The 72,089-nt window shown below is 35.5% G+C and overlaps 2 protein-coding genes and 2 long non-coding RNA genes across 4 annotated transcripts; 2 read left to right on the top strand and 2 right to left on the bottom strand.

Moving 5' to 3' along the window:
• The first annotated feature begins 16,443 nt into the window (after positions 1-16,443).
• LOC112006213 (protein SAWADEE HOMEODOMAIN HOMOLOG 2) lies at positions 16,444-26,237 on the top strand. Its single transcript, XM_024038511.2, has 9 exons — positions 16,444-16,645; positions 19,466-19,551; positions 19,628-19,673; positions 19,752-19,905; positions 23,502-23,577; positions 23,719-23,770; positions 24,263-24,406; positions 24,527-24,646; positions 25,721-26,237. The coding sequence occupies exons 1-9, from the start codon at positions 16,592-16,594 to the stop codon at positions 26,102-26,104; spliced, it is 1,116 nt and encodes a 371-aa protein (XP_023894279.1). The 5' UTR covers positions 16,444-16,591; the 3' UTR covers positions 26,105-26,237.
• A 9,775-nt stretch (positions 26,238-36,012) lies between these two features.
• LOC112006206 (uncharacterized) lies at positions 36,013-42,587 on the bottom strand. Its single transcript, XM_024038501.2, has 9 exons — positions 42,434-42,587; positions 42,291-42,366; positions 41,790-41,868; positions 40,014-40,095; positions 38,074-38,182; positions 37,251-37,339; positions 37,078-37,142; positions 36,899-36,977; positions 36,013-36,581 (listed from the first exon to the last, which is right to left on the bottom strand). Exons 1-9 carry the CDS (start codon positions 42,509-42,511, stop codon positions 36,453-36,455), a joined length of 786 nt encoding a protein of 261 aa, XP_023894269.2. The 5' UTR covers positions 42,512-42,587; the 3' UTR covers positions 36,013-36,452.
• A 14,320-nt stretch (positions 42,588-56,907) lies between these two features.
• On the bottom strand, positions 56,908-58,801 carry LOC112039423 (uncharacterized). Its single transcript, XR_002885996.2, has 2 exons — positions 58,421-58,801; positions 56,908-57,273 (listed from the first exon to the last, which is right to left on the bottom strand). It is a non-coding gene; the product is annotated as an uncharacterized LOC112039423 (long non-coding RNA).
• A 7,340-nt stretch (positions 58,802-66,141) lies between these two features.
• On the top strand, positions 66,142-67,576 carry LOC112039429 (uncharacterized). The gene is made up of 3 exons (XR_010625196.1): positions 66,142-66,405; positions 66,482-66,591; positions 67,108-67,576. It is a non-coding gene; the product is annotated as an uncharacterized LOC112039429 (long non-coding RNA).
• Positions 67,577-72,089: the final 4,513 nt, after the last annotated feature.

The following is a 72,089-nucleotide window of genomic DNA, read 5'->3' as shown; positions in this document are numbered from 1 at the left end:
TTAGCTCTTTGCTTTGTGGGAAATCTTTTGCTTTACTCTGGAAGGCCTAGTTTTGCGGATGCTTGAGCCATAGGCATTATGAGTCAAATTAAAGATGGCGATAATCTTGCTTCTCTGATCTTGGCAGAAACTCTTTTAGGATTGGACTCTATATTTGATGGTGGAGAGTCACAAAACTTTCTTGGGAGTCCCTTGACTTTGTAGATATAGTTGATGGAGAGACTGAACATGATCGCCATGCCTACTGCCGTTGATTATGGTCTTGATAATTTCCTCAATGGGGTTGTCCTCAAATCCAAGTGTCAAACTGAGAGTGACTGGGTGAAATTTCTGAACAAGAAATCCAGTGTCTCAATTCGATGGAATTGTTATTAGTGGAAGTGCCCACCCCCTTTGTTGCGGTCTCTAAGATCAAATCACATCTTGATAGTTGGATTAAGGAGAGCAACTTTCTATAAGGTAGATAAACTCTTAAGACAATTCCAATATGAGCAAGGAATGCCTGGTAGGAGAGGAAGAAAACCTTTCACTCCTGTGGAGACAAATCCTACTTCTATAAGGAACATGATGTTGGCCTTGGAGATGGCTAACTGAGTGGATCAATCTTTTGTGAAGGTTCACTTTCACAGGATGATCATTGAATATTCCAACTGGTTAGTTAACAAGATTGCAGACAAGGAGGCTGACATGGTTGCTAAGAGAAAACAATTCCTTAGAGACAACCGAGAAAGACACGAGCTGACAACTACGAGTTTAAAAGGAGGGTCAAAGACGACAAAGTACCTAGCACAAACGAAATCGATGAACAACCAAAGGAGAAAAGACAGAGGATAAAATGATCTTCTAACTGCTGGCTTTGAACATGTTTAGTTTAAAAGTTGATGTGAAACTCTTAGGTTTAGGAATTATTTAGAACTTTCAAGTTAAGGGTTTTGCTTAGGGTTTAAATTTTTAGGGTTTGGCTTTTTTATGGCTTGGTTTAGGGTTTAGGGTTTAGGTTTTGATTTTTGTGTAATGGCATGGTTTGATTTTGAAAACAATTTTTTTGCTTAATGGGTGAATGGTGGGTTTAGGGAAGTTGTGACCGGGCCAATGTATATTGCCTACATACCTCCTTGGTAGAAGGATTAGGTTATCACATAGTTCATTTTTATTTGCCTTAACTTTTGCCTAGGCTACCTTTTCGGGTTTTCAACCTGGCAGGCTCTTTCACTTCTTTTTTTTTTTTTTTTTTTTTTTTTTTTCTTTTTCAACCTGGCAGGCTCTTTCACTTCTTTTTTTTTTTTTTTTTTTTTTGACAAGCCTAAGAAGGGAAATAACATAATTTACAACCACTTCAGTCGTGATGTTTTTAGACTACCACATCAGACATGGTATTTCTTCAATTGATCCATATTGGTTGGCTCAGTAAAAGGATTTGCATCTAAGTCCATCAACCTTATTGCTCCCTCAAAGTATATCTACTTGATAATATATGGGCCTGTCCAATTTTGCTTGAACTTCTCGTTTGTATCTTGAACCGGGGCTTGGATCTCTTTATCCCCCAAATTCAAATCTCCAGCTCTTACTTTGTTGTCAAAAGCTTTCCTAAGCCTCCTTTGATAACCTTGAATGTGATTCAAGGCCTTGAGTCTCTTCTCATCCATCATGCATAATTGGTCTTATCTACTTTGCAACCAGTCCACTTCAAGGATTTCACTCTCTAGTACTATTCTCATTGATCGAAGACCCATTTCAATGGGAAGGACTACTTCCATCCCATACACCAATGAATAAGGAGTGGCTTCTGTGGAAGTTCAAATTGATATCCAATACCCCTAAAGTGCATAGGGTAATTGTAGGTGCCAGTCCTTGTAGTTTTTTGAGCTCTTTTTTAGGATTTGCCCTATATTCATATTAGCAGTCTCAACTCCATTAGTTTGAGGACGATAGGGGGAGGACTTATGGTGCTGAATATTGAACTGTTGAAGTAGCTTTTTTGTTTCTCCCTTGAATTGCAGCCCATTGTCAGAGATAATTTCATGTGATACCCCATATTTGTAAATGATATTGGTCTGAATAAATTGAGCAACTTTCTTCGAGTTCAAAACCTTGTATGAGGCAACTTCCACCCATTTAGTGAAGTAATTAATAGCAATCAGTATGAATTCATGGCCATTGGATGTTGTTGGGTGAATCTTCCCAATAATATCTATTCCCCACATAGAGAATGGCCAGGGTGATGTCATGGTATGCAACGAGAAAGGTGGCCTGTGCTTCAGATCTCCATGGACTTGGCATTGATGGCACTTTCGAACACGAGCTGCGCAGTCTACTTCCATAATAGTCTAGTAATAACCTTGTCTCATTATCTTCCGTGACAACATGTGTGCATTCATGTATGGCCCATAACTTGACTCATGAACCTCTTCAATTATTTGCTGTGTTTTCTTGGCGGTCACACAAAGTAAATGAATTCCATCATATGATCTTCTATAAAGCCTCTCACCACAAATAATATAATTAGTGGACAACCTTCTGATGGTCAATTGGTCATTATTGTTTGCAGACTTTGGGTATGTCCCATCCTTGAGGTCTATAGAATGTCTGAGTACCAATTACCTTCTCCATTCATTCCCTCATCTTCTTCTATTGACATGCAATAAGCTGGCTTTTCTTTTATTTTCACCACTATTGGTCTAGCTTCATCTTCCTTAGTACCAACCATCATGGAGGCCATTGTTGCTAAAGTATTTGCAATTTGATTCTACATTCTTAGCACATATTGGTACTAGATCTTATTGAATTTCGAGGCCCACTTCTGGAGACATTCATGATAAGGCATCAGCCTTTCTTCCTTAATCTTCCATCTATTCTGAATCTGAGAAATTATCAAGGTTGAATCACCATATACTTTCAACTCTCTTACTCCAAGACCTAGGGTTGCTCGCAACCCCATAATGCAAGCTTCATATTCAATGGCATTATTAGTGGCAGGGAAGTTAAGCCTACCAGAGAATGGGATGTGTGTTCCTTTTGGAGAAATTAAGAGAACTCTAATACTACTTCCATTTTGATTAGTTGCTCTATCAAAATACATATTCCATGTTTTTAACTCCGTCCCTATGATATCCTCATCTGGAAAGTCTCCTTGGATTTCTTTAGTTTCTTTAGGTGAATAGTGGGCTAAGTGATTAGCAATTGCTCTCCCCTTCACAGACTTTTAGGTCACATGTTTAATATCAAATTATGATAGAAGCAAAACCAATTTAGCCGTCTTCCTATCTTGCACAAGATTTTCCATTAGATATTTCAAAGGATCCATTCTTGCAATCAATAAGACCTTGAAAGCAAGCATGTAATGTTTGAGTTTGTGAGTTGCCCATACAAGTGCTACACATGTCTTCTCAAGTGGTGAATACTTCTCTTCATAAGCCAACATCTTTTTGCTGATGTAGTAGATCTCATTCTCTTTCTTAGACTCCTCTAGGTATTGAGCAAGCAAAGCCCCCATTGCTGTATTCGTAGTTGTGAGATACAACAATAATGGCTTTTCAGGTACTGGTGGAACCAGTATTGGTGGCTTCATCAAATAATTCTTAATCTTCTCAAAAACTTCTTGGCATTATTCATTCCATACCGTGGGAACTTCTTTCTTGAGCAGTTGGAAAAGTGGCTCACAAGTCATGGTGAGTTGGGCTATGAATCTGCTGATGTACTGTATTCTCCCTAGAAAGGGCATGACTTTGATACCATTTGTAACGACCCCGCTCCAATTGTGTAGATATTGTCCGCTTTGGGGCCCATGCCCCTCACGGTTTTGTTCTCCCTCAAAGCACACAATAGTGGGGGAAAAAGGCATCTACATATTGAAGGGAGGTCATTCCTTATAAACACATTCCCATGTGTTTCCTTAGGCGATGTGGGATTCCATGGAATGCAAGAACCCCCTTTTGGGTCACTACATCCGTGGTCCTTAGACTTCACTATCATGTCATCAACATAAACTTCTACTTCTTTGTGGATCAAATCATGTAACAAAATAGTGGTTGCACATTGGTAAGTAGCACTAGCATTCTTAAGGCCAAATGCATGACCTTGTAGCAATACGTCCCCCATGTAGTAATGAAGGAGGTTTTCTCCATATTTTTCGAAGCCATCTTTATCTGTTTGTATCCTGAAAAACCATCCATGACTGATAGTAAGGCATGACTTGTTGTATTATCAACCAAGATGTCAATGTGAGGCAAGGGAAAACCATCTTTTAGGCTAGCCTTATTAAGATCTCGGAAGTCTACACTCATTCTCACTTTCCCATCCTTCTTCGATACGGGAACCACATTAGCTAACCATTCTGGGTAGTTGACCACCTTTAGAAATCCTACATTGTATGTTTCTCGACTTCTTCCTTGATCTTGAAAGTCCATTTTGGCTTCATTCTTCTTAACTTTTACTTGACCGGCTTCATGGTTGGATCTATTAGAATGCAATGCTGCACTATATCCATATCAATTCTAGGCATGTCTTCGTATGACCATGCAAATACCTCTTTGAATTCAGTCAGTAGTGACACTAATGCATCTTTCTCAAAAGCAGTTAAGGTATTGCCCACTTGCATCATTTTAGGTTCATCATCAATTCACAGGTTAACAGATTGGGCTTCTTCTTTTATAGGTTCTACATGTCCTTGATTTAATTCCTTATTATTAAGAGTTTCTTTACCAATTTTTGAAATAAAAACATTCACAGCCAACAAATAAGCAGTATTAGAAATCATATTATATGGAAAAGAGTTCTCAACAGACTCAATAGAAATAGACTCTATAGGACTATGATCACAAACAGACTTAATAGGGATAGTAATACTAGCAGAAATAGACTCAATAGGAATAGAAACAATATTTTTGGCAGGAGTGACTGGCTCGATGGTCTTGATCTTCTTGACAGGAGTGATTGGCTTGACGGTCTCGATCTTCTTCACAGAGTCTTCCATAGGGTGGGCGGCTCCCTTCCATGCCCAATTCTTCAACTTGGTTATGGCTTCAACTATGGCAGGTGGCTCCCTGCGAATTCCTTCTTCCCTCAGCATTAGTACCCGGGAGTCTTCATCCATATAATCCATGCCTTCACCATCAATCTCCATATCTGTGGGCTTGTCAATCACATAAGCATCCAAACGCTTTATACTGTCCATCCATTCGCCAAATAGATCTTGCTTTCCTTTGTTGCTCGGTTGGATGTATTGGGGAAGGTAGTTTGACTCATTCTCTCCCATTCTCTCATCCTCGTCTTCAAGACTCTCTAGTGTTAAGTTTCTAAAATTGTGGATCATCAACTTTCTGTCTAAAGTGGCCAATCTAGCATCTATGTCATCTTCCTCCTCAGTGTATGGGGTCAGTGAGCCAAGTTTTGAATTGTGGAATGACCCTAACTCAAGAATTTCTCTACCATGCTTGTCATAATGAGGAACTAACCTTGAGCTACCATCAGTAGTGCAGGTCCAATCTGAAGGCCGCCTGTAGGGGTAATCATCATAGTTTATATTATCTGCTTCTTCAATCTCATCTCCTACAGCTTCCAACACATATTTTAACTCATATTCTTCACTTTTAGTGCCATCCTCCATGTTTGCAGGTTCAGCTTCAACATCATCCTCTATATCTCCATCATAGTAGTCTACGTCGTTATCAGAGTAATCTTCATAGAAAGGTCCTACATCTTCATCCTCTCTATCACTAGGGGGTTCACCCCAATCATTGCCACTATATTGTCTATCATAGCCTTCACTACTGTTGCTATCATCCTCATCATTTCCACTATCACTGCTGCTGTCATTACTACTACTATCACTCTTGTTGTTGCTACTCTCATCATCGTTACTAGGGGCTTCTCCCCCTTCCTCGTCTTCATCACTTGTCCTTACTTTATAAAGGCTCTTTAATGCGTGTTGGCAAGCCTCCCAGTACTCTTCTTCTATATTGCAGATGGCATCTCCTAGAAGTGTAGTCATTGCATTAGGGTCCATGTAATCAGCCCAATTAGTAGGGACCCAATTTGTGTCTTCCTTCTTCAGTTCTAGAAGCTTGTTGCTGCAATCAAATAATAGCTCAAACCTAGGCACCATTGTTCCTGACTCAGGATTGAATCTCGGTTCAGGGAATCCCCAATAGCATTGATTATCTCCAGCTTTGACAAACTTTTCATTCAATGTAGGAGTATAGGGCTATATGGGTTCTGAGGGACAAGGAAGTCTCTTTGGGCACGGGCCATTCTTCTCACCTCCATCTCTAACAAGTCATCATCAGTGGGCTTATAACCTAGCCCGAAAAATGGTGTGGCAATAGGGATTATCGGGAATTGAGCAGTTGCCTTCTTTACAGTCTTCACTAAGTTCATCCCCAGAAGGTAATTCATTCTCCTCATCATTGCCACCACGTTGTTGTTACTATATGGAGCAAAGTTCATGGGGATCTTCTTTAGTTCTTTGTCTCTTCTTTCAAAACCAGGTTTCTCAATTTCAAAGCCATCGAAGGTCAATGGCTCATTCTCAGAATCAATACCAAAAATGGGCTTCTGTATGGTCAAAGTATCGCCATATATGGTGACTATGGCTCCTTCATGTGGAAACCAAACATTTTGGTATAGGGACGAAGGCACAGCCTTTGTGTCATGGATCCATGGTTGCCCAAGGAGCATGTTGAAGCATGATGCTATGTTCAAGACTTGAAACTCCACCTTTTTGATCATTAGCCCAATAATGAGCTCCAGTGTCACAGTTCCTAAGACCTCCCTTCTACTATTGTCATATGTCTTCACACGCTGATCAGTCAGCACAAAGTCTTCAATACTTAGGCCTTAGCAACTTGTAGTCTTTAAAGGACACACATTTAAGGCACTTCCATAATCAATTAGAACCATTTGAATCCTCTTGCCTTTAGTATCTACAGTAATGTGTAATGGATCATTGTGGCGCTTCCCTTTCTTCGTCAAATATTTATCAGAGTAGGAAATTGTTAGTTCCCTACTTATAGACCCAATCATAGCATTCAGATATTGAGAAGTAGTGGTTGCAAGGACTTGGATTTGATTGAAAATGCCAACTAGATTCTGGTGGTGCTTGTATAAGGCCATGAGTAAACCCTATAAAGATATATTGGCTTGTGTCTTCTGTAATTGCTTGAGGATCTCATCCTCTTCAGTAGGGGTTTATTGGGTAGATTTGTTCAAGGCTTCTATTGAATTGTCTGCCTCCAAATGTGAGGGTTTGAAGTGTCTCCCCCCTTTTGTGATGTGGGCAATTTTTGTTGGGTCATTTAGATCAGTGTCTTGGGGTTTGAAGTGTCTCCCCACATTTGTGGATGTTGGTTCATTTGATTGGGGTTCAAAGTGTCTCCCCCTGTATGTAAGTGTTTGGTAACTTGCTAGGGGTTTGAAGTGTCTCCCCCCATTTATGGATGTTTGGTAATTTGTGGTTTCTGTTACATTTTCACTCCATATATCATACCCATCAATTCTTCCCATGTCATCATAAAAGTACTCAGGTAGGTCATAAATAAATTCAGATGGGTCCTCTTCACTTTTCTCTTCAATCATCAGGCAATTAATCCTTGGTTCTCTCCCAAAATTGTGGTTGGGCAAGGGATTATTTGTAATGCTAGGCCTGGTAGGTGATGCAATCACCTTATTGTCTATTAAGTCTTGAATTGCATGACGAAGGCCAAAACACTTGTCAGTGTCATGGCTAGGGCTTTTGTGGTAGGCATATCTCTTAGTCACATCAAATCTCACAGGCAGTGGGATTGGGATTGGTCTTGGGTCTAAGGGTTTTTGCAACCTCTTTGTTTTTAGTTTTTCAGACACTTGACTCACAAGCACATATAATTCATGAAATTCCCTCCTAGGCCTTGGAGGCAGCCCTTGTGATATTGGCACGGGGGCAATAGGAGCAGTAAGTTGATAAGGATCATTTTTGAATATACTAGAAACTTCTGTAGTTTTAGAACTTAATCCTAAATTCTTTTTAAACTTTGGTGGGTCCTCATTCTTTATAGTGCCATTATTTATTGCATCCTCAATTTGGGTTCCAACAGCAATCAAAGCTTTAAAATTAGAAAAATATTGGGCAAACAAATATTTATGGTATACACACAATTAGTTTTTTACAACCATGGTTAATTGTTCTTCTTCACTTGGCCTATTCATCATATGTGTTGCCTTAGACCTCTACTTGGTAATGAAGGTTGAGAAGGATTCTTTTGGCGCTTGCTTCGTGGTCTCCAAATCTCTCATTGTTACATCCACTTCGATGTTGTATTTGTATTGATTGTGAAACTCGCGGCATACGTCCTCCCTACTCCTTGCTCTAGCATTATCTAGGTTAAAGAACCACCTGAGAGTGGCTCTAGTCAGGGTGTTTTGGAACATTTGAGCAAGTAGTTCTTCAGTTGCTCCCTGTGAGAGACCATGCCTCCGGCCCGTTTTAATGAATGTTGGGCCAAACCCACGTGAATGGGTAGAGTCGTGTTATTGCCTCTCAAAATGGAGGTTCGACTAGTTATATCTTTCCCTTTAGATTAAAGGTTTTATAATGGAGTCGCCACTTATTTAATTATTGGGATAAATAAGAAAACCAAAATTGAAAAATTCCTCATTTTATTAATTTGAAATTTGAATTTACATTAATCATAGGAAAATTACATGGCTTTGATCCTAGATACAATCTAAGATAAAGTACATGGCTTTATTTCCTAGTTACAATCTAAAAATTGAAAATTACATGGATAAGCGTTTGATCTACCAACCCTTGATCTAAGTTCGGAGGCTATGTTACAAGGTAAGAAGGTGTTAGACACCCACCTTGCTCGGTGAAACCGGTCTTCTAGACTATGGTGGCCAACAATCATATCATATCATCCAATATGTCAATCAATTTGCATGTTAAATTTGATGTGTGTGTGCATGTGATAAACCATAATTCAATTTATTGAGCATTACATTTGGATTGAAAAATAAAATTCTAGTGAATGTGTGTGGATGGTGATAATCTAGATTCAAGGATTTGAAAGAATTATGAAACAAACATGTTTTTCATATTTTTGATGTAGATTTAATATTAAAACTAGTGATATGCATGAACATGTGATGAATAACCAAGAACATGTAAAGAACGCATAAGAACATTTAAGAACATTCAAACATATTCAAGAGAATTTAAATAATCACTATCATGCTTTAATCCTAAATTCTCATCATAGCAACACAAGAAACAAGTTACAGAAAGGGATTATACCTTTATACAAGATCCATATGGTGGAAGGTGAGACTCTTGGTAGAGATCCTAAGGGTGGAGGAAAAGAAGAGTTAGGAAAGGAAGAGTGAGTCTCACTCAATACCTTGAGTCTCAGGAAGACCAAGATATGACAAGACTACTCAACTTACTAGAACTCAAGAGAGGGGAAGAGATGAGAGTTTTTCGTCTTGGAATGAAGGAGGGGGAGGGTTTATATAGTAGTGGTGGAGGGAATATGAATGAAATGCCATTTAATGAGGGTTGGCAAGGATCATGAACCTAGACTTCATTTTACACTTGGGGAAAATCTGGTGCATTAAATGGAGAGATTGGTAGGAGTGGGGAGCAAGCCAAAATTCGGTTTTCCCGTAACTGCTATAACAGCCTGTAGAGGCATCTTCGAAAAATCATATCTGACGCAATTCTAATCGGAATTGTCTTGTTCTTGTACTCAAATTGAAGCCCCGGATGTCTAGTTTCTGAAAAAATTAACCTCATCACAGATTCAAAATATTCTGAGAGATATCGATGAAATGGTGAGCAGAGGTCATTTGTTAGAAAATGGTTTCAGCACAATTAACATTAATAGGTTCCCAATTAGCTCCCAATTAACATTAAATTGCTCAAATCACTCCAATTTCAGACTTAATTAGTTTCAATTTACTCTAATTAAAAGATAATTGCACAAATTACTCATTGAATAATTAATGTTTAACTATCTAATTAATTAGGTGTATGCAACCTCACCATAAAATGTAGTCCTAACCAATCAAATTATGACACATCATTGATATTAAATTGATTACACTTGTAACCAATTGAAATCAATTATTCATAATCACATATAGTCAGACTCAATTTGTGATAGTGCATCTCAGCCATTAAAACTTGATTTGATGATAACTTTCAATCTGATAATCCGATTAGGGCTTATGACCAGTCAATTTGATCATTACAACATCAAGATCATTTTAGTAAAATGAGATTAAGGATCTAATAGCCAGAATCAAGGTGCATATTTTCAATGCAAAATTACCCTTTTAGCCTCCATGTGAGGTTAAATACGGGTTGCAAAATGGGGTGTCAACACTTCCAAGGGTTACATGACTTTTATATACATCTTCAAATGAGACTTTGGATAGCCAGTCCTGTCAAACTTGTCCAAGGATGACATCTTGAACTTGGGAGGCAATCTCACATTAAGGAAAAGTGAGAGTGATTGGTAGTCCATGAGGTCTTCCATCTTACGAGCTCTCTTAATCATCTCTTCCATCTTGCTTATCCTCTCATTGATCTTCTTCTCGCTCTCCATGGTTGGAGGATTATGGCTAGTCTTGTTGTCCTCTTGGCCACTCTTTAGGTTCTGAAATTGTTGCATCATAAGGTTCATGTCCTCCCTTAGCTGGATTTAACTAACTACCATGGTGTTTAGTAGCTCTTGAGTGTTCATGGATTCTGATTCTTCGGTGTTTAGATGTTCTCCCCTTTTAGCCATAGTGTTAGGATCTTCAGACTTCTTATGGCTTGGATTGTCTTGTAGGTTGAATACGGGATTGTGATGATGCAGCAGTGGAGTGTCTTCTATGCTCATAAGCTTCAGTACTGTGATAGGAGTGATGGGCTTGGAACTGGAACTACTAGCTTGAGTGTCGATCTTGGTTTCTTGTTGGAATTTTCGCTCTGATCTTGACTAGATTCTCCCCTAAGAAAAGGCTCAGTTGGGTCAATCAAAATTAGATCCCCATCTACATCAATCAACCAACCAAACAAACACATGCAACATGCAATGCAATGTTAATATGGACCGGCCTAAGGGTAGCTTCTCAGTCATTACATTGTAGGGTGAGTTTATTGTTTCATTGTTTCCCATAGTTAGGATATTACACCTCCCAACTTGTAATGTAATGAACATTACGTTGGTCCGAACAATATGGTCTATCCTTTATAGTTAACAAGAAGTGATCCAACAACTTTGGACTATGAGTTGGTGACTTCGCCACCGGGTACCCGAATCTAATGAGGACTGGTGATCCATAGTTACTACCACCATATTGTTGAGATGGGTGCATACATATTTGTTATTTTGGTGGCATACACTATGACAATTAGGGAAAGCTCTTAACAATCAACACGGCAACAAAAACAAAAATATAGTACAAACATCTTAAGACATAAATAAACAAACAAACAACAATATCATGCAAAAGACAAGGGTATATAGTTGGTCACTTAAAGTCTAACACAAAGCTTAACCCTCGACATTCCTAGTGGAGTCGCTATTGTGAGAGACCGCGAAAATTGGGGTGCTCTTAAAAAAGAGATTTTGGTGCTTTTAAGGGCACCTCTCTTTTTGGGTAAGTGGTGTGGAGTCGCCACTTATTTTTTATAAAAAAAGAAAAAGAAAAAATAAATACAAATTACATGATCAAAATACTTCATTGTCATTGATTGAATAAAGAAAAGTATAGCTTTGGTAAATTAACCTCACAAGGCTTTGGGTCTTGGTTACAATCTATGCAAAAGAATGCAAAGCTTTGGTTCTAGTTACAATCTACCAAAATTAAAAGACAAAACACTAATCTACCTATCCAAAAATCCTAAGCTCGGGAGCTAGATTACGGAATGGGAAGGTGTTAGACACATATTCTGCCCAAACAGAGTCTGATCTCCTAGACTTGAATGACCAATATACCCTTTTTGCATGATATTAAATGATATGTTGAACACACACGACACACACTTAACAAAATTAATTTAATAAATTTGCCTTATGGATGTGTCCTCTTTTTCAAGAAAATTCAGATCTGTTTTGTGAATAAAAAATTTGATTTGTAAAAAAAAATCAAATATATTTTTATGTAAAAGAAAGAATAAGATTTTTGTTAAAAAGTATTTGTGGGTACTTGACTCCACACAAAGGATTTTGTTCGCTTTGGGGAGCCAAGCCCTCACGAATTTGTCCTCTTCGACCGAGTGTGGGCGTTCAAGCACTAGTGGGAGGGTTCTGCTTCCAATGTGGGACTAAGTTGCCTCAAGGGGTGAACGCCCACACTCGGTCGAAGAGGACAAATTCGTGAGGGCCTGGCTCCCCAAATCGAACAAAATCCTTTGTGTGGAGTTAAGTACCCACAGTATCAGATCTGTTTTGTGAATAAAAAAAATTGGATTTGTAAATTTCAAACTCTGCAATTTTGTAACAAAGAAAAATTTTTCTAAAAAAATTAGATATGTATTTAATGGAATTACAGATCAGTTTTTGTGTTTAGAAAAAATTAGATTTGTATTTAATGAAAATATAGATCAGTTTTTGTGTTAAAAAAAATCAGATTTGAAAAATTCAGATCAGTTTTTGAACTAAAAAAAAAAAAAAATTGAATCTGAAAAATACAGATCAGTTTTTGAACTAAAAAAATTAGATCTAAAAAATACAAATCAGTTTTTGAGCTTAGAGAAAATCATATCTGAAAATACACATTAGTTTTTGTGTATAGAGAAAATCAAATTTGAAAATCCAATCAGTTTTTCATTAAAAAAATTAGATCTGAAAAATACAGATTAGTTTTTGGTTTTCATAAAAGAATTTTTGTTAGCCATTGCATATTTTGAAACTTAAGAAAAAGAGTTACAATTATCAATCACCTAAGCACATGTTAAAAAAAATATTCTAGCAACGTATTTAAGCATGGTAACCATATCAAGAATTGGACATAATAAAAGTATGCTAAATATATTCATGCATTAAACAATAACCAAAATAATGAAAGAAGAAAAGAAAGAAGAAAAACAGAATATATCTTGCATGAGCGTACTCTTCTAATGAAAGAATATATTACGATTCAAAGAAATTTGTTCACCTCTTTGAAGCCTAAAATACTTTACTTACAAAAAAGAAGTTCCTAAATCATAAGCCTCTATAACGTCTTTAACGTAAGGGGAATTGAAAAGTCATAAGAGAAGCCCTTAATTCTGATTTGTTTCATCTATTTATAGAGGTTGGGATTCTTAAAAAATGAGATCAGATATGAACTGGAACGCGTCCTTACCTCTAAAAAATTGTAAAAGATAGGTTGTACCTCAATCAGGGAGTCCCCGGGCCGTGCCAACAATTTGGGCCAATCGGCACTCTAAGAGGGCCATCGAGTCCGCGTTTGAGTTTTGGTCCAATTTGGACTTCTTTTTTGAGGATTTTTTAGTCGAGAATTGTAATTAGACACATTTTTAATCCGTATTCTAAAAATTAATCAATTTTTCCGGATATTCAGGTCTTTAGAGTGATAATTATCTTGTAGATAAATATTCCAAAAAGTCTTGATTATCCTCTTTATTCCCATGCAAGCAAGTCTATTTTTGACACTAACCAACAACCAATTACAAAATCATTTAATCAATTTTAATTGCTTAGCCAATCATAATTAATTTAAATTAATCAAGCGTGGTCGGTTCCACCCAAACAAAATGCATGAAGTTCGTGCAAACTTGATCATGTGATATCTTTCAATCCGAAGATCTGATTTGGGAATCGGATATACCGTCGCGATCGTAGTATCTCAAGATCATTTTTATGATATGCAATGAATGAATTAATGCATGTAATGCAACTCTAAATGTCGGGTATATGAATGGTCACTCTAGCCATCTTCCTTGATTAAATTATGGGTGCAAAATTGAGTGTCTACACTGGGCTTTTGATTTTCGAATCCCATGTTTCTCTCTTTCTGCGGCTTGAATATGAATTTGTCCATATTGCATCGTTGTCAAGCGGGGTGGAGGTTTTGGGTACCTCTTGAACTTGTGGAGGATTGTGCAGGCAATTTCTAAGGCTGGGTTAAGTTAATTTGGATGAAACGATGATGTTGCGGAGCTTGCTGGACCCGTGGATGGATAGCAACCTCATCAACATCATTGAGCCCATGGCCATGACCACAATCTTTACCATTTATCTTGTTTTTGACAATCATGATTGTAACTTGGATTGAAATTTCTGGGAATAAACTTTCATATCATATTTTCTGGCGTAGGGAGAAATTTGGAATTTGATATGACTGGAGTGCCTTGTTGTGAACATGTTAATTTTAGTTTTTATTTTTATTTTTATTTTTTTAATAATGTAATATGATATGGCAATAGAGTTGGCAGTTGATGTGGTATAGAAATAATTTTTTATTATTTTGTTTGACATGTCAGTTTTTTCCATCCAAAAGATAACGGTAGGGACTAAATTGACACGGCATTGATAAAGTTAGGGATCAAATCGACACAATTGAAAGTGTATGGATCAAATTGAAATATGGTATAAATGATAGGAAAAAACTTTATAATTTACCCTAAAATTAATATAGTAAACTTGTCAACAAATTTATTAGAATATAGAATTATAATAATGTAGTAAATAAAATTCCTCATCTTCTTTTTTATTTTAGAAAATAATTAATAATTAATAACTAGAATTCAATAAAGAAAAAGGAAAAGAAAATCAAAAGTCAAAAGTTAAAATGGAACGTAGATTTCATTATCTTTATTTTAGGAAAGACCAACATAAAAAAAAAAATTAAAAAAAAATTATTAGCATGAGAGATAGCAGGGAGTACGTCAAGAATATCATTTTTTAAGATGGACAAAGTTTAGTTACAAAATTGGTTGTAGTCCAAGGCTACAACCTTATTCAATGAAATAAACATTATTACATATTTTATAAATCTAATCGTTGAATTGCATATTTTTTATGCTCTTAATACACTTGTCAAATTTTGTGTCAACCGGATATTATTTACTATATGATCTTTAAGTTCATATTTTATATATAATTTTAAACTACAAAAGCTTGCAATTTAAACAATTTATTGATGAGATAGCTATTGATCTTTAATTTTCTAGAAATTTTGCAAGCACGGAGGATATAAGAAAAAGATATAGTTCAATGGTAGATTTGTTAAAATTCATCTCTAATAAAAATATATTGAGTAAGGTTATGTAGCCTAAGGGTACAATTAATTTTGTATTTAAACTTTGTCTTTTCAAGATTAGAACGAAAATTCTTGGACTAATTTACTTTTGACAACCAATTAAAAATAGCAAAAATACACATTGGTCCCTTCATTTTGGTGCATTTTTCATTGTAGTCCCCACTTTTTTTTTTTTTTGAGCTTTTATTTTGTGTCCTAAAATTTTGAAATCATTTTCAATGTTGTCCCTGCTGTTATAGCCTATGTGGCACATAAATTGCACAACTAACACACTAAATGCTGATGTGACCATTAAAATAATATTTTAAAAAAATTATTTGGCATTTAAAAAATGTCGTGTCAGCATTTTAATAAAATAAAAAAGCCATGTAGAAAAACAATAAAACAAATTTCTAAACTTTTGGTTTTTTTTTTAAATAAAATAAAATAATTAAATTAAAAATGTTCTCTTTTCTAATAAAAAATTCTCTGAGAGAGAGAGAGAGAGAGAGAGAGAGAGAGAAACTAAAATAATTCCTTAAAAATTTTATGTCTTAATAGAGTGTTTCTTTCTTAAGAAAAACAAATGAATTATCTTTATTTTTTTTGTATTTATAAAAATCCTAACCTAGCATTTTTTAAAATTTCAAATAAATTTTAAATATTATTTTAATGGTCACATCGGTATTTTGTGTGCTAGCTATGCACTCAGTGTGCCACATAGGTTATTTGTTAGTGAGATGATTTCTATTTTTTTAAGGAAAGTTAGTGTGAGTTTAGATGTTGCTAAAACTAAAAGTTTAGCGTGTTTAGTGTTTTTTGTAGGTCCTATGCATTGTTCATGGGATCCAAAATTATGAAATTTTGTAAATTTTAAGTTGAAACTGAGTCTCATGGCACTAGTCACATATTTAAAAATTATTTTATTACAATATTTTTAGTTTTCAGTAATAAGTGTTATCTAAACAGATTCTTAATGAGATGAAAGCAATACAATATTGAAAACGATTTCAAAAATTTAGGTATCAAAATAGGTATAAAAAAATAATTGGAAATTGGTCCAAAATGTAAGACCAAAAAAGTAATTTTGTTATCCCACATTCCTTTAAAAATTATCATGACTTTTGAGTAGAGCTGTGGCTTGATTGATTCTTAAAAAAAAGAAAAAAAAGGTATTTTAGACATTAAAAAAAGAAAAAAAAAAAGCCAATACACCACCTATTCCCAAAAAGGCCAAAAAGTCTCTCTCTCTCTCTCTCTCTCTCTCTCTCTCTTTCTGAGATTTTAAACGAAAAATATAAGACGCAGTTTTGGGAGGGGAACACAAACAGTGTCTGTCTGTTTCTCTTTCTTTTTGGTTTCTGCGAGTTTGAGAGAGCTCATGGGTCGGCCTCCTAGCAATGGAGGCCCTGCCTTCCGCTTCACACAAAACGAGGTACCATATTCTTTGTTTTACAAAACGAGGTCACTTCAAATTGCTTGATTTTCTTTGTTTTGATTATAGTGTCTTTTTGTGGGTGCCCGTGGGCTCTAAATTTTGATTTAGGGCTTAAGTTATTAAACGGGCAAGTTAAATTGCAGGTTCTAAGTGCTTGGTTTTCTCGGTTTTTTATTTTTTAAATTTCTTTGGTTTATACGTGATTTAGCATAGAATTTTAAATTTACAGTTGTATGTATCTGTGTTTCAAATTTGTTGTTGAAGTTATTACAAAAGGGCCTGTTTTATTGTAGCTTTCAGGTTGATTTTTCTCTTCATTTTTTTTTTTTTTTTTTGGTGCTTGATTTATTTATTTTGGTTAGTTGTATATTTATATTTCTAGTTGTAGGGTCTATATGGTTGCAGAGATTGAGCCTTGGTGTGATAGCAAGTTCCTTCCACCAAAACTAATAGGTTGCGGGTTTGAGTCTAGGAATTAGCCTCTCCAATATAAATTGGAGCGAAGGCTGCTGTCTCCCATACCCTGCAAAAGTGGGAGTTTTGTGCATTGGTTACGACCTTTTATATGACTTTGTTGTGGTTTCTTTTTATTTACTATCTACTGTTATGAGCACAATTGGGGTTTGGGCTCTTTAAGTTGATTCTGATGATTTATTGAGACTTGGATGCTAGGTTTTAGGGTTTGAGAGCCTGAGAGTTTTGGGTATCAGTTAGGAATGGGATGGTTTTAGGATTTGATGCGAATCTTGAAGTGGAGTGAGGTTGGGTTTAAGAGGAAATCACTCTAGGGTTTCGGTTGGTATGGAAGGTTTGAATGGAAATGCTTCTAGAGTTTTGGTATAGGTGTAATGATGTGATGGGTTGCATGGAATTGTTGATAGATTTTATGGATGTGACTACTTTGAGTGGGTCACCACCTCCAAGAATGAGACTACTTCGAGAGAGTCTCTACCTTCAAATAAGGCTAGGAAAACAAGTCTTAGCAACAAAAGGATTACTCTTCATTCATATGGCTGGTGAGGGTTAAACCTATTTATACATCTCAAGCCTTTTTGGAGTTGACCTCATGTGGCTTACTCCTATTGGCTCACTTATTGTGCATGTGTTTTATAGAATATACACATGATTAATGTATTAGATTGATATATATTAGGTGTAAATAATTTAGATTGAGTTCACATCGATCATGAAGGTTTCTGTTATTACCATGATGATTTGTGCAAACGATGTTAATGCTAGCCTGTTGGGAGGTTTGGTGTGTGTTTAGAAGCATAAACCTATGTTGAGTATTTCCAGAAACTTCGGAAGTAGGAATGGGAACACTTAGGGAGAACATTCTGTTTTATGCAGCTTTGTTTTTGTTGAGGAAATGTTTCAGTAATCGTGATGATCTGTGGTGTTGGGATTTGGGAGTAGAGATTTAGATGACAGTTTTAACCTTGCTTTATTGTCTCTCTTCCCTTTCACTTTGTATATATCAAAAAATAAAAGCAAAATTTGGGTCTGGGTTTTTGTACCCCATTGGGGAGGAGAGAGCAACATGGATTGTTTATGTGCCTAAGCTGCTTCAAAGTTTAGAGTTTAGAGTACAAAATTTGAGATGGATTTGGGGGATAATGAATATAACCTCATTTCTGGTTTTCTCTTCCTTTGAACTTTGAATATATTAAGGGGGAAAAAAAAATCTTTGCACCATCTTCATTTTCTACTTGTTTGGAAAATGCTCTTAGCTCTCTATGTAGCGGCTCTTCCCCTCCCCCTCCCCCTTCCCCCAACTTTTTGTTGCATGCTCTCTGGGGGTGAAGGTAGGGAGTGTTCTTAAGAGAGTATTGTCAGCTGTTGTGTTCATCTCATTTATGGGCAATTCAAGTTAATATTGGCATTGATGTGGGATGGGCTAAGCATAGCTATGTTGCAAGACCAAGAGTTTGTCTATACCTTAAACGTTGTGGGTTTCAATTGTAAAGTGATAATTATATGTGAAATATTTTTTGATAAGTGAGGTTTTGTCCACAAGGAGAAGAGGAAAGGGATATTCAAACTTGTGAAATCTGTTTCATGAGGCCTGATTCTCAGTGGAATGTGTTATCCTTGGGTTAATACATATATGTGAGCTTTTACCTTAAAAGAAAAAGAGTAAGTTCTTTTTTTATTTTATTTTATTTATTTTTACTATCTTTTCTCTGATGTGGGTTTTCTGGGGGGATATGAAGAGGAACTCAACATAATTTTGAAAATGTGGAAGTTTTGGAAGTGCAATTAAAATTTTATTTTCTTTGTTTACTTTGTGATGGTTATTTTTCCTAGGTCTAGTGACAATGATACTATTTCAGAGTTTGCTAATTTGATCTCTTTTGCTTGTAATTATGTGGTTATGATTCTTTGGGCTATCTTGTATTTTGTATTTTTTATGAGGTAGTTTCAATGGAATAAAATATTTTAATTATAAAGAAAGAGTGATTCTATGCTCATTGACTAGTCACTTGACAAGCTTTCTTGGTGACTGCCAACTACTGCACTAAAGTTGATGACTAAAAAAGAATGAGGAATGCTGTTAACACTATTGTAGGTTTTTATAGGCATTCGTTTTGATTAATGACTTATGTCTTCATGATGCCATATGAGAACCGTCTTCATTGGGGATTGAGTAATAGTCCAATGGCACAGGCACCCTCTGTGGTGCCCTATGTCTGGGGTTCAAACCCTATGAGAACCGGCTTCATTAATGGTGGAATTGAATTGAAAATTAGTATTTTATGGAGATTCTAGCCATAATTTAAAACCCTCAATAATATGATGTCTTGCTACTTATTCAAGGTTGCAGAGATGGAAGCTATTTTGCAACAACACAATAATACGATGCCATCACGTGATGTCCTTGTGTCACTTGCAGATAAGTTCAGGTGTGACTTGTCTCTTTCATTATTTTGTTCTTTTAACGTTGGAATTGACTTGTGATGCATTTGTCTTTGGTTCTAGTGAGTCACCGGATCGTAAAGGCAAGATTACAGTTCAAATGAAGCAAGTATGACGGTTTATTTAATTTTTTTTCCTAATGATGAATCATTTAGAGTCTTTTTCTCATGTAGTCTCTTTAATTCAGGTTTGGAATTGGTTCCAAAATAGGCGATATGCTATAAGGGCAAAACTAAGTAAAGCTCCTGGGAAGTTAAATGTGTCTCCTATGCATCGGGATGATTCAACTCCAGTGAGAAATGTGCCTCAGTCAATAGCTGCTCCTATACCTGCTCCTTCAGGTAGGATGCATCCCACTCTATGTTCAAAATTTAAAAGTTGGTCCAGAATTTTGGGCTTGGCTTGCATGCTTTTTGTGATACTTGTTTGACGTTGAGCTTGGTAGCAGTTTGAAGTTGCTCCCTACTCATTTTTTTTTCTACAACTACCATATGTGACTGTATTGTTTAAAATGCTTTACATGTTTAAATGCTAGTTTGGTGATTCTGGTGTGCCAGTAGTCACTGTATAGCTCAGTCCAAGAAATATTGGCTTCCATGTTCTTTATGTGTTTTAACTTCGGTACTTATTTCCTATTGTCATCAATTGCAAGGTGTACCAATATATATGTATATATGTGTGTGTGTGTGTGCGTGCGCGCGCGCGTATACTGTGCCTGGGTGAGGTTCCACATCATCTAAACAAAAGAAAAAGGAACCATACTCTTAAGAAGGAATGAGTATATGTTCATTCCACCACAAGTCACGAATTAAGAAAATATTATCATTTTTTTAGACTTCTCTTCCACCTGTTCTTCATCTTTCTTCCCTCATTAAAGCTCACTCTCTGGTCTATTAAATGACATGATGTGTGTATCTGTGTGACTCCTCTTTTTTCTTTTTCTTTTTTGGTTTATTAGTAATGTATGCTGTGCTTACTAAAGGCCTCTATGTCTACATTTTAATAGTACTTTACCAAGCTGAGCCGACTTAACAAATTTATAATCAGACTTTGTGAAGTCATTTTTGTAAGTTACTATTACCTTGTAAGTGAATTGTGTGTAACTGGTAAAGCATTGCCCCTCCTATCCAGATTTCGATTCTGCAAGTTCTTTAGAAAACTACTTATATATATATATATAAAGTTCTTTAGAATAGTAGTGCTTCTATTCTTCATAAGGGAAATCACATGCTGTCATTGATATCAGCTTCATGAAGCAGAGATCAATAATTCAAATATCCCCTTTTCTGTTGTATTACCACTTGGCCACACCCCTTCTCTTGCCCTTGGGTCAAATACTCATAAAAAAATTTCATTGATCTCAGCCCATTGATTTGGATTTAAATTTGGGTGAAGTTTTGAGGTTTAACCTTGGCCCTAGTATACCTAGTTTAGAACCTTTACTGAACTAAATCAAGTTCCATTTATCACACTGCTCTTGATATACTGCAATTCTTACTCTTCTGTAATCTGTCTGGTAATTAGAGACTGGCAACATTCAGTTTGCTGGATGGTTCAACTTTCCAAGGCTAGGGCCTTATTAAGAATTATCTATAATCTAACTTTTTCTGCTGCTTTCTATGCTATTTGGAGTAAGGGAGTCGATACTGTACCGTACTGGTTTGGCTGGTATTTTCCATTCCAGCGAGTAAACAGGTACCGAATCACCTCTAAAATGTACCACTCTAAATACCGCTTGATACTGGACTGTACTGGACTCACTGGAGGATACCAGTCATTTCGGCTGGAAAATCTAAACCGTGCTGGTATAGATTTATGGCTGTCTGTCACACCACCATCACTGGAAGCACTCATGTTGCCAGTGGCCTGTCACCCTTCTTTTTCTCTTGCTCTTTCTCTCTTCTCGATCTGTCCATCACAGTGTAGTCCAAGAGCCGAAGTGACCCAATTTTTCTCATTTTTCCCTCTCACACTTCCTCTTTTTGTTTTGTTTTGTTTTTTTTTTTTTGGTGTGATGATACAGTCCCCAACCAAACCCACGCGAACTATTAAAGCTCACTTTATTTCAAATTTTTACTTTTTTGACTTTTCTATAAATCTCTGTTCTTTTTCGTCTGCCTATGCTTTTTGCCAACTTCACTCTCACAGTTTCACCTGTTTTCATTTTAAAAAAGAAAAAAAAATCTATGGACTTTTATTTCAATAGATATTTCCTATTTTTATTAAAAAGCTAACTATGTTATTAATAGGTTAATATATTTTAGATTATGGGCTTATGATTTTAATTTTTTGATATATATATATATAGCGGTAATCCTGAAACGGTACATTAGTATTGACCGGGACCAAAACATGTTGTCCCCTTTGTCTAAACTGAAACGATCTCCGGTACGAAATTGACTCCCTTGATTTGGAAGGAAAGAAACTCCAAAACCTTTAGGAATGAGCCCAGATTAGTAATTCACTGATGCATGAGTTCAGTACTTTTGTTCCTTGGAGAGGGTGGATATGGATGAGAAGAATCTTTAATTACAAAGATCTCAGAAGCTTCCTGCATATATTTTTAGGACTCTAGCACCTAGTTCTCCTGTATAGGCAGGCTGCTCTGATTGTCATGTTTGTTTGGTTATTCTCTGATCTGACTAGGGTTGTGTTGAAAGCTGGCTTTTTTGTATTATATGTAGTCTTGGGTATGCCCCTGTGCACTATTACTTAAATTTATTTAGGGGGAAGTCCCAATTTTTTTTTTTTTTTTTTTTTTTCCCTATAAAACTATAGTTTTGTCCTTGTGGCAAATTTGACCCCATACTTTCAAATGTGCCTCTTTAGACCCCACACTTTAATTATTATGCCGAACAGTTGGAAATTATTTTTGCTTTGTGATAAATAATCAACTTTTATCTTTGTGGTGCCCAAAATAAGGCGTCGTCAATTTATTTATATATTTATTTTTGTATGTTATTGGTTACATATTTGCAAGCATGATGAAAATGTACTATTTAAGAAACTCTACATACCTGTTTGTAATTTCAACTTGGGACATGAGTGATAAATTTGGTGCACAAGTCATAGTATTTTGAGGTTATTAAAAAATTAAAAATGCTGTATATATGTTGTTAGAGAAACAGTCAAGAAGCATACAACGTTATGAGATTATAAAATTTCATCTACACATTTTGATTTTTATGTGATCGAGCATTACTTCTTGTCCATCTCAAATTTAAAATTATCTGATACTATTCATTCATGCCTTTTGGTTACTTGTACGTTACCTTGAAAATTTAAATGGACTTGTTGCAAAATAGGACATGATACTAGAGCTTCAGAAATTGAAATTTGATATGTTAGCAAATTTACCACTCTGGTCCTGTCGATAAGAAACAAACCTAGTCCAAAAAGTGCACCCATGGCGGGATATATTATTTGGCCTGTCAATGTTCTTAAGACATGAAATTTGATATGTTAGCAAATTTACTACTCTGGTCCCATCGATCAGAAACAAACTTAGTCCAAAAGGCGCTCATGGCTGGATATATTATTTGGCCTGTCAATGTTCTTAAGACAATGATTCCAAAATATCTAATAATACGTGATATTGGGTACCTCGCACAATAACCTCAAAGCCTATGATGATGTCAATTAATATAAATGCATGGTAGTCTGTGCACCTTCATGCTCTTCACAAATCACTATTCATCATCTTTTGTGTTTAGTTTTCCCAAAATGATGAAAACTGAAAAGTGAATTAGATAAGAACTGAATTAGAGATGAGCCCTGAAAAGTCATTGAGAAATTTTGTTAATCAGGATACAGATAGAGCTGTAGATAGATGCCACTTCATTTCATCTCCTCCACATTGTCCGGATTCCATGTTTGGCATCTGCTTCTTTATGTCATCCCATTTCGATATATTTAGCCCTTGTTTTCCTTTAGCCAGTTCCAAGCGCTGGAAGGGGTGCTCCTGAAAATTCTGTGATGGAGTTTGAAGCTAAATCTGGAAGGGATGGTGCATGGTTAGTATTTCTTATTATTTCATGTATAGGGAATTCTAGATGTGTGTTTCTCAAGGCTTCCTGTACTCTATTGATAATTATCATTTTACTGGTGAATGACTTATTAGAAACTAATCTAAATTTGTTGTTTTCATTTCTTAGGTATGATGTTACTACCTTTTTATCCCATAGATATCTGGAGACTGGTGATCCAGTAAGTTTCAAGTTCACCTGCAATACATCGTTAAACTACTTCATTCCCTTTTTTTTTAAATAGTTTATAATTTTTTTTGACATCTTTATTGATTCTTATTTGTCTATTGATCCCTTTACATCTTATTTATGTAACTTTAAATCTTTTTATTTTTATTCCTGTAAGACGGATTCATCTACACGGCATGTACACTGGTTAAACTCTTTATTTGCTAAACATATACAGGCTTGGAGTACACTTAATTGTCTTACCTAGATTTACCCCAAATGTGTTATGATGCATGGACCATGAAGGTCTTAAATCAGAATACTTGATTGGATTTGTTACTCGTCTTCCTCGTTAATCCTTTAATTCTGCATCTTAAATTTTTTCCATGAAAGTTTGCTATAAAAGGGAATTAAAATTGGTCTTATTTTTTGGTTACATTTATTTTCTTTTGGTCTTCTCCTACTGCTTTTCTCATGTTATTCTGTAATGTTGCTGGAAACTCAGGAAGTACTGGTCCGTTTTGCTGGTTTTGGACCAGAGGAAGATGAGTGGATTAATATTCGCAAGCATGTCAGGCCACGCTCTCTCCCGTGTGAATCATCAGAATGTGTTGCAGTTCTTCCCGGAGATCTCATACTCTGTTTTCAGGTGGGAAATGGGAATTTCCTTATGTAAATGCCAGTAAGAATTGTATTTAGTCAATATTATAAGGAGTTATTCTAATCAGATATTGGAAACTTCTTTGTTCAATGCTTTAAAATTTTTCAGGAAGGTAAAGAGCAGGCTCTTTACTTTGATGCTCATGTCCTTGATGCACAAAGACGAAGGCATGATGTGAGAGGTTGTCGTTGTAGGTTTTTAGTGCGTTATGCTCATGATCAGTCTGAGGTATATAGGTGCCTGTATTTTCTTAGTATGGGTTCTCATTTTTTTTTTCTTTTACAGTGATTTGATTCTCTCTCTCTCTCTCTCTCAATTCTATATTTGTTCTGGTCCTTCATCCTTGGCTTATTTGATGAAGTTAATTTAACTTATTTGGTTGGTACTAAAAAAAACAAACTTCTCTGGCCAGTAAGATGGTGGGTTCTTTTACATTCTTATTTAGGTTGACATTTGTTACATGGTAGAAATTTTCAACTTTTTTTTTTTCAAGAAGCCATAGGAAAAGGAATGAACACTTTGATTCTTGTTGCTTTATTTATTTATATTTTTATAGCAGTTCAGTATGGTGTTTGAGCTTATTCTGCACCCTTTTTCGTATTTCTCTTTCTCACTTCTTTTCCCTTGTCCTTTGGTTGTAAAGGGAATCATTGCTTGAGACAAGACCAACTGTGGCTTTAACCATATCAATTCATTTACTTATCATGGCATGGGGCAAAGGCAAGGGAGAGAAGTTTCATAGTTTTTCTTTTGTTTTTTGTTTGTATGGTATTTTTTTTATAGTTAAACACAGAATGACATGATATGGCAAACCTTTCGAGTGAAGTGGCCTGCTGGAACATGATTACTTGTTGGGTAATAACGTCCACTGGAATGACCGTCGGGAATGTTTGGATGTACATAAACGCAAGAAATGCAATTTTGTTTTGTGGAGGATTGGATTGCTTTTTAATATTATATTTGAGGATGATGAACTAAATCAAACATAATTTGAGCCCTCTCCCCCAGTCACCATAAATCTTGATATCCTCATTGGAAGACAATCCTGTTTTTATATTTTTCTGTGTGCACTTTTTATTTATTTTTAATGTGCACACATTATGTGATTTTTTTTTGGGCACTTCAAAATTTCATCAAAAGATGGAGATTGCATATGATATTTTAGTAAACCCATTCTGTGTACTTCACAAGAGATGCATGGTGACTTTTAAATGTTTCGTTATTATTACACTGTTATTTCAGTCAATGCAGTTTATGATCTTATGTAATGTATATGGTTGCCTCTTAATTTTCATTTGTTAGGAAATTGTGCCTTTGAGGAAGGTTTGCCGGCGGCCCGAAAGTGACCATAGGTTGCAGCAACTTCATGCTGTGAATGAGGCAGCATCCATTGACCAGCAGAAAACTAGCTTGGATCCTTCAGGGGTCAGTGGTCTGAGGGTTGCTACTCCTGCTGAAACATTACAACAGCAGCGGTATGCAGATGCGATGCTGGTGTCTACAGGCCCAGCATTGCATGCTAATGTTTCTGTAGCCACTCATACGGTCATCCCAGAATCAAAACAAGCTGAAACTAGCAATACTAACATTGCAGGAAATGCTAATGCTCCCCCAGGTGCTGCATTAGTGAGCAACACTGCTCTGAGCACTGCTCTGGGTGGCTCTGAGACCCGGCCAGAAGCATAGTAGTAGGCATTAGAGATTCCGTAATTCTATTTTTTTTTTAAGTTGTTTATGAGCTTAAATATGCTTTTTTGGGATGATGTAATACTCTTGAGTAGGGTGGTATCTTTTTACACTGGTCTCACAGTTCAGTTAATGGTTCTCCTCGGCAATCATCTTTTATTTTTATTTTTTTAGTTTTTAGGACTGAGCCCTCAACACATAATGATGATATGATTGAACATGAACTTACCCTCATGCTTTATCTGAATGTCAAAAACAAGAAGTTACTAATTCACAAACGTGAATGAAATTACAGTTGACCATCCAGAGTTCAAAATGTACATATGGGAAGAAATTAACATATTACTAAATGTCATCATAACTATGCTACTATTTTTTTCATCCGAACATAATACTAAGTTTACTACTTTTGAAATTAAATGTGTCACAATTAGGAAATAAGACCAAAAGTCGGAAATCTTATCCTATTCTACCTAAAACTGAGAATCGCCCGTCATCCAAATTATATATGGAAGTAAGGTTTGGGCAACCTTCTTTCCCCAAACTTAAAATGTACTTGGAAATGTGGAAGTGACATATGGAGAAATTTTCTTGGAAACGTCATGTTTGGAATTTTGTTTTTATTTATTTTTCATGTCTGACCATAAGAAGAAAATATAGTTTTCTTTCACAAAATATAAATAGAAAAAAAAAAAAAAAAGGAATGGAATTATCTTTTTAATTGTATTTTTTCAACTCATTTGATTTCAAGATATTGAAAAATATTAGGGGTGACAATTTGTGTTAATGTGTGGGTTTATGTCATGTTGTCTTATGGGTATTTGACTATATGGGTGTTGAGGGCTGTTTTTTCTTGTAGCAACGCGTCATCTGCTAGAGGGGTGACCTTGCTAGACCCGGGATTTTTTTTTTGGGAATTTAGCCTAGAGCTTGACATTGGGCCGAAGATACCAGTGACTTTTGATACACTTTTAAGCCTACAAAATAGATAAAAGTCTAAGAATCATGATAACTGTTGAAATAAATAAATAATATGTTTAATTAAATGACTTTGATTAAATGATGAGTTGAAGATCATAATGGTGCATGTTGAGTGATATCCAACATTAGATAATAATTAATAAATTATTATTTGTCCAGCAATTGGATGGTCCGAAATAGTTCACGTCAAATAGTTCATGTTCAATATAGTAAGATATGTCCAACAATGGTTTATGTTTAGCAATAGTTTATACCCAATTAATATGTGCAGCAGTAATTTATTTCCAAATAATATATGTTCATTAGTGAAATATTTGTGAAGTCATGTTTATTAAATGGTAAGATAATATTAAAGTAATTTGCATTTAGTATCACAGTAATAATGAAGCAACATGTACTCAATAATGTAAGTTTATAGATTGAGACATAATGACTTATCTTAATATGGCTTGTGGTTCCAGCTATATAGCATCACTTTATATGGTTTGTAGCTTCAGGTATATAGTATTAGTTGGTTGATAACATTCCAATGACATAATAACATGAGTCCAGCAGTACAGTGATAACAAAGTAAATATACTCAATAATGTAAATTTGGAGATAAAGACATAATGACTTATCTTTATATGGTTTGTGGCTTACATCAGTTAACTAATAACATTCTAGCAATGTGATAAAATGAGTCTAGTGATGCAGTACGATATTATGAATCTGAAAAATAGGTGCAACTAGAGGGAGAGAGAATATCTCCAGCCATGTGCAGAGGTTGGTTAAGTTTATCCTCTTTATTATGCACTTAAATGATTTTCCCCATGTAATGCTCTTTTAATTCTTAGTGAATATATAAGTAGTATTGCCTTCCATGAGAAAGACTTTTGTAAGATAGATTTATGCCTTTCATTGGAAGGGGTTTAAGTATTAGAAATGTTCACCTTCTATGAGAAGAGCTTTAATATGAGACCTTCATGCCTTTTAGGAGAAGGGCTTTTTGTATCATAAGTTTGTGTCTTCTAAGAGAATGGCTTTTATAATAATGTTTGATACTTCTTGGGAAGCATGGAGGATGTGTGAAATATGAAGGTGGTGAGAAATATAGATGTTTTGTAATATGTATGGATATTTTGTGGGGAAATGGATTTGTAAGATGTATGAGGAATGTGTATAGGTACTTTGAGAGAGATGTAATTTGTAAGATGTATGATAAATATGAATAGATACTTTATTAGTATGTACAAGTACTTTGTAAGAAATGGGGCTTGTGAGATATATGAGAAATATGTAAATATATACTTTGTGAGAAAAGGCTTTGTAGGATGTGAAGAAGTATGAGAGATATGGAAGTTAAAGATAGTAAAAATCTAATATTAAAACCATTGGACTGGTTTTTGTGTTATGTGATGGGTTGTGTTGCTTTCTAAGAGGAGATTTTGTAAGAGAAATGGAGAAGGAGATGTGTTTAGGTGTGTGGAGATATGGGCAGCAAAGTACATGAATTTTTTGAATATAAAGAGTGAGAGAGTTTTGTTTAGAAGAGTTTTAGTGTTTGCTTAATAAAAGACTTTTGTAAGAAGAGTAGAGAAGTATGAAATGTGTATATGACAGCAAAATAATGAGATTTCAGAATAAGAGAGAGTGGGAGAGATGGGTAATAGTGTGTTTAAGAGTAGTAGCTTGGTTCTCTTTATATGGGGCCAAGTATGAAACTAAAAAATGGAATTAGTTTAAGGGAAAATTAGCAAATAAGGAAAGGTCTTTAGCAAAATGAGTGAATTTTTTAGTTGGTTTTAGTCTTTAGTTAGAAGAAGAAAGTTATGAAATTTTAAGGTTGTTGTCACAACTATACAACTATCTGTCACAGCTGCACAACAGTAGTTGTTGCAGCAATTGACACAGCTGGATGATGTCAAGTCGCTAAAGAGAAAATTCAACATCTAATTCATGGGTTTAGCTAAAAATAGTAAATATCTTTTAATGCATCTTCCTATTTCGGTATAGCAGCTAGAGGCTTAAAATGGTGAGATTTCTTATATGAGATCCTTGCTTCTTTGGGTATGGCAACTAGTTGCTAGGATTGAGCATGAATGGGCAAATGCACTTTTGGACATGTATCAATTGCTAGAGCTGTTGTAGCTATTGTAGCTAGGGATGTTCACCAAACTGCAAAAATCGCACCAAAACTGCTCACAAAATGGCATAACTACACTACACCGCAAGTAATAGTGCATCGCATTGCATGATGTAGTGCAGTTTGCGGTTTTATAATAAGAAAATCACACAAACAGCACCGCATTGCACCACACCGTACCCTCTCTATATATTAACATATTTATTTTTAATATTAAATATATTATTAATAGTTTAATAACCCTACTTTTCAACCAAAAAAAAAGTTTATTAACCCTAACAAGTGTTGATTAGGAGAGCTAACCCAAAATAAAGAAAAACTAGCTCAATAGTTTAAAACTTGGCCCAAAAAAAGAGAAAAATTAGTTTTGGACTAGGCAAGAAAAGTTCAAAATTTGAAAATTATACTAGTTTCAAACCATTCAAACTGCATCTTAAATACCACACCACACATATGACTGTAAAAATGAGGTGCAGTGCGGTTATGGTTTTGGCTAAACTGTACCACAAAGTGCAATGCTAAAAATGACCCAAACTGCACTGCTAACACCCTTAACTACATCTTTTGTTGGAGATGCTACTGATACTTTTTGGCTAAGTTTCCTCTTTTGGAAATTTATATTTTGGTCCATGATTCTATTTCAACATAATTTTAGTATGTAATAAACTAATTGGTTGATATTTAATGAAGCTATAGAGATGTAATTATAGTCTCTTTGTGTTGTGACCAAATCTTGGAGAGCAAAGAGAACATTTAATGTCGAAATTAAGCAGCCGGGGGGTGGGGGGGGAGATATTTAGGCTTTTAATGTTGAATGAGATATTAAATAGATTTCTTATATTTAGAGATTAGTCATATGTTTAGGCTGGATTTAGATGAAAATAGTAATATAATATAATTAGATTTTTAAACTTATATTATATGATGAACATTAAGTTTTAGGTAAAGAGCAATAGAGAATTTTATCATTTTAAGTGTTATTTGATATGGGAGGCTTACCAAATGTTACCTATTACACATTGACGAGTCAGAGTTCAAGAAATTGGAGAAGACATGACAAGCAACATGTTTCTTTTATCAACTTTAAATTGTTGGAGCTTTATTGAACATACTTCTTGGTCCTCCAAACTACAACTCCCAAAGTTCCCCCTGATGAGATTCATGAGCTTGGATCATGAGTGGAAGATGAGATGATGTGCCATGAGCTTGAACCATGGGATTTAATAGGTATTGCCATGGGCTTTGATGTTGTCTTGTGCAAATATGGGTTGTTATTGGAGAAGCCTGCTTTCGATGAGTATGAGATAGATAATATGGGCTCTTTTGGGTTTTAAAGGAGATTTACCCAAAATCCATGATAATATTAATGTGGTGCGAGTTGCCAATAAAATAATTCCATGTGGTGTGAAAAATTTGTCCTCAACAATGGGTCAACACTAACCCGACACATTTATTAAAAAAGTCAGGATTTCTCAACTCCAACACAACGTCTTTATTAAACAGGCCAGTCATGTCAACCCGTTTATCAAATTTTATCAAAGCAAAAAGAAATATACAAATTTTCGTTTTAATCCAATTGATCTAAGTTATGAAAAACCAAATAAATAAATTTTTTAATATAAAATTTAAAACTAATGAGTAACTACATCACAAAGAATCAATCAAAACTAAAGTATATCACAAATAATTAATTACAATTTCAAACGAAATAAACCACAACAACTAATAAGTTTATATGCCTAGAGTTTTTGAAGGGTATATCGGTAAAATAAAATTTAGTTAAATGGGTTAGACGGGTCAAACGAGTTCCATGGGTTGGACATAAACACAACATGTTTATTAAATGGGTTAGTCATGTCAACTCGAATATTATACAAACCCTTTAAGCCTCAACCCAATACCTGCTAACTTCATGTTGTGTTCGCGGGTCGTGTCAAATTTTTTCACCCCTAGAAAATATATGAACCATATTATTTAGTATGTAACTAGCTTTTTTTAGGTTTGCTAAATGTACTCAATAGAAATGGAATACTATTTTTTAAAACATTTTACTGCATAATCTTCATGATTATATTGATAATCTCGCGCATAACTTGGATTACAGCCTAGAGATATTGAGAATAATTAAAGAGAGAAAAAGAGAAATAACAAACTACACCCATGTAAGGAAATTTATTAGGAACTAAATTTTCATGTTATGTGTGAGCGTGAATGATAATTGTGTGTCACTTCCCATGATTTGAACAATCGAATATGGAGTATTATATAAACAATACACAAGTTTTATTCATACCGTCTTTCTTAGTTGACACTAGAACTAGAAGATACTATATTCTTTTATCTCTTATTATTAATTTATTACTTGAAATAATGGAGAAAACCAAATTAATGTTGTCAAGTTATGGATACGGAGGAAGTAAAACATTCAAAAGAAAGATATTAGGGAGGATATCAGGGAGGATATTAGGGATGGAAGCTTTATGCCTTTAATACTAATAGAGATTGTTGAAAAACCTAGCGGCTGAAAGGGTAATAATCCATCAGTCATGATTTTTTTCGGATAGTCATATCCTTGGATATATTTAATCAAGTTTACTCGGTTTGTTGGCTCAGACAATAATGGAAAGCTTCAATTTATCCGATGGATGAGATTTCCTATATGCCAAACATGTAATTGTTGCTAGAAGCTGAAATAATAAATGCTGAAGTTGTGAAGTTTGTAACATGATTAGTAGTTGAAATGGGTTTGAATGATTGCGTCAGAATGAGTTTGAAATCGGTTTCATGTTATTGCCTTTTCTTTTTTAATAAAGAAAGTTATATATATTTTTAGAATATATATATATATATATATATATAACACATCTGGAGATTATGTGCATTTTATTAAGAGTAATGTTACAAATGCAACAAAAAATAAATAAATAATTTTTTCAAATTTGTTGAATTAGTAAGTTTTCACAGTTCTCATTTAAGCCCACTACTAATATTATTATTATTATTATTATTATTATTATTATCTAGTAAGTTATAAATTTTTTTTGTGTCTCTATACTTTCTCTTTTATTAGTGATTTGCTTCCCCCTTCGGAAAATAAAATTTTCAAATTTTAATTATTTTTATTGACTTAGAGAACATGATTATAGCCAATTAGCCATTCCCTTGTCTTGCTCTCATGGTATAGCAAGACTACCATCTCAAGATACTACCTCGCAAAAAAATTGTCTCTTGTTTACAGGTTGTGTCAAACATTGTCACCCCTATCATATATAACTTGTTTTCTTTTTCTACTCTTCTCTTTTTTTAGAAAGACCTCACTGTATAATATATATTTTTTAATTCAATAGTTATAACCATGGGAAATGAGGGATTTGTACCCTTGACAATTCCATTTGAAACAGTAGGAAATGCTAGTTAAATTACAAGACTCTTAGTCTCCATAATCTCCATATGTAAACTTGAACTACGCATAATTGTACCTATTTTTTCTAAAAGAAAGCTACAACTACTTTATACTCATCCTATCTACATTAGTCAAGTTGAATTGAGTATGACAAATTTATGATTATTCACTTAATTTTATGATGAACATGAATCGAACTCAAATGATTAAAATCCACATGATTCATTGAAAAGTCACAAGACTAAAACTACACATCATATGTGTTGGAACAAGATAACTCCAAACATGTTAAAAGCTAAACTTTTTCCCATTGTTTATAGCTAGATAGCTTCTTTTTTTTTTTTTTTTTTTGGGGGGCTAAAATGCAAAACTAACCCTCGAAGTTTCTTCATATTTCATTGCAGTCATCTAACTTTCAAATTTATTCAATTAAGGCTTTTCCATCCATTTTTGTTATATGTTGTGGTTAATTTTTCAATTTTTTTTAATTAAAAAAATTAAATTAATGATTGAAAAAAAAATTTTAAAATTTTTTTTCAAAAAATTTTAAAAAAAGTTTGATGGAAGACCTTGGTTGAATAAATCGGAAATTTAGAGGACTGAAATAAACAAAAGCAAAGTTAGAAGACTGAAATGAAATCTTAAGAAACTTAGAGGGTTAGTTTTGCATTTTAGCCCTCTTTTTGTTTGTGTGTGTGTGTGCGCGCACGCACGCATGTGTGTAGTTAAAACTAGGAATAAGCATAGATTAGGAATTAATAAGTCTGATATAAAACATATCAGCCTTATCATAGGCCAATAATCTGATCCATTCGAGCCAATGCATCAGCACATTAGTTAGCTTCACGATATGTGTACTCTATCCACTTGATAACTCTCCATATGTTCCTACAGTCAGACAATAAAGGTTCCATTAACAAATTTACACTATTATTGTTCATCAATCGGACAACACTCAAAACATCCAATTCAATTATCAAACTGCTTAGGCCAGCTCCAAAGCAAGGATTAGTCCATCCCTCAAAGCCTATAGTTCAGCAACAAAGCTATTGGTGACGCCAAGAAATCTACCGTAGCCTCTGATCCAGTTCCCTATAGCCGACCTATCCGTGTTCAACTTAGCCCATCCCTCTGGTGGCTTCTTCCATGAGTCGAGAATAATGGATTTCGAAATGGACACCTTGGCCTTCATTCCAATGGAAAAGTATTATGCAATGCTTTGAATGCATTTATAAAAAAAAATGGGATCCCCTACTCTAGTTCTGATATATATTGCTAAATAAATTTATTAGCTACATCTGCTGAATATACTTATTTGAGCATCGACAAATTTTTTTTTTTTTTTATATATATATATATATATTAAAACAAAAAACTTTCATTGAGAAGAAAAGCACCAGTAAGGCATAGGAAAGAGAATGAGAATTTTGAGAAGAAAAGCATCCGTAAGACATTTAAAAAAATTGTTCAGTATTACTGTTACTACCATTGGTGTGGCTTGATTCCTAGACCCTTTCACTATTTAACCAAAAAAAAAAAGACTTACAAAAAAATCAATTGCCCAAATTGTTGGGAATTCAAAGGAGTAATATAATAAAATAACAAAAATGATCTAGTAGACAAACAAAAAATTTGATTGACTTGAAGGCACAATTGAATGTTATCTTTAAATAATATTTGCCCTCACACAAGAATTGCTAAAGAATTATTACAAATTTGTCCCCAAGATACAACCAAGTTTATTAGGTTCTACAAATAGCAATTTTGAAGAAAACTCACAAGTTTCTTATGTTTTTAAGAAATAAGAAAGATAAAAAGTCGAGAAAAAGTTACCAAATGATTATAAACCATTATTTAGGATTTTTTTTTTTAAAACAACTATAAAAGCCAAACAATTTTGTTAGTTAGTAACGTTTCTAAACTATTTAGGAAAGTAACAACTTGAGTCTGTTAGACTCGATTTCACTGTCGCAAATTGAGTCTCAAATACTCGATTTCTGATTAAAAAAATCTACGTAGAACTCAAGTTTTTGCTCCGATTGAGATCGTGATTGTTGGTTTTTGCTCCAATTGAGAAAACACAAACCCACAACAGTTTTTGTTTCGATTGAGATCGTGATTTGGGTTTGGGATTTTGAGAAATGGTTTTGGAATTTGAGAAATGATTTTGGATTTTGAGAAATGGGTTTAGATGAAGAAGGAAGAACTGAAAACACAAACCCACGATAGAAAATATTCCTCTGGTGCGAGATTGTCAAACCCATGGCGCTCCGGTGCCGAAATCGTGATTTTTGGGTTTGGATTTTTGCTCTGATTGAGATCGTGATTTGGGTTTAAGATTTTGAGAAATAGATTTAGATGAGGGGTTTGGATTTTTGCTCTGATTGAGATTGTAATTTGAGTTTGGGATTTTGAAAAATGGATTTAGATGAAGAAGGAAGAATTGTCTTGGGTTTTTGGGGGGCTTGAAAGAAGGGAGTGGGACGGCAGATGGAAGGAAAAAAAAAAAAAAAAGAGAGAGAGAGAAAAAGAACAAATGAAGAAGATGGTGAATAGGAAATCGATTGAATAGGAAATTGAATTTTAAAGACTCGAGTTTGATTGGATCTTTTAGTCTACCTCAGCATTGCCAGCACATAGAAATCGAGTCTCTTAAACTTGATTTGCCATAGAAAATTGAGCCTAAAAGTCTCAAGTTGGTAGTTTCCTAAATAGTTTGGAAACGTTGCTAGCTAACAAAATTGTTTGGCTTTTATAGTTATTTTAAAAAGAAAAACCCCACTATTTATACTTAAAGGTTAAGACTCTTCAATAATTACATTTTCATTCAATAAGCAAATTTTCGGTCAATTGACACATTTTCATTCAATAAGCACATTTTCGTTTAATAGGCACTTTTAATATGGGTTATGACCTTTCAATAAGAACCTTTTGGTATATCCAATTTAAAGAATTATGACAAATCAAGAGACACCTTTTAGTATATATATCTTACAACGTATCTTATATATACTTATATACACAACATAAACTAAACTAGAGATGCAACACTCTGCTCTTATTCCTTCCTACAAAAAACTAACAAATAAAGCATTGCTTTCTAACTAATAAAATTTTGTGATATTTATTTCAATATAATTTTTTTTTCATGCAAAAATATAACCTCTTTTTCCCTAACACTCATCCAGTAAGGTTAGCGAGTAGCGTGTCTATATATATATGTGTGTGTGTGTGTGTGTGACTGACTGACTTCACTAACAAGAGAATCGCATATTTCTCCATCTCCGTTTATATGCTTCATAGCTAATTATTTACCCATCAGAAAAACTCTTTTTCTTGTCATTTTTCTACTTCCTGCACTCATTAACTTATTTTATTGTCTAAGAAAAAACACAACCATAATAGCAAACAAGCAATCCATTGGCTTGAGTACTGGATTTAACTACCCATAAGAAAAAAATAGCATTTATCCTTTAAGATAAGTTTCTCAAAAAGACCATAAAGAATGTGTCTCCAATGCAATTATCGGCAAAAAATTACTGTACATTGAACACAAACATTTGTTCACCCATGATAATAATGAACTGATTTCCAACCTGCAAGATCACTGATCACCAGCTAAATAACAAGATTAGCTCTAGTATGGGCATCCCTGTTAGTTTTTGTAACTTGGTATTGTATCCTTTGTTCTTCCTCCAGACCACTATGGACACTTTGCCAGAGATTTGTAATGAGCCTGATCCGATTGGTGAGCTTTTAAAAAGTCTTTTCAGGAACAAAGTATCAATGGGCAGACCATGCTAAGATGTGCTTGGATTATGGTCAACCAAAAGATCTCCCTACTTCGCTTTCTTTTTCGGCTTGCGCCTTCTTTGTTTTTGTTTGAGTCGTATTTGATCTTTAACGCTCTTTTCCCATTCTTTTCTATTTTTCTGATAAAGCAGCATTGCAGCACGGGCATCGTCTATCTGAACAACAAGAATTAGTTAAAAGCCCAGAATCGTTTAAAAAGATTGAACAGGTTCTTTACTGAGAAGCTGAGGCAGCAATAATATGTGTAGCATCATAAAATTGAGCTTCTCTTTTTCTAAAGATGATAATTGACTTCACTTCCAACTAGGGAAGCTTGTGAAATTCCAATGCCTGGAGTTTTTACATCTGTAGCATTAACCCATTACAGACATTGCCTGTACATGTTGCCTAACAAATGAGATATGCATACAAATTTTAATATGTTATAAAAATCGTAAAAAAAGAATCATCAGCTCAGAGTTAAAGAACTAACAGGACAGTGCTCCCCATTTTGGATCTGAACTCCAAGAAACTCAGCTGCAAGATACCGGAGTGCTCTTCTGCCCCCTTCTCTGCAATAAAATCACTAGTTATTAGGAGATATTATATATAGTAGGATGTAAATAAAAATGCTTGGTAGCCACAAAATAGCAAAGTGGAGTAAAGCAGTACTTTAGAAAAGGTTGATACTCTGAAGTATCCCGCAGGTCCTTCTTTGGATGACTTAATAGGAGTACCTGTCCATTAGAAAGATGATCCCATTCTCAGAGTTATGCTTCAACCTGAAAATGATTTAGCAATTTTTTTTTCTAAAAAAACAGAAAACCTAACCCAGATATCCTAACCTTGAGATCATTGTGCAAGGCATGTCCCACAAGAATCCTTCCTTTCATTATCTCTGCCACGGTCTTCTGAACAACCTGAAAATCTTTTGCTGAAGAGAAAATCATAGCATGCATGAGGGCCTTCTTTGCTAGCAGTGGAAATCTCAAACATAGTTTCTACGCAAATTATATTTAGAAAATCATAAGCATGCATGAGGGCCTTCTTTACTAGCAGTGGAAATCTCAAACATAGTTTCCTTGCAAATTATGTAAAACAGGTTTTCAAACAGCCATTATGCTATTTTAAAACTATGGCAGCTTGGTAACATTTTCTGTCTTGGTAAGTGATAGCAGCTTAACGACAATTTCATTAACGTGTCAATCTCAATCAGCCCATCCATGACATATATAAAATTGCCTCTAGAGTTTGTTTATATATTCTGGTAAGAGCTTGTTTAAATTATTTGAGTTTGCTTAACATGCTCAAGGAGATGAAGAAGGATAGTGTTTTAATAGAAATTAGTACTAATGAAATTTTATTTGAAAAGAGAGGTTGGTTTAAGCTCTACCGTTTATAATTTACTAAAAATTAAAAAACAAAACTTTTACTTTTCTAAAATCAGCTTTGGAGAAGTACAACCATTTACACCATCAAGTTCTTTTGTGCTAAACAATTTCACCAAGAAGAGATTAAATAAATGAACATAACATTAATTAAATAAGGGAACAAAATCAAAATTGACCATTAGTTATTGGAGGGCCAAACATACAGGTAAAGTTCCATGAGTTGCACGTGCTACAATTTGCAAAATATTTAAAATTCCAGAGGAAAAAGAGTTTCAACCTTTCCTCAAATCTCGGGGTCGAATGCCACTAATTTCTGTACGGAAGTCAACAACACGTTCTATTGGACGAACAAACTCATCGTATATAACATTTCCCCATTTATTAACCTGCCATTCACCTAGTAGCATTAGTAATCAATAATGCAAGAAGGTAAAAAGGCATTATTGTAGATATGATCTCTTACTAGTGCTTCATAAACTTGTAAATTGCACTATAATTGATGAAATCATATTTCTCTCATGCATCACCTTATCGCTATACATAATTTAATCAAGACATTCTAAAGATGATGAGACAAAGTACCATGCACTTGAATATAAATCTCAATCAAACTTAAGACATTTTGCTCACCACAGACTCAAAAAACCATCCATTGAGTAGATTCTAGATAGAGAAACAGAAAAATTATTGAAATCTTCATCCTCATTGAAATCCTTGATCATCATTCTAAGTGTTCATAAATCACCAATTATCATTCGAAGTCAATTTCCATAACAAGATTTAACAAAATTTGTTCCGATACAAACTAACAGGGCCTGTATTCCAGGAAAAAGAAGGTTCTTCCGACTATAAATGAAGCAGCAGTATTTCTCAGAGGAACCTGAATATCATAGGTATAAGTTTTTTTCCTTTCTAGGTAAGATCAAGTATGGCTTTGTCAACATTTATAAACTTTTACTGGGCTAAACTCAAACTTTTTACTTTTTTTTTTTTATGAGTAACGAAAGTTTATTAATCAAATCAAAATTTTTACATTTAAGAAACCAAAATCAAACTGAACCCATATTTCAAGAACCAAAGGTATAATTTACCTATAACAAAATTTTGTGCACATCCAACATAAAATGAGAGATGAAGATAGACAAGAAGCGAATATGTTGGGGAGGGAAGGGCCAAGGACCCTTTAAAACCACACTTCTTTTTAAGTAAAACATTTAGTTACACTTTTTTTCTAGGTATGGCTTTTTTAGATAGCTCATTTTCAAAAAGCTTAAAACAACTTGTACCAAACAATCACTAGACAAACCGCTAAAACCTTCAAGATATCTACAAATTTGTCTCAGAAGTTGGTTCTCTATAAATCCATGATATGCAATTTTTATTTACTTTATCATTTAAACACCCCCCCCCCCCTAACCCCCCCCCCCCCCCCCCCCCACAAAAAAAAAAAAAAAGAAGAAGAAAAAAAGGCGAATTTTCCAACAAAAATGCCTTGGTATATGTTTAGAAAACCAATCAGATCAAATATATCCCAATCACAAAATTTTCACTCCAAAGACTCATGCAAAACCTTTGAGATACCTTCAGCTTGTTCAGGCCATCATTCTATATAAATCCTTAAGTTTCATTTTTATCTTGCTCATTCATAAATCTCAACATTCAATTTTCCCAGCAAAATACTGCTTAAGTTCACTATAGCGTAACCATAAAAAATCCAAACTGCAAAATAGCCTTAATACTTCCACCTTCATATATTTCCTAGTCCTTTTTTTCCCTCGCTCCTAAGAAAGTCCTTGTTTTTTATGAAACAAAATGCCATGGAAGTTAACCATTAAGTACTCTCAATGGAGTGTTTACACACAAGGGAAGTCAGTAGATGTAAAGCCACCTGATATTTTGAGTAAATTTCTTTCAATAACAGATACCATCTACAACTAAACGATGACCCAACCAATCAATAAATGACAAGTCTCTTAGTATGCACTATGCACATATTCCAACGCTCTTACTATATATACACACAGCATTTTTAAGCTGTAACCGCAAGTAGTTATAGTTTAAGTATAAAATGTATGTCCTAACTATATATACACACAACAACGAACTCATTTAAAAAATGTGTAACATATTTAGGACACATTACCAACCTTAGAGATGAAAGTCATTTAAAAGACAAATGAGTAAAAGAAGCATAGAGAATAGAGAGAAACTAAATACCAGAGAAACTCGTCCAAGGGCACTTTTGTTTCCTTGACCAACACCGACCATTTCACAATCCATGGCTATCACATCTGTCACACTGTAAAATGGTTGATATGATAAGTAGTGTGACACTTGAAATAAGGACAAAAGGGAAAACATAAAAAGAGGTTACAACTATAACAACATAACATTCATACAACCGGGGGGAGGCGGGGGGGAGTTTCTGATGGTGTTGACATTGGATAATGGAAACGAATTTCACATTAATGACATCATTGCTTGATGTTGGCATGTAATGTAATATATCTATTGCCCAATAAAAGCACGGAAAGAGAAATAAATAGATTACCCATTATCCTTACTTTTTCAATAGGCAAAAGAACCAATGTTTGTTTCTTTTTCAGTAGGCAAAGGAACCAATATTTGTTTTTGGCTTGAAGGATATTTTCCCTGCTTTGTTTAGCAATGCTCAGGAAAAGGGGGACTATTGAAGCGGATTATTTGTGTTGGCGAGATGGATCCATGTTTTGGGATGTTCACCTTATACAGTACTTGCAAGATTGGGAGCAGGAGGAGATTGTCACGTTTATGTATCTTCTCTATTCAACTAGGATTAAAAGGGATGCTGATGACCAGCTATGTTGGCAGTCTAGGAAGAGCAGTCTCTTTGAAGTAAAAGTGAGCTTTGGTCCCTGGTCTTTTGATTATTTGGTGTACAGTGGGTTGTGCCTCAGAGAATGGTTGATGTATTGGCATGTTGGAAACCATCGGGCTAATGGAGCATTTTGGAGTGCAGATCCTTTATATCTATTGTGGATGGTTTGGAAGGAATGTAACTGCCAAACTTTTGAGGGTTTAGAAAGGCCTTCTACAGACCTGAAAGCTAGTGTTTCTATGTGTTTTATATGAGTGGACAGCTGTCTTGTCCAACTTCTCTTCTCCCTCTTTGATTACTTTCATTGATAGTTGTTCTATGTCTTGAGTGTATTTTTCTTTCTCAGTATATTTCTAACATACTGGGATTCATCAATAAAATATTATTATTCATCAAAAAAGAAAATTTTCTTCCTCATTCAAACCCATTGGTCATTGACAACTTGGGAAAACATGCAGAAGTATATGCTTTCCTCCAATATTCCTCAAAGAAAGTTCAACAAGACAATTATTTTTAAAAATTATAATTATTATAATAATAATAATAATTATTATTATTATTATTATTTTTTCATCTAATTTTTCAAAAATTGTTTTTGTTCATTGTTCTCAGCAACTAATATCCATAAATTGTGCAAAACATCATGCAAGATATTGACATGGCCTTAATAAACAGAAAGTACTCTCAAAAGCCTAAAAAGATATTGAAAATAAAATTGAAGCACCTTTAGAAATCTAGATGATATATTTCTATGCAATTTTCCCAAACTTAAGTTGTAATTTGAGCTCTATATACATAGACTGAACGAATGTCTTAACAAAATAACAATCCCACAGCATACTAATGTCTCTTTTCATTGGAAACATTACTAATGTGTCTTAATCCATAATAAGAAGGAAACCTATAACATGGAAAAAAGAAGTTTTGTGCTAGCTAACTTAAAGAACAATTAACATATCCAACTTTTTTTTTTCCTTATACATTTTACTAAATAAATAAAACTGAGTGCACTGGGGGTGTACTAAGGGAGCAATACAATCAGTCTCTCAAATTACAAAAGCAACACTCCAATCCAACTAATTACAAGGTCAGCAAACAAGGAGATCACCAGAGAATAAACATGTCCAAAGATGCACCTTGAATCATCATTAATTGGAACAAGAGGATTGATCCGAGAATCATCCGAGTCTGCATCTGGTCTCTCCTTACGCTTCCCTGTAAAAAGAAGTCTTTTAAAAAATTCAACTGACTTTATTATATTTATACCATTAAAGGCAAGATAAGTACTTCCAACGCACTGACTTCAAATCAATTCCACAGCATAAAGAATTCAGATAGGAATAAAACACTGGCTCTATTACAGCCAATCAGCCATTAATTAATGCTATAATTTATTTTCTTGAGTAAACTGTAAAAGATAATAAAATGTAGGCATAGCTAACTGGAAAATTCAAAATTTTCCTTCATTTTCATTAGTTTTTGTTTTCTAAATTCAAGAAAAGTACTTCTCAAATGCTAACCAACCAGTATTTAAAACCAGCATCCAATATCAGAGAGTAATAAAATACTTATTAAAATAAACTAAAAGTAACTAAAGAAAAAGAAAATAGTTGTGTTGCTCATAACAAATATTTCACCTAGAATGGGTTTCTGGGTTTGAGCTTGAGCATTGTTTGAGGGTCTTGGAGGCTTTGGGCCATGGCTTTTCAGCTTCTGCAAAACAAAGAAAACGAATGAAAATGTTATTTTGCAAAACGCAGACACAGAGAGAGAGAGGTACTTGTTGAAGTTGAGCCCAGTTGGGGTTGAGGCCAAGCTGATTACTAGGGTTCTTCTGCTTCACCCGGCTGCTTCCCATGTCCTTAACTTCGCTTCCTATTTTTTTGGTTTTTCCTTTACTTTTCTCTCTCTAGGCACTAACCCGACACAAACAAAAACAGTGCCACAGTTAATAAAATATTGCTGCAAGTCGTTTTTCTTAAAAAATAATAATAATAAAAATTTTATATACCATGTAATAAAAATTGAGTTTAGAAGCTTGGTTGCAACAAGTGATTTCATTAAGAGTCTATTTGGATACTTATTTTATTGAAAATTGAAAAAATTGTAGTAAAATAATTTTTTAAATATGTGAATAGTGCCGTGAAACTCATTTTTAATAAAAATTTTATTGAAAAAAGAGGTTTGTGGGCCCTGTGAACAGTGCACGGGACTCACTGACAGACAAACTCCCACATGAAACTGCTTCTCAATAAATAAATAAATAACGTAAATGCATAAACCAGAAACGCAAATCCAAACACATACTAATTTGCAAAATTTTTTATAGATTTTTTAAAGTCAAGTGGCTACACTAAATTACAGAATTTTTTATAAATTTTTTAAATAATAGATATAATTTTTTTTTCTCTTATATTCTCCTCCTATAATTTCTAAGTTGATAAAAATCTTAATTTGATTATCAATCCAAATTCTTCATCTAATCTTCTCTTGATTGGACAGGCAAAGTACCAAACCTTCTCTTTCCTTAAGGATAGGGTTTGGAAAAAATTGCAAGGGTGGAAGGGGATGATGTTATCTAAAGCGGGTAAGGAAGTGCTAATCAAGGCAGTGGCTCAATCAATCCCCACATACACGATGGGGGTATTTCTCTTACCTTTGACGCTTTGTGATGATCTTAATGCTTTGTGTGCAAAATTTTGGTGGGGTCAAGTGGGCAATGAGAGGAAAATACATTGGCGGAGCTGGGATTTTTTATCAAAGCCAAAGAAAGATGGGGGTATGGGGTTTAGAGATTTGAGAAGTTTTAACCTTGCTATGCTTGCTAAGCAAGGGTGGAGACTAATACAAGATCAAGACTCACTATTATTCAAATGTCTTAAGGCTAGATACTTTCCTCGATGCAATTTCCTTGATGCGGCTATTTCACCAAACTGCTCCTACACATGGAGAAGTATTGTGGCAGCTATGCCTATCCTAAAATCGGGGTGCTGTTGGAGGGTGGGTGATGGACTAAATATTAGAGGAGCAGAGGATAAATGGATACCAAACCACCCCACAAACAAAATACTTTTTCCAACCATGATGGAGGATGAGGATTGGTGTGTTGCGGATCTGATTGACCAGGACCTTTTTTGGTGGAACCGGGACCTCATCTATGCCAAATTCCATAAAGTTGATGCTGAGGCTATTTGCAAAATTCCATTGAGCCGTAGGTCTGTTCCTGATGCCATTATTTGGCTGCATAGCAAGGATGGGGCATACTCATGTAAGTCGGGGTATCAAGTAGCAAGACAGATTGCAAGGGAACCAGATTGGACTGAATGCTCCACGGGTCCAGCAGGAAGACAAGTATGGAAGAAGATTTGGAAGCTAGGAGTGCCGAACAAAATTAAGTTGTTTGGTTGGCGCGCTTGTCAGGAAATTTTACCAACCCGTGTGAATTTAGCAAAAAGGAAAATTATTGATGATGATCTATGTCAGTGCTGTGGGAGAGAACCTGAGACTGAAGCACATGTCTTGTGGGAGTGTGGGGCTGCTCAAGACGTTTGGGCTGGATGCGTGCCTAGACTCCAAAAGATACCAAGCAGCAACGGTAATGTCGTTAAGCTCTTTGAGACTTTGTTCGACAAACTTGAGTCCCTAGAGGTTGAACTGTTTTTTGTCCAAGCTTGGTTCATATGGAACCAGAGAAATACGGTTTTATATGGGGGAAGCTTTAAGGATCCAAAATGGCTCAACAAAAGAGCTAGCGACTACCTAAGGGACTACCAGCAAGCACAGGGGAAACTTGTTATTGATGCAACAACAACAGGGAGAACCATCTGGCAGCCACCACCACAATCGTGCTTCAAGCTTAACTTCGATGCGGCTATCTTTGATGAGCAGAACTGTACGGGTGTTGGTGCAGTGATCCGTAATTACAGAGGTGAGGTGATGGCTGCCATGGCAGCAAAGGGACCGCCAGTGACCACTAGTGATGAAGCAGAAGCATTAGCTTGCAGAAAAGCACTCGAATTCTCAATTGATGCGGGTTTTCTGGAGCTGATAATTGAAGGGGACAATGCGTACGTTATGCAGAATATTGGCTCATCTATCCCAAACCGGGCTGTGCTGGGCATAATTATAGATGATGTTAAGTGTCTTATGAATGGGATGCACAATGTCTACGTAAGTAGTATTAGAAGGGAAGGAAATATGGTGGCCCATGCCCTTGCGAGGTTTGCTAAAAATGTTTCGGAGGACTTGTATTGGCTGGAAGACACTCCGCCTCCAGTGGTGGATGAATTGTACTTTGATATGTTGAACTTGAATGAATGAAATTATGCTGGTTTGGCTTTCAAAAAAAAAAAAAAAATTCTTCATCTAATCCTTTTTTTAACTTAAAAATCTTAATTTGATTATCAATCCAAATTCTTCATCTAATCCATCTAATCCTCATTTTTCAACTTTTTTATTTTTTAATTACTACACTGATGACATTGAAATCGTCAGTTAGAATAATCGTCTAGAAGGAAGTCGTCCACAACCAACAAGATCCTGAGAAGGTAAATGGAAAACAGAATAATAGTAGGTCACCGGTGTGGTGTTTGCCACAAAGCCTCTGATGATAAAGTCAAAATAGCTAAAAGAAAGGAAATTCAGTACTAGAATATAATAGCTAGAGTATAAGTACCTTTTCAGGTCTTGAGGTGTTGGTGTGTATATATATATATGTGCACTTATTCCTTTCTTCTAGTTGTTGGTGGTGCTTTAATTGTGGCTTCAATGTGGTATCTGTAACGCCCCTGTGGGGTGTTAATGATAAGATATCTATTCAACGACATGGAAGCTCTTTATTGTCATATAATACTTAGTCATTGATTGTGAGTGAATGGCCTCATCTTCGTCTAGCGGGTATTATGATATGGACAAAGATGGACGTTACCCCATCCATGGTCCTCTCTACGAACGAGTATATAATCAGGGCTATCAGCTGCCCCCCCCCCCTTCCCCCCATTTCGAGTTCGTCCATCCTTGTGACAATCACAGGAATATAGAGGGTTTTTTTTTTTTAGCGGTTGTGGCGCTTGGGGTTCTACTCCTCGTATTAATTGCTCCGTGGTGGCGTGGCACGTGTCACACTCTAACCGGCTAAAGGGTCTCGTTTCCGGCGAAACCTTTTAGCTTTTTCGTGCCTTTTGAGGCAAACCTTTTTAACTCTCTACCTTTCTCCTTTCACTTCTTCATTTTTCCCTATGTTTATTTTTTTCTGACTTCATCGCTATTCCTTCCTCCTTCGTGCGTTTTGCTTTCTGACTCCTCAGTTCCTTCCCTTTTTTCAGGCACACCCCTTATTTACACCATTTTTCTTTTGTAGTTTTACTGCTTTTCCATTCTTTGTGCTCCTATTTCCTTTTTAGAGTTGCATTGTTCTCCTTAATGGTTGACTATTCTAAAATTAGGCACACTTCTCCTTCCATCGCCTTCTTTTTTGCTCATTTAGGGAGGCTGATAGAATCTTTTAGGTACCAATTATTTGCACTTTTAGACTGTTCTAGTGACCCACACCTACATATTGGAGATTTTGTTCTAGGTGATAATAGCCTTGGTTTGGTGTTGGGTAATCTGTACCCATTGTTGTGCCAATCTTTAGCTTGCTTTAAGTCTGTGCGTGGGCTTTTAAGGAGGGAAATTATGGGGTCTGAGGTTAGATCAAGTGATTTAGAGATTGGTTTGTCATCTGGTGTTGGCACGGGTGGAGCTGAGACAGATACGACTACCTCCGTGCCATCTTCCATACCTTTATCCTCTCACCCTTCCATCTTTGCTACTCCTCAAACCTTTCACACCCTTAAGGAAAAGTGTTCTTTGAAAGTAGATACCTTTATTAGATTCAGTGATAGGTTCCAATTCCCTGAAGAAACCAGAGTTCGTCTCCCTAGGAAGGGTGAAAAGGCTTGTACCTTCGCTCATGGTGAGGTTTGCTTTTATGAGGTTTTGTTTTTTTACGGCCTTAAATTTCCCATCCACCCATTCATAATGGAGCTTCTTCATCACCGAAACATAGCTCCGGGCCAGCTTATGCCGATTCTTAAAGAATCATCATAAGCTGTATGGTGATTTGGACGACCATAGCTGACGGGGATATGATCACGTTTAATGAGTTCATCCACCTCTACCGCTTAAAAGAGTCCAAAGAGTTTGGGTATTATGAACTTTTGCCTTGGGATAGAAAGTCTCATCTCGCTGCCAACCTCCCGTTGTCCTTCCGTTATTAGAAGTCTAGGTATTTCTTCATGTCGGGTGATGGTTGGGAGACTCTATCTGACGACTTTTGAGGGGACGTCCCTAGGCTGCTGCGTTAGTGGGAGACCCCTCAGCTTGGTGCGTTTGCCTCCCATGACATGTTTTTCCTCTTTTTGTTTTTAATCTACTATTTGTATTATTTGTCCATTCTAACCTTATGTACTCTTCTGCTTTTTAGTGAAAGAACGTTCTGATCTTAAGAGTAGGTTCGATGAGCGTGTTTGTTAGGCTGTTGAGTACGCAAGCACTATTGAAGATTTTGACGACCTGGTTGATCCATGAACTTTGGCTTGTCACTATTTGGGGCTAGACCCTTCCCTCTACGTCCTCAGTGCCATTGATTAGGAAGAAAGGAAGCGTGAGTCATCCTGATACTTGGAAAATGGATCATCTTTTCCTCCTTTTGCCTTCTTTTTCTGACTTTAATTCTGTTTTTCTTTTTTGCAGAAATGACGACCAAGTTTAACTAGGAGTTGTATGCCAAAATTTAGGCAAAGAAGAACGAGCCCCTCTAGAGCATCGATACACAGAGTTTGAGGGTTGTAGAAAGGGAAAAGGAGAAAGTGGCGATAGAAAAAGGATCGTCCACTCCTACTCTGGATGAGGGACGTGCTGCTTCCCCTAGCATTTCTGTCGAGGAGGTCACTCCCCGTACCAAGAAGCGCAAGACTAGAGATAAAGGGAAGGAGAAAGTGGGGGCCAGCATTTGGGTGGATACTTGGACGGCCATGGCTCGGGCAAATGAGGTCGTAACACTTGAGGATTTAAAGGAAATTTCTATTGTGCCCTCCCACGAGATGGTGAACCGTCACGTGCATAAGCTCGTCTAGGTAATTTATTGATTCTCTATTTTATTTCTTCTTTCTTCTGTCCTTAGCTGATCTTGGTTCTTTGTGTGATTGTGATTGCTAGGTGTTGGGGGAGACGATGCACATCACCTCCCAGTACCTAATGAGTGAGGAGAAAGCTATGGTGGCCAATTCCAAGGTTGAAGCGGTGGAGGCAGAAGCTATTAGCCTTAGGAAGGATCTAATAGAGGCCATGGATGCCAACAACTTGTCTAAAGAAAAGATCCAGGCCTTAACTGAGCAGCTGAATGCTGAGAAATTGTTGGTGAAGCAGAAGGACGAGCAGATCGTCGCTGCCAACCAGAAAATGAAGAATGTTGTTGCCAAGGCCGTCCACGCTTTCCAACTCACGGACGAGTATAATGCAGTTCTATTTGGCTGGTACTTTAAAGGTTGATGAGGTATTTAGTGAAGCACGACCCTCAAACTGATCTAAAGGATTTAGACTCTGAGGCAATAGACAAAGAGATTGAAGCGGACGAGGCGGCACAAGTTGCCTAGGCTACTGCTGCCGACTACTGAAAAAAAGGACGATACCCCTCCATCTTAGCTTCTTCTTTTTTTCTTTTTTTTGTCTCGCATGTTTTAGGGTTGTTGAACACTTTACTGCTTTTTGGATGCCTTGTGCGTTTTGGGGCTATTGAACAATTTATAACCTTTCTTTCTCTCTCTCTCTCTATATGTGTGTGTGTGTGTGTGTGTGTGTGTGTGTGTGTGTTTATTTCCTTCATATGATTTGTGAATGGTTTATATTTTTTGTCTTGCTTTTCTTTGTTGGGGCATGTTCTTTCTCCTTCTTGGGACTTAGAAAATTTTTTATTGGAACATGCTCTTCGTCCTTCTTGGGACTTGGCAATATTTTTGTTGGCACCAGCTCTTCGTCCTTCTTGGGACTTGGAAATATTTTTTTCCGTACGTCCACTCAAGAAACCATTGACATGACTTATATCCTTTATCGTTTTATTGGGTGATGTACATCCATTTAAGGAATCTTATTGTCATTTTTTTATGTGGACGATGTACATCCATTTAAGGAATCTTATCGTCTCTTTTTTATGTGGATGATGTATATCTATTTAAGGAATCTTATTGTCTCTTTTTATGTGAACGATGTACATCCATTTAAGGAATCTTATCATCCCTTTTTAATGTGGACGATGTACATCCATTTAAGGAATCTTATCGTCTCTTTTTAATGTGGACGATGTACTTCCCGACTCTTTTTAATGTGGATGATGTACTTACATTTAAGGAATCTTATCGTCTCTTTTTTATGTGGACGATATACATCCATTTAAGGAATCTTATCGTCTTAACTTGGTAGAGAATTTTGATATCCCGTTGGCGATTGAGTTCAGACATAAGGGAAAAAGTCAGGCATATAAATTAGGTATTAAATGCTGAATAAGGAGTTTATTGATCTGCTTGAAAGAAACATTAGATATCACTAATTGCTTACAAACAGGCTACAGTTTCTACTTGTAATACCTTTTTAGATGTTCAACATTCCATGGACAGGGCAACTTGTTCCCATCCAAGTCTTCTAAATGATAACTTCCATGTCGAGAGTAGTGGATGACTTTATATGGTCCTTCCCATGTTAGCCCTAATTTTCCTTGTGCTGGATTCTTCGTTGCAAGCATAACTTTTTGCAGGACGAGGTCTCCGATGTTGAACCTTTTGAGCTTTACCCTTTGGTTGTAGTACTCGACCATCTTCTGTTAGTACTTGGCCATTCTCTAAGAGGCTTGGTTTCTGACTTCATCCAAACAATCCAGGTTCAATTTCAACTCGTTGTCGTTGCTACGTTCATCAAAGAACTCCTTCCTGAGGTTGGTGAGCCCTATCTCGACAAGGATAACTACCTCTATGCCATATGTCAGGTTGAAGGGCATCTTTCTTGTTGGGGTCCTTGCTATGGTTGTGTAAGCCTATAAAACGCTCGGTAATTCTTTGGGACATGCTCCTTTTGCCCCCACTAATTGGGCTTTGATGATCTTCAACAATGTTCGATTTGTTACTTATGTCTGTCCATTGGCTTAACGATGTCCTAGGGATGAATACTTGTTTTTGATGCCGAGTCTTGAACAAAACGATCTGAATCCTTAACCGTCAAACTGATGACCATTATTCGAGATGATCGTCTATGGGATCCCGAACCTGCATGCAATATTTTTCCATACAAAACTTCGTACCTTTACTTCTATGATCGTGGATAGTGCTTCTGCCTCCACCCACTTCATGAAGTAGTCAATACCGATGAGTAAAAATTTTACTTGCTTCTTTCCTTGTGGCAAAGGCCCTATCATGTCAATTCCCTATTGTGCAAATGGCCATGATGAGGATATGGTCATCATCTTCTCTCTTGAGACTCGTTGGACGTTCCCATACCTTTGGCAATTGTCACATTTCTTGACAAAATCCGTTACGTCTTGTTGTATAGTGGGCCAAAAATAGCCTGCCCTCACAATCTTTCTTACGAGGAACTTTGCTCCTATGTGATCACCTCAAATGCCCCTGTGAACCTCCTCCAGAATATACTTGGTTTCTTCTTCTTTTACACACCTCGAGTAAGGCTGTGAGAAGCCTCTTTTATAAAGCTCGCCATGCAGCACTGTGAATCGGGCAGCTCGTTTCTGGATCTTCTTGGCCGCATCAGGATTTGATGGCAATCGTCCATCCTTAAGATATGATAGGATTGGGCTCGTCCATCCCTCACTTGTGTGCACCGGAAAGGTCTAAAATTCTTCAATGCTGGGAGAGTTCTGCTCTTCCAACTTCCAATCAGTCATCCTTGCTTGATTATCTGCTGACGCACTCTTGGCTACTTCGTCAGCTTTTGCATTTTGCTTTCATAGGACCTGAGCAAATTCTACCTGATCAACGTTGCTTACCAATTGGTTCATCAACTTGAGGTATCTCTACATCCTTGTCTCCTTTGCTTTGAAATCTCCCTTGACTTGTCTTATGACCAGTTGTGAATCATTCCTTAGCAAAGCCCTTTTTGCTCCAAGCACTTGGGCTATCCTTAGCCCTATTAGTATGGCCTCGTACTCTGCTTCGTTGTTGGTCACAAGAAAATTCAGTTGAACACCATATTTCAAAATGTCCCCCTCAAGGGAATTAATGACAACACCCACTCTGCCCTTCTTCTGCGTGGATGACCTGTCCATATGGATTGTCCAAAGTTTCTTCTGATTCTTTTCATGCTCGGGGGAGGTGAATTCTGCTATGAAATCTGCCAACGCTTGAGCTTTTATGGCTGTTCAGGGTCGATATTCTATATCGAATAAACTAAGCTTGATGGCCCACTGTACCATTTGTCCGGCAGCCTCAGGTTTATTCATTACTTTCTTAATGGGTTAGTCCGTCATTGCTATGATCAGGTTGGCCTGAAAGTATGGACAAAGCTTTCTGGAGACCATCATTAGGGTAACGGTGATCTTCTCTATTCGTGGGTATCGGGCTTCAGCTCCTTGGAAGGCTTGGCTGACATAATACACACAGCATTGTGTATTATTTTCTTCCCTGATCAAGACTACGCACATTGCGGTTGCAGACACGGCTAAGTATAGGAACATGTTTTCTCTCTCCTTGGACGAATTCAAGAGTGGGGGGTTGCTCAAATAACGCTTTAGCTCTCGGAATGCTGCTTCACACTCGTTTGTCCAGACGAAAGCCTGTTTCAAGGTTTTGAAGAAAGGAAGGCATTTGTCTGTTGCTTTAGAGATGAACCTGTTGAGGGCTGCCACTCTTCCTGTTAGAGATTACACTTCTTTGATCATCTTCGAAGAGAACATCTCCAGGATGGCTCTCACCTTTTCTGGATTTGCTTCTATTCCTCTTTATGATACCATGAACCCAAGGAATTTTTCAGAGGAGACTCCAAAGGTACATTTGGTTGGATTCAATTTCATACTATATTGCCTGAGTGTGTTAAACATTTCCTTGAGATCGTCTAGATGGTTTTCCTCCTCTTTACTCTTGACAAGCATGTCGTCCACATATACTTCTATGTTCCTCCCAATTTGCTTGTTGAACATCTGGTTTACCAATATCTGGTACGTGGCTCCCGCATTTTTCAAATCGAAAGGCATGACCTTGTAGTAGTAGAGACCCTAGCTAGTGATGAAAGCGGTTTTCTCTTGATCCTCCTTTGCCAGTTGTATTTGGTTGTACCCGGAGAAGGCATCCATAAAGGTAAGAAGTTTGTGCCTGGTCGTTGAGTCCACAAGCTAATCAATCCTGGGCAACCGGAAGCTGTCCTTCGGGCAGGCACTATTCAAATCCGTGAAGTCGATGCACATTCACCATTTCCCATTTCCCATTTTCCTTTTTAACCATGACGACGTTGGCCATCCATTCAGGATAATATACTTCTCTGATGAAGTTGGTAGCGAGTAGCTTATTCACCTTGTCCATGATGGCTTTGTTTCGTTTAGAAGTGAAACCTCTTCTTCTCTACTGGACGAGCTTTTTCTCAGGATCCACATTTAGACAGTGTTGAATGATGTTAGCTGGTATGCCAGGCATATCTTCATGACTCCAAGCGAATACGTTTAGGTTACTCCTCAAGAAGCTAATGATTTCTTCTTTTGTCTGGGGGTTTAGACTCGTCCCTACTTGGGTCGTCTTTGTTGGATCTCCCTTGACCAATTCAATTGTCTCTAGCTTCTTGGCAATTTTCGTTGTCTTTTCTTCAATCATCCATGTATGGTTTTCTTTTGATGCTAAGATTGCCTAGTAACATTCCCGTGCTAGCACCTGATCTCCTTTTATCTCCCCAGTTCCCTGTTCTGTTGGGAACTTCACCTTCAGGCAATATATGGAAGTGGCTGCTCTCTAATGATTGAGTGTAGGCCTTCCTATGATAACATTGTAGGACAAAGATGAGTCTACTACCAAAAAGTTGTGTTTATTGGTTACCTGGAGGGGGTACGAGCTAGCCATGACCGTCAGTGTTACTATTCCCCAACGGTACACCTTGTCTCCACTGAAACTAACGAGGGGAGATTCGAATAGACGAAGTCTCTTCTAATCTACTTTTAGCTGCTAGAAGGCTAAAAAATAATACATAAATTATATTCACGTCAAAAACAACAACTTTAGTTCATATTTTTTAGACTTTAAAAAAAAATAGATATAATCTTTTATTCATTCTTATATTCTTCTCCTATAATTCACACCTCCACAAATTAGACTCACATTAAACTTTTTGTTCATATCAACTTCTTTAATATGGAGTGTATATATATCAAATAATTATAAATACCCACCATATGATTTTTTTTCCTCTATTCTTCTCTTCTACTACTTACAACCTTGCAGGTATGTATTGTTTTTTGTATCTTCTATCTTTTGTTTAACCTAATTTTATTAAGTTTTATCTGATTTATATAGTTATGGTTTGAGAATCAATCATTAAATATGCTTAAACATGATTTCTATATTATGGTTTGAGAATCAATTATTAAATATGCTTAAACATGAATGAATGAAACGTTTATGACATGGGTTCCGATGGTGGGGAAATTCTTAGCTAGTTCGGGACTACAAGGTCAGCATGCTAACCTTGTAGTCCCAACCAATAAGAAGAAGACAGATCACCAAAATTGATGACTTAAACTTATTTGCCACATCACCCCACTACAACTTATTATTCTCCAACGTTCGTTAAACCCGTTGAAAGCAAATTCAAAACAGCAAATTCAAATTTAAGATGTGAATGGGTGGGTACTGAAAATTTTGTATCTAAAATCCTTTTCAAAATTTGTTTTATGTATCTTGGGTCACTTCCCCAATGCCAAATAAAATGCGTTTTCTGCCGAAGTTGGGTCATTGTCTCCAACTTCTCACTCGGCACTACCCTGATCATCGCCACACTCTCTTTCACGTTTCCTCCTTGTAATCCCTTGCTTCCTAATCTGGATATTCAAATGCTTTGATGAGCAATCCAAACTATTAAATCTAAGAGGTAGTTGTTCCTCTAACAAAGGATAAGAATGCTTGCTCCAAGATTCAAGCAATCACATATCCTTTCAAGCAATGAATAGGGTGAGTCTACTTTCCCTTTATTTTGGTTATATGAAATTCCCGGATTTTCTAGCCAATGAAATTTTCTGCCATATGCGTTCTTGATGGTTTTTATTTCTTTTTGCTTTCCTTTGATACCCATGTAGATATCTTTCACGATTATGGTTATTCTATAATGGATGATGTTTCTTGAATAAGTTTTGTTTTGGGTATTTAGGAATTCATGGCCAATGGATATCAAAACTTATGTTCATTCCTTCTATACTCCATGTGTTTGATAAAATGCCCCAATGTAAAGACTTTGTCAATCTTTAAAGAATTTGGGTTCATACCTTTCATGAAACTTGTTTATTTCCATGAGAAAAGCTTAGTTCAATCATCAAGACTCATTCTTGGACATATTATCATGTGAACTCTTGGGTTTCGTGAACAATACATAAACATGTTACTTTGATTTGCAAGTCACTTTTAGTTTCTAGATTTTAGGTGCAATGCTATATGCATTAGATCAAGATTAGTGCTATGACCATGCTCTAAGTTGTACTTTGCTTATGCACAAGCAGTGGTGTTTAGTCATATCATCAATTGGGGACTAGTTTTGTAAGCTAATAAGAAATATATTTCTTACGAACATGATTCCCAAGACTTGTGAAACTATTTCTTAATTTAGTTTTACTCTGTGCCCTATTTGGCTACTGAGAAATTGAGGGAATATGAAAGAATACAATCCCATGGAATGAATGTCAACAATAAAGTAAGGGAGAATCAAATTCCATCAAATGAAGTTAAGTGTGCATTATGGTTTGCTAACTTCAATAGTTATAGTGAAAATTTAGATAGGCAAAAATCTTTTGAACTTCTTCTATCTATTTTTATATTAGCTCTTATACCTTGTGTAAGGTTGAATTTTATCAACCATTTTGTTGGTTTTATTCCGTGCCAATTTGCTTGTAATTCAGCATTTAGAAACTCTGTATTTAGGTGGGAATCATGTAAGGGTAGTGTGTGAGAGAGTGTGAAGAAAAGCTCAAAAGTGTGCAACTTAGCAGAGCCTCGCGACTAGATCTCGTGGCTAACTCGCGGTTTGCAAATCGCCAAAGGAGGCACACATGTGAAGCATGCAGAGAAGCTGAAGAGTCACACCAGCTAGAGCACTACAGGACAAAACTTCCAGTTTGGCAATTCTGTTAGTTCGCGACTTAGACTTGCGACTTAGTTAAGTCGCGAGGCCAAGTCACCAGACTATTCTATTTGGGAAAAACTGACTTTTCGCATTCCAAACACACATCAGTATAAATACCCCTTATACCCACAGAATGTAGAGAGCTTCCAGAGAGAATTTTGAGAGAGAAACCCTAGAGAAAAATAAGATTGACTCATCCACAATCTTCATAATTTGATTCTCCAAATTCCTCTACTCTCACCCTCTCTATTGTTACATCCTTGAGAGGTACATTAGTCAAATCCTTTTCTCAGCATACTTATATCTGTGAGAATGCATTTTGGTGCTTGGGAAGCAGTTAGGAAGGGACCAATTGATATTGGTTGATGCTATGGGCTATAGCGAAATCTGGTAAGCTAAAGAAGACAAAGGTTCGACACAACTTTGTTGGAGTAAGAAGCTTGGAGGGCTTAGGTACACTGGGTAGATTAGGCTTGAAAGGTCTTCTGCTAATCATGTATCCTAACTTGATTCTCTAGTGTATTATTGACCGCTTGGAGGGCGGCAAAGAGGTTTTATGCCGAGGACTTCGGTTTCCTTTTCGATAACACATCGCTATGTTATCTTTGTGTTTGCATCTCTCTTCACTTAATCTTTGCCATTTAATTTTTGCTGTGGTTGTGGTTTTATTTGGTTTAGAGTATCTTATCAATTCTATTTTAGCTTATTCTCATTTTCTGCATGTACATTGTTTGATAATAAGCTCGAATTGGTAATTTGTAAATTAGGAGTCTAAACGTTCAAGGGTGTTGCACACATTTTGAACATTCACTTTGTTTAAAGTTTAAGTTATCCTTACCATGAACAAAATCTTATTTTCACACCTAAAGTTAATAATTGATAGGATAAATCATTCATGTTATGCCTTATACGTTGCTTGCTTTACTATTAAGTTTCATTAAATAAGGATAGAAATTGGGAATCATTAGATTGACGAGCCTTTGTGTTAGCAAACTAGTGTGCATTTTAATAAACTTTTGAATACAATTAATGATGCAATGGTGGATACTAGATAGACATTACCTTGAGGTGGTTATATGATATATTTTCTTGGTGAACAATACCATAATGATTCTTTGCAATGTTTTAGACAAACTTGGAGTAGAGGGAGCCTCTACTTGCCAAGGATGAAGATAAGGATCAACAAGTTGAATGTGAAGGAGCTGTCATTATTGGCTTGGATGACAAGATGATATGGATAAGTGATGAAGTTCCAAGATTAAAGTCTGACTGGTCTCCTTAAACAATATGATTGATTAGTTAAAGATAGAAATTATTAATAACTTATTTCCTAGACTTTTGGAAGTGTAAAGGATAGGATTTGGTTGTTTGCTAGATAGTTATTATCAAGTTATGTTAATAGTTGGTGCTTATCATAAGTTGTATTGCACATATGTTGTGCACTGAATGCTATTTAAAAGGAAACAAATTAATAAAGATGGAAACAGAAAATTAACTCTCAAACTCATGGGTGACTGAGGTCACATATCTTGAAGTTATTGAAGTTTTAGATTTGATATATGTTAACTTCTTTTTAGTTTGAAACAAGTAATCTGGTAGAAAGATTTGAGTATTATGTTGTATTGTCCAATTTTGACACTTCAGCATCTTTGCTTATTTATACAAAACCATTACAAGTACGTATAGTACAAACCAAGAGAATATGATAGAATGTAGTTATTCTTTTCATGATATTTCAATTTCTCTAATGATGTTTGTGACTTTATCTTTTGAAATTTTATTAAGCCAATTACGGTAGTTTTGATTTTGTAAAAAAGATGGTAAGAGACTACATACATTTTTTTCCCATTAAAATTAGTAGAAAACACAATTGAATAATCAATTTAGTGACAAATGCAAATATCATTCTCAACTATTGATCATGTCATAGAAGATATAAGAGTATAATTTGATTACAAGGTTCTATTGACATATTGACTTATATTACAAGACTTATAATTTGAATAACAAAGGTTCTATTGACATATAGACTTATATTACAAGACTTATAATTTAATTACAAGGACAAAATAACAAAAGTGTGCTTCAAGATCAATTGCTTTGTCGATCTGAAATGGATAAATGCCAACCACTTTTGTCCAAAGGCTCTACCTATAACCATGCCGAGAATATTAAGCACTTGAATGGCCTTTCTTCGGTACAAGATTAAACTCAACACTGCAAAAAGGCTTTGTATCATCTTTTACATCTTGTAATAGATGACCAAAGCTATAAGTATTGAATTTGGTTGAGTAGAATTGAATACACCAATAGCTAAGCACATTCAATATTAAAATCATGTAAGTCAAGTTCTTGACTAACACAAGAGGACCTTCCAAGCCCTTGAATAGTTTCATTAGTTGGCTTATTCTATTGCTCTAGAAGCAAAGGAATGGAAAAAAGCAAACCACAAAATAACAAACTTGAGCAAGCCTAATATGCAAAAGAATCAATCCTTAAAATTTGGTATCAGGGTTTTATAATTGAACATCAATTTCATTGAACCAAAAATAGTAATTGAGCACCAATTTCAGAATGCCACTCCCCACCACACAAATTCAAAGCTAAAGTCCAACAAACCAAGTAATGTAGCAAAATTTTCTTACAAACACTGATACCAAATGAAGTAAAAATTATGATCAGTAGAACCATAGAAATGAAGTAAACACAAACATGATAAATATATCTAAAAATTATGAAGCTGGCTTCTATGGCAATGACCCACTTCAAATGGACTCATCAAAGAAAGACTCAAAAGGTGAAAATGAGATACACCCAACTAATGAGCAAATACTTGCTTCTTCTTTTTCACTCTAATTATTGTTGCAATAGTAGAAACAAAAGACTACACAAGTCTCTTGTACATGAAATTTGGGTGTGGTATCAAAACACCCTATAAATCCCATAGCTTTTGGAAATTATAATACCATAACATGCTTCAGAACTAGCCAAATATATATTATTAGATTCTTGTATTGTTGCAAAGCACCTATTTAAAATTAAAGATTTGAGTGACTGTTCCATAGATATAATTAAGTTACATTTTCTCAAATAGCTTATATGCAAAATCATCAAACACATGAACACGTTTAAATAGGGGAAAATGGAGTAATGCTCTCACAAAGACCTCATTCAAGGCAAAGCTCGGATTCACATATTGGTAATAGAAATAAAAATTAAAAAACTTAACAGTTCAACCAGGCCAAAGACATAAAATTTTTAGAACAAAAAAAAGAACCAAAATGAAATTTTGAAACAAAAAGAACAAGAAACTGCAATTGAAATCCAATGCACTGGTTCTCAGATCTAGAAGGTTTGGATTGCCCAAATTCGTACTCAAAGAAACAAGATGAAAGAATGAGAGAGAAAAACATACTCTTCATCAAGACGAGGAAACGTGGAGGAGTCCTGCGGCGATGAGCGGGGCAGTGTTGAGATCGCCATCACTGTTGACTGGGAAGTTGGAGACGGTAAGTTTAGGGTTGAGAGAAAATGAACCTAGGATCCCAAGACGTATTTCATATTCTTTAAAACAAATTTGAAAATTTTTCAGTTGCTAAAAATTTTCAATGACCCGTCCATTTCCATCTTAAATTTGAATTTGCTCTCAACATTAATGGATTTTTAAACCAACATTAGAGTAAGTCACATGTGTATGGTGACATGGCAAGAAAGCTCATGTCATCAATTTTAATGATCAGTCTTCTTCTTATTTGTTGGGACTACAAGGTCAGCATGCTGACCTTGTAGTCCCGAACTAGATAAGAACCCAATGATGATATGTTGTTACACATTTATGTTTAATATGAATAGATATGATTTTCTATTAATTTTATATCATCTATGAATTACACATATATGACATGGGTTCCAATGATGATATGTTGCTTTCATCTCTCAAATTTGATTTAGAGAACAATCTTATTTTTAGCTTATTATTAAGTATGTCTTGATATAATTTGATGATAAATTGTTCTATCTATTTTATATATATATATATATATATAGGAATCTATTTTATTATTTAATTTTACTTAAATTAGAAAATGTTATCTTATATTCTTTAATTAACACATAATTTTTGATTAAGCCGTGTATTGCACGGGCATAATATTAGTATTATATATATCATGCGGTGCTGTTTTTCTATAAATTAAACTCTCAAATTATTTACTTTTTTTTTTTTTTTTTTTACAACTAAAACTTATAGTTGGAATTAGTTAATTTTTATATATATTAAAAAAAAAACTCTATTTAGTTAGTTACTGTATTTTTAAAATTATATGATTTAATTTGTTTTATCCCTAAATAATAGCGCTTAAAATGTAATTAGTCTATATTTTTTTAATATAAAAGGAATTTTATTCTCACTCTTTGGACATTAGTCATTATTAAAGTTCATAGCTAGGTTTTCTTTTCTTTTCTTTTTTAAAGAAAAATGCATTTTTATTTGTTAAGGCTAACTTACCTTTGTTTTTATTACACCAAACAGAAAGTTTGGTAAAAAAATTGAACGACGTGAACCTCTCGCTCACTACTTTAAGCACCTAAAGATTTGGTTTCACTAACTTGCAGGGACGGACTGGAATTTTAAGCTAGCAGGGCCATATTATTAAAAAATAAAAAAAATAAATTATACATCCATGTAGACGTTCATATAGTATTAAAAAATTTATAAACACATAAAATCGTTATTTCTAAATACATTAAGATGCAATTATCTACTAACAAAGACAAAAACAAAAACAAAATAGTGTTTTTTTTTTTTTTTAATATTAGGCTTGACTAGGATTTTTTTTTTTTTTTGAAGTTAGAGCATTCTCAGTGGTGGTGTTAAAAATTTTTGCTTGTAGTACCTCAAAAAGCTACTTTATATATTTTATCACCTCACTTTACAATACACTCAATATCAAATGTTCTTTTTTTTTTTAATCACTTCATTTAAATAATATAAATAACTTATTAAAATAATAAGGAAGAGAGAAAATTTGAGTTTTTTAATTGAAAAAAGAGATATAATATTAATAAAATATTGTATTTTATTTTTAACAACTTGGTACAGTCAATTGGTATTTATACCAGTTTACTGTAGTTGCAAAAAATTTAGCTTTAACTTCTCTAATAACACATGATTTTTTTGTTTTTTTGGTGGTAAAATAGTTTTTTTTTGGTTAAGTTTTTGGGTTGAATAGTTGTTGTGGGGGGTAGAAACTCAAGCTTATGTATTGAGCCCAAAGCCCTATTTGAAGGTTACTATGTGTCCGAAGAGGCGAAAATTGTTGAGAAAGAGTCCGTATGAAAGAAAGATACCTGGGAGTGAAGAAGATTAGTCTGAAGAGAGCACCAGCGTTCTGAAGAGATCATTCTCCTCGGATGTAAAGATTCTTGTTCAAGCAAATATCTGGAGGGTTCGAATGATCTTATTAATGACTTCAGCAATCTGGATAAGTTTTGGACAGGCCTGGAGATAAGAAGAATAGAGAAATATCTAAAGGAAAAAGCTGCTACAACCACATTAAATGCAATGCATCTGCTTTTCTGGCCGCATTAATGTGGAGAAGACCCCTGAACAGTGTCAATCTAGCTACCACCACTCACAAAAAACTAAGGAAGAGATTTGATGTGACACATACTCAAGTGGACACTTAGGGTCCGTTTGGTTCCCGTAAAATATTTTCCGGAAAATATGTATTTTCCGGAAATGCTATTTTCCGAAAAAGGAAAATATTTTTAAGTGTTTGGGTGTTTTATGAAAATTGGTGTGGAAAATATTTTCTTGTGTTTGGTTCAATTAGGAAAATACTATTTTCCGGCAACAAAAACAACACAGCAGCAGCAACAAATTGATTCCGGCGGCGGCGGCAACAACAACACAACAACACAACAACAACAACAACAACAACAACAACCAGTTCATCAAAAAAAAAAAAACAACGGCGATGGGTCTGGTTCGTGGATCGGCGATGGTTGCTCGTGGGTCTGGGTTCGTCGTGCTCGTGGGTCGTCGTGCTCGTGGGTCTGGGTTCGTCGTGCTCGTGGGTCGTCGTGCTCGTGGGTCGTGGGTCGTCGTGCTCGTGGGTCGTCTGGGTCTGGGTGAAGGCGATGGGTTGCTCGTGGGTCTGGGTTCGTCGTGGGTCTGGGTGAAGGCGAGGTGAAGGCGATGGGTTCGATCGAGCTCGGAGGGATCTGGTGTCGATCTGGTGTCGATCTGGAGCTCGTTGCTTGGAGTCGATGGGTTGCTCGTTGCTTGGGTTCGATCGTTCTCTCTCAACTTCTCTGGCTCTCTCGGTTGTTTCTCTCTTTTGTGCGTGATCTCTCGGCTGTTTCTCTCTTTTGTGCGTGATAAGCGATTTCCGGAAATGATTTGAAGGTAAAATGAGAACGTAAAATCATTTCCGGGTCAAAGGCGTAAAAATGGTCAAACTGAAAGTAATTTTCCGGAAATTAAAATTTTCCTCCTCTACCAAACACTGGGTCAGGTGGTAAATGATTTCCGGAAATCATTTACCACCGATTCAAACGCAGCCTTAGATGAAGAACAAGTGGACGATGAAGATGGTGAGGGAGGATGATATATAAAGAAAAGCCTCTAGAGGAGAAGAAGACGGTTCGGGAGAGTTGTATTGATTTTTCATTCAATAATATTCCTCTTCGGACATCAAATTGAAAAGCTTTGAAGTGTGTTTTTATATCAGTTTCTTCTTGTACACCATAATTAACTATTGTTTAGTCCACAATCAGCCTAGCTCTTTCGCCCATTCTCTACAAATTTATTGTTCTGGGTTCATTGGACTCATAATCCAAACCTTTTGGGCTTGGGCCACAAAAATAGATCCTACAGTTGTTATTTGGATTAAATTAGCTAGAATGATTGGGTACAAGAAGACCCAACTACAAAATGAAATATAGAAAGAGTTAAAAAAAAAAAAAAAAAAAAAAAGACCCAGGGGCGGCCCAAGCCCCCTTAGGCCCCCACCTGGGTCCGTCACTGCTAACTGAAACTTTTGGATGGGGCAACAACTTTAGGAACACCAAATTTTTAATTCCTTTGATCTTGATCTTTGAATTCTTGCTTTTCAAGAGCTCAGTACTAACAACCTCTAGATGCAAAAGCACAACTCTTTAAAAAGTCTTAAATTGTGTTATTCAGATTTATTATATAGTCTTCCTCTGGTCTCAATCAATCGATAAGTTGTCGATGATGCAAAAACTTCAGTCTTCTTTGATCTACATGGGGTTTCAATCTTAACTTCCAATGTGACTCAAAACACACTACCAAGACTTATATTTGGCACAATTTATTCACGATTTTCCAGATCACAACCATGAGATCAACACCTTCTCGTACCATTACTTAATATAATATTCCATTAAATAAAAAAATACACATTGTATTTTATACAAATCGCAGCAAGATGATTGTCATTCATTCATATGGTGGTGTCATTTTGCGTATAGTTTGGATAGATAACCTTTTCAAAATTAGAACTTAGGAAATAAACAATTTAAGAGCATAGGACAGACAAGAACTTATGTATTTTACTTATGTAGAGTTGAATATAATTTCCTAATAACCTCAAAAGATAATGATATACCAATAATCCTCCCCTCCAAACATTCTCGATTTTGGGAATTAAAAATGAGGTTTTAGAGAGCACTTCAAAATCCAAAATCCAAAGAAAAAAAAATTGAAAATTAGCTCCAAACCAATGCTTTCTTTCTCCAATCCATCATGTAGCGATTGAAGAAATTATCTATATGTAGTTTTAGTCGCATTATTTTTTTAATGAGTCAATTGATTTGTTTAAATAATACACATGAATAATCATACACACATGGATGGTGTCATAAATTATCATGTAGTAACTCAAAGGAGATTCTTCCAAAACGATTTAGAACCAAACTTTATCATGATCGAAAGTGAAAGAATCTAGCTTAAAATAACTTTGTAGCTATCTTCTTCCATCCATTATGAGGTTATTGAAGAGACCATTCATATGTAGTTTTAATCACATAACTTTTTTTAATAAGTCATGTGACTTGTTTAAAATAATACAAACGGGTAATCTTACAAGGACAAAATTTAGGTACAATGTTGGTTGTAGCCAATTGCTAAAACTCCACTTAATATATTTTTATTTGATGTGAATTTTGAGAAATCCAGTATTAGACTACATTTTCTTCTTATATCCTTCATGTTTGCAAAATTTCTAGAAGATCAAAGATCAATATCTATATTATTAATCAAATGTTTAATTTTAAAGTTTTTGTAGTCTAAAATTATGCATAAAAAAAAAATTATCAATTGAATAGTAAATAACATCCAATTCATATGAAATTTGATATTCATGTTAAGAACATTAAAAAAAAAAAAATGTAATATAAATGTTTGATTTTCAAAATGTGTAATCATATTAATTTTTTTAGTTGAAGTTGAAGCTATTGACTACAACCAAATTTGTAGTTAAACTTCATTCATCTTACAAATTGTCACATAATGGGTTGAAAAGATAGCTCAAACCTATCCGAGAGGCAAAATTTATTCAATTGAAATCCTTTTTTTTTGGCCTAATATTCAATTTTTGCAAAAATATATTACTGAAAAGCCTATGTCTGAAATCATTTAGTTATGTAGCTCCTTTTGGAACTCAAGTTTTGAGTTCAGCAAACTTAAGTTTTTCCACTTGAAAAATTGCAGAGAGACTGCAATTTTTATTTTCAATTAAGTGTTTGATGGAACTAAACTTGAGTTTCAAGCGTATATTTTATTTTAAAATACCACATCTGATGATTGGTGTGAGTATCTTATTGCTTGGAGCTCGAGTTTACTAAATTCAATTTTCATTTAGAACTCAAGTTTAGCAAACTAAAGGAGGTTGAGTTTGCTAAATTCGGTTTTCACTTAGAACTCAGGTCACAAAAGGGCTAAATAACTAAATAAGCAGTGACCTTTAGTAATATAGTTTTTTTTTTGGCAAAATCTGAATACTTGGCCCAAAATAAAATCGAAACCCCCCATAAACCCAAAAAATTATTATTTATATCGGAGGACTGTTGATGAGGTCCTTCTTGACCAATGAAATGATGCTATCTATGCAAATATATGTGTGAGCTTCCTAGTCAGTATAAGGAATAAAAAATAAAAATTAGTAGATGGTATTACATTTGCATAAATAACAATATTTTATTAGTTGAGAGGTCAAAGAGTAGCAGCAGTTGTACAGACCTAGGACATGTTTGGTAGACTGTAATAGACGCTGTAATATAATAGTTATTCCTATGGTTTAGTTATTCTTTAGTTTGGTTATATTTTTATTACAAGGAATAATTATTCCTTATGAATAGCTATTCTTTAAAATGAGGAATTACTATTCCTCTTTAAAATATTGTATTAGCTATTCTTTAGTAAATACAATAATTTCAAAACTTAATGTGTTTCCAAATAAACAAACTTTCCATATACATCTAACAATTATAAAAATAAAAAATTATAAAAAATAACAGATATTTCTCTTAAATTTAAAAATAACAATTTTTAAGGAAATATAATTGTTTGAGTAAGATATTTTTTTAAATAAATATTAAGTTTTATTTATTTATTTTTGAAACATATTAAATTTTATTCTAATATTCATTTAGTTATTACATTACAACACATTTTATTACTAGGGATAATTATAATTTACTCACCTGTGGTTTGACCCGATTTCTATGTGCCTACCCGTGGTTTCAATTTTGACACTTTACCCACTTGTGATTTTCACCGTTATTGTGCCGTAACCCACCTCTCCACTTTCCGTTACTCTAACACAAAAAATGTAAAAAACAAAACCCCAAATGAATCAAAACACTCCTCACATGAATAACATACATAAACATGATTAATGTATACCAAAAAACTAATACAAATCAAATCAAGCAATATAAACTACAGATCTATCAAAATACAACCAGAGTTTTCTCAAGGTGCCGTTGACACTGACCGCAACATCAAAAATGGAACAAACAAAAACAATTATTCTCACCCGCAACATCATTTTGCTTTCAAAGCAATAATCTTAGAAAACCCACCAATTTTGATACTTTTTAAAACACCAAAACAAAAACGGCACCCTGCATCAAAAACTGCATCGTTGAGCTTTTTGAGCCAGTCCCTGACTTGATGGTTTTGACTTTTGACTTTGCTGCTCCGCTGCATCCTGAAGAACAGCTTGGATTGTGGAAACGGTGTTCTTCAATTTTTCAAGCTCGTCTCGGACACCCCACAACAATCCAATCTCTTGGAAAATCTGGGATCCCAAATTTTCAATCGTTTTCTGTGCAATGCCATAAAGGATTGCTTCGGCCATGGCTTCGTAGTGAGTGAAAAGAACGCTAGAAGAGCAAGAGAAAAGCTAGATCTGGGAGGGTTTCAACTTTCAATTGCTTTAGGGGTGAAGGTAATGTTTGCCGTGTGAAAAAAGAGAGAGCCCAGATTATATTTATTATAGAAGTCGTAGGGGAAAAAATATCTTATTATTTTTTTAATAGGAAAAAAGAAAAGATCAGTGATTACTGAAAAAAGTAAATATTTTACATTTTTTCTTGGTCTTCGTCAAGTGACAACCCATATTCCCCAAGATGCCTTCTCCTTCTCCTTAACGTATCCAAGACGTTGGGTCTTTGAACCTACCATGTGTAAGTACGAATGAATCAAAACAAGTGTATGCTTGGTCAGTGTCAACGGCACCCTGAGAAAACTCTGGTTGTATTTTGATAGATTTGTGGTTTATATTGCTTGATTTGATTTGTATTAATTTTCTAGATATAGGTTCTTCATGTTTATATATGTTCTTCATGTGAGGAGTGTTTTGATCCGTTTGAGGTTTTATTTTTTACATTTTCTGTGTTAGAGTAACGGAAGTGGAGAGGTGGGTTACGGTATAATAACGGTGAGAATCACAAGTGGGTAAAGTGTCAAAATTAAAACCACGAGTAAGCACATAGAAATCGGGTCAAACCACAGATAGATAAATTGTAATTATCCCTTATTACTAATAATAAATATTCTAATTCCTGTCATAATTCACCTTCAGTGTACCAAATATATGCCTAATCATTTCTCTCCACTTTCACCCGTTTTAACAAGCAAGAAGCAAAGGGTGTGAGAGCTGAGAGGGAGGGGAAAAGAGAGAAAATCAAAATGGCAACTTCAGTGGCTGGAAGATCCACAGTATTGCGTGCAATGTGCAGAGCATCAACGAACACTTCTCCTTCTTCGGCAACAAGGAGATTCTCATTGCCACTGCCACTGCCACTGCCACCGCGTTCTTCCAATTTCGTGCCTCGTCTGTCTCCAACTTCCCATCCTCCTCCCCTAAGGTACCAACTCTTTCTTCCTTCTTCTCTTTCTCTCTATCTCCATCTCTGTGATTTGAATTATGATTGGTTTGTAAAGGTTAAGGTTGGTCCGAAGAGAAGTGAGTCCCCTTCAACCCGTCCACTCTGCAATCGCTTCCGCTTCCATTGTCTCCAAGCTCCCTACCGAAGCCACCACTTCCTCCCAAGGTAAGTTCTCTGGAAGAGCTTGTTTCATTGTAACTTATAGACTGTAGTGTACTAGTGAACTGTGCAAATTTTGGTGGTGGGTGTTGTATAATTGTCTAGAATTGTGCACTATGAGTAGTGGCTTTATTACAATAATGATTATTAATACTTAAGATAATGCAATACAAAAACAACCTATTTTTAGTCCCAACGTGTATTCTGGGGGATGCCCCAACGTGTGTATGTAATGAATCCATTCATGATAGAGTGACCAAATTTTACATTGGTTATCAAACTACCGCAACCCTCATTTTTTTGGGCTTGGGTCTGGCTGTGAATAGAATATATGACAATAGGCACACAGGCAGCGTTATATAAGAAATATAAATTAATGAATAACATTTATCTTTCAAGTATTAACAGTACTTAATGATAATGTAATACAATTAGTTGCGAAAAGCACCTAACTTTTGAAGAAGCTCTACTTTTTTGAATTTATATGTTGGCGGTCATGGCTAAATATTCTCTCAATTTCAGCTGTAGGCAAGTTAGCGCTTTATTGTTGCTACAATTCATTCATTGATCCAAAGGGGAGCTTGAAAACTTATTTAGGAATTTGACATTGCAAAGGTTCTGCTATAGGGTAGAGGCTCACAAGGATGAGAATAGTGATGAAAAAAAAAAAAAAAAAAAAAAAATGCAATCAGCTGTAGTCAGCTCCACAAAGGTATGGCATATATGCGGAGAAGTATCATGATGGGAAGGGTCCAACATAACGCGGCATCAAGAGCACAGAATGTCTCAATGTCAAGGTCACTGATGAACAGTTTTTTTGTCCTTGAGTGGGCCTTGTTATGAATATTTTGTTTGAATTGTAAGGCATCCTTGATGGAACAACAGTGTTTATTTTGTGTATGCTGCTGTTAATTGTAACAACAGGCTGGTATTAATAATAACTGATGTTTGAGAAGAGCTTTGAATTTTTTTATTGTGGGATTAGGGACTATTACTTATCAAAAAATAAAAATTGTGGGAGTGGGAACTCTTATGCAGCCAAGCTCTGAGATGAGGAGTTGGACAGATAGGTTTCCTGGAACGGAATTCTAACTAACATTGATGAACTTTACACATAATACTTTTGTATGAGTGGCAATTTGTAAGTAGTTTCTGGTAAAGAGGTTGAAGGTTAACCAAAAGCAACATATTCGTTTTGGCCTAACTAATACTGTAGGGATTAGGAAGATGCATACTGAGATGGAATGCAAATACATCAGAGACCACAGTAATCTCTAGCTTGTAGCCGATATGATATTATGTAAATCTAAGGTGCCTCACTTAGGAATAACGTAATGGTTGGTGAGACCATATGGCATTTAATTTTACTCCCTAAAAATATATGAAATGAAGGTTAGGGGATTTTCTCAGATAGTTATTTGCAAACCATTTTTAAGGTTGCTTTGAATGCTGTGGAGAAGGAAAAATAAAACATATCTTCTTCTTTTAATATGTAATTTTGTTCTCTATTTGAGAAATTAAAAGTTATGCATAAGTAAGCTGAATTATTGTATGTGTCTTAGTTGAGTGGAAGTTTATTATTGTCCTGGTCCCGACAGTGTTAACAATGTTAGATACATAGTATTTGGTTTCTTTTGTCAACCTTTGGTCCTTGATTGGTGATAAGGGGAATTTTTAATTGAAAAAAATAAAAGTTGATCTCCAAAGACCCGTCAGCTCTATTATGCAAGCTGAAGATAGTAAGCTGAAGGTAGTAAGCTGAAGGGTAAGCTGAAGGTAGTAAGCTGAAGATAGTAAGCTGAAGGTAGTAAGCTGAAGGTAGTAAGCTGAAGGGTTGAAGGTAGTAAGCTGAAGATAGTAAGCTGAAGGTAGTAAGCTGAAGGTAGTAAGCTGAAGGGTTGAAGGTAGTAAGCTGAAGGGCAAGCTGAAGGCAGTAAGCTGAAGATAATAAAGCTGACGACCCTAACGAGGTCGTAGGCAAAGCTGACGACCCTAAAGCTGACGACCCTAACGAGGTCGTAGGCAAAGCTGACGACCTTAAAGCTGACGACTCTAACGAGGTCATAGGCAAAGCTGACGACCTTAAAGCTGACGACCCTAACGAGGTCGTAGGCAAAGCTGACGACTCTAAAGCTGACGACCTTAACGAGGTCGTAGGCAAAGCTGACGACCCTGACGAGGCAGTAGGCGAAGCTGATGACCCTAATGAGGGAGTAGGCAAAGCTGACGGCTCTAAAGCTGACGGCTCCAATGTATTCTTGACTTGATCACCACGCATGAATGATAAAAAGATGACTTGCTTTCCACGTTCAATATTAGAGTCCTATAAGGAAAGGATTCCGTAATCTACGCTCATAAGGATTCTTATAAGGAAAAGACTTCTACTCCAAGGAAGAGAGGTCCACCCTCTACTATTATAAAAACCCCAATACCCTCACAAGCCAAGGTACGCATAATTGACCTCGCTCTAGCGCTTTAGAGTTGTGAGAAGTTCTAACTTGACCTTCGGAGGGTATTTGGCCGGTACCATACCGGTACTCCTCTTAAGGCCTTCAGCTTTTGTGTTGTGCAGGTGCTGTTTCGAGTGTGCGAGGATCGTGTGGCTCACTGGTGGTTTTTTCGGCATCATCAATTGGTATGAAGGAAAAAAATTATTCCTAATAAGGTTAAATGAGATCTTAAGAAGGATTCCATTACAATTTTATTTTTCTCTTCTCCTTGTTCACTACAAGAGCCAAACAGCCATCAGGTTTTGGAAACCATGGTGAAGTAAGAAAAATTATCAATAAAAACATTGATAATCAAATAGCACAAAAGTGAATGAAACAGGCCCTACTGTATGAATGAACTTCAGAACAATCTATGATAAAGGAACATCACCCTTGGAACAAATAGTTTGTCAGTTGTTACATAATGGAGATGTCTTTTGGCTCAAAAAAAGAAAAATGAAAAAAGAAAAAAGAAAGAAAGAAAAGCAACTTTGAATGTCCTTATTTAAGGGGGCATAAAATGCTGCTCAAATTCTTACTGTTTAACATTGTTTGAACGAGAGCAAAGATGAAAAGGGTGATTTATTACCCCCCCCCCCCCCCTTCTCCCCAAAAAAAAAAAAAAAAACACAATGATATAAGGGGTGGGAACTAGGAGTTTCATAGGGTAAAAGCTTAAAGGCAAAAATTTAAGGTTTCATTTCTCCCTGCCCCCGTCTTTTTCTTATTTTAAATGGAAAAAAAGATATGTAGTATTGAAGTTGCTTTACCTGTTAAAATATTAGTATTTTTGGTTTGTTAAAATGTTGCTGATTGTTACTGCAAGAAGTAAATTTATTACATCTTTTTTCTTCTCCATCTTGATGACAGGAAGATTTGCAAACTATCTGAGTCCTATCTAGTACTGAGCGAATGCCGAGATCAGAGTTGTTCTACTTCTTATAATTGGCTTAGTTCATTTCAGAGGATTAGAGTTCAGATCTTTCCAGGCTTAATAGCTGAGCATGCTTTTTTAACTTTCTTTTACTACTAAGCAACCCTCAAGCTATTTTCATAAATTCTCCTAGTTTGTTATATATGATAAATTTTATTAAATTGGGATGAGTGAATCTAAGTTTTAAGAAAATATTTGGATGTGGAAATGGTCACAATAAATGCACAATGGTTATGATTAATATGCATCTCTTGCAGGTGTAGTTTTGGGATAGGAAATAAATACAAAAGGCCTTCTTTGGTTTTCAGAACTAATTGGAAGTTGTTCTAGGTTGAATCTTGCCATTCTTTTAAAAAGAAGTTTGTCTAGAAACAGAATTGACGTTACAATTATTTTGTTTGGACTAAAGCTACTACTGATGCAAAAAAAAAAAAAAAAAAATCAGTTATTAAAAAAAAAAAACTCCCCTTGTTATTCAAAGCTCTTTGAAAAAACTGATGTTACTAAACCCCTTGTTTTGAAAAAAATTCCCTTTGTTTCATGCAGTTAGTGATGGGAGACATAATGGTACTAAATCCCTTGATGAATCGGCGATAAAAGGAAGCAAGCCCATGAAAGCTTCAAATTTCATGGATATTTTTGGGCTTGGGCCAATCCACAATCGCTTAAACCTTTTGGGGGTCGGCAGAAACTCCCTCGGAGGATACTATGAAATCTAGGAAGACGACTTTATTGGTGAAAAAAGAGTACTTCTTGAGGTTGCCATGTAAACTCTCCTTCCTAAGGGTAGTACAAACTTGAGTTAGGTGGTCTAAGTGTTGCTCCCTAGACTTACTATAGATGAGGATGTCATCAAAGTACACAACCAAGAACTTTCACATAAAAGGCTTGAGCACTTGAGTCATTACTCTCATAAAGGTACTGGGAGCGTTGGACAATCCAAAAGGCATGACCATCCACTTATATAAACCATTCTTCGTCTTGAAGGCAGTTTTCCACTCATCACTAGAACAAACCTAGGTTGCACAGACACACCATTTTGGCGTCGTGTTGGTGTCGGACACCAAAACGGGTACGACTCGCTGGATTCCGGTGTCCGGCGAGTGTCCTCTTTTTTCTTTTTTCTTTTTTCTCGCTTCTCTAACACGTCCGACACGCCAGCAATGAAAAAAAAAAAGAAAAGAAAATCATAGATTTTGACAGTGAACTTACCAATACCATTGATTTTGTGATATACCTTAGAACAAAGAAGCAATTTAGAGTCTAAGAAGTCATTTTGAGAAACCCACATCTCAAGGTCTCAACCCACCCTCCCTCTGACCTCTGCCCACTGCCGCTGCCCTTTGTCCCTCGCCGGAGCTAGATCAGGCCGATCGGTGAGCTCCATAGACGTCGACACCGTGCCCAAGTGCCCTGTCTCTTTCGGCGATCTCTCTCTCTCGGCATTGACAACAGGTCCAACCTCCTTCTTCTTTTTTTCTTTTTTTTAGATATTAATTTTGGTGTATGGGTCATAACACGTTTGTTTGTTTATGAAACGTGGGAATGGGTCATAATTGTTACTCACTTATTTATAACGCGTTTGTTTGGTTTTTTTTTTTTTTAATCCCACTCTCACAGTCTCACTGTTATTGTGTTTCTTTACTCACCCTTTTGTTTTGCTTTATAAATTATAATGTTTATTATGAATTTAGTGGTTTTTGTTTTTGTGTGTCTTGCTATAGTTTTATGTGTATTATTGTACTACTTTGGGTGTTAGTTTACTTATTTGTAGTTCTTACATAATTTAAATTCTAGACATAAATGTATTTTACGTCTAAAAATATTAAAAAATATGCCTAAATATAAAATTTAATTAATTATTTAACCACCGTGTCGTGTCCTTATTTTTCAAAAATTGCCGTATCCCTATGTCTATGTCCGTGTCCATGCAACATAGGAACGAACCCTAATTTGATGATAGTCACTTTTCAAGTCTACCTTGGAGAAGATTGTTGCTCCAACCATCATATCCAACATGTCATTCAACCAAGGGATAGGAAAACGATATTTCACAATGATCTTATTGATAGCACGACTAT

The sequence above is a fragment of the Quercus suber genome, unplaced genomic scaffold (assembly GCF_002906115.3).
Source record: "Quercus suber isolate HL8 unplaced genomic scaffold, Cork oak 2.0 scaffold_542, whole genome shotgun sequence".
Taxonomy (NCBI): domain Eukaryota; kingdom Viridiplantae; phylum Streptophyta; class Magnoliopsida; order Fagales; family Fagaceae; genus Quercus; species Quercus suber.
This window is presented reverse-complemented; position numbering and strand designations above follow the sequence as displayed.

Bases quoted from the DNA above. Each gene is read 5' to 3' on its own strand.
- LOC112006213 (XM_024038511.2), top strand. From the start codon at position 16,592: ATGGGTCGGCCTCCTAGCAATGGAGGCCCTGCCTTCCGCTTCACACAA. The intron at 16,646-19,465 runs GTACCATATTCT...TACTTATTCAAG, and splicing joins TCCGCTTCACACAAAACGAG to GTTGCAGAGATGGAAGCTAT. The intron at 24,407-24,526 runs GTGGGAAATGGG...AAAATTTTTCAG, and splicing joins ATCTCATACTCTGTTTTCAG to GAAGGTAAAGAGCAGGCTCT.
- LOC112006206 (XM_024038501.2), bottom strand. From the start codon at position 42,511: ATGGGAAGCAGCCGGGTGAAGCAGAAGAACCCTAGTAATCAGCTTGGC. The intron at 37,340-38,073 runs GTTGAAACTCTT...TTTTCTCTTCAG, and splicing joins ACCCCGAGATTTGAGGAAAG to CAAAAGATTTTCAGGTTGTT. The intron at 36,582-36,898 runs GTTAGTTCTTTA...CTTGTTGTTCAG, and splicing joins AAAATGGGGAGCACTGTCCT to ATAGACGATGCCCGTGCTGC.